At 36.5% G+C, this 72089-nt stretch overlaps 2 protein-coding genes and 1 long non-coding RNA gene across 4 annotated transcripts; 2 read left to right on the forward strand and 1 right to left on the reverse strand.

Annotated features, from left to right (window-relative positions):
* The first annotated feature begins 3356 nt into the window (after positions 1 to 3356).
* Positions 3357 to 7927, forward strand: LOC113318318. 2 transcript variants are annotated; one of them, XM_026566462.1, is made up of 3 exons: positions 3357 to 3518; positions 5145 to 5219; positions 6695 to 7927. In XM_026566462.1, exon 3 carries the CDS (start codon positions 6695 to 6697, stop codon positions 7493 to 7495), a length of 801 nt encoding a protein of 266 aa, XP_026422247.1. In that variant the 5' UTR covers positions 3357 to 3518; positions 5145 to 5219; the 3' UTR covers positions 7496 to 7927. The 2 variants fall into 2 exon arrangements, with proteins under 2 accessions (XP_026422247.1, XP_026422246.1); XM_026566461.1 differs by having other exon boundaries at positions 5145 to 5208.
* Positions 7928 to 38274: 30347 nt separating this feature from the next.
* Positions 38275 to 41956, forward strand: LOC113318378 (derlin-2.2). The gene is made up of 6 exons (XM_026566538.1): positions 38275 to 38579; positions 38970 to 39069; positions 40324 to 40538; positions 40649 to 40732; positions 41245 to 41298; positions 41533 to 41956. The coding sequence occupies exons 1-6, from the start codon at positions 38481 to 38483 to the stop codon at positions 41713 to 41715; spliced, it is 735 nt and encodes a 244-aa protein (XP_026422323.1). The 5' UTR covers positions 38275 to 38480; the 3' UTR covers positions 41716 to 41956.
* On the reverse strand, positions 41330 to 43389 carry LOC113318379. The gene is made up of 2 exons (XR_003344463.1): positions 43143 to 43389; positions 41330 to 41689 (listed from the first exon to the last, which is right to left on the reverse strand). It is a non-coding gene; the product is annotated as an uncharacterized LOC113318379 (long non-coding RNA).
* Between the last annotated feature and the right edge of the window lie 28700 nt (positions 43390 to 72089).

Consider the following 72089-nt stretch of genomic DNA (forward strand, 5'->3'; position numbering starts at 1 on the left):
TGATGTAATCATAAGGATGAGGATTAGAAGATAATCTAACATTTATAGTCTTAATCATTCTCATTGTGTTGAATTTGTGCTTATGAGATACAATCAGTCTGATTGTGAGCATGCCTTACTCCGTACGATTGTTCTTATAGATTCGAGAAAAATAAGAGTAATGGAATATCTTAACTTGAATACTCAAGAGTTATAGGATGTCTGATGAATTTAATGAACTGTAAGAGTCCATACATTGCCCATATTGTGAGTAAGTTAAGTATATATACTTGTAGTCCAGAACAAGATCATTGGGATGCGCTTAATAGAGTATTATGGTACCTAAAATACTCTATTAACTTTTGTTTTATTTATGAAAGGTATCTTGTTGTCCTTGAGGGACTTTGTGATGCAAACTGGATAGTTGACTCAGAGGAGTCTAAGTCTACCAGTGGATATGTTTTCACTCTAGCAAGAGGGTTTGTTTCTGGAAGTTTTTCAGACAAACATATATTGCTCAATTCATTATGGAATCTGAGAGTATTGCGTTAGATAAAGCACGAGAGAGGGCCGAGTGCCTAAGATGCTTTTTAGAAGACATTCCTCTCTGGCATAGGCATGTGCCAGCTATATCTATACATTGTGTTAGCCAAGCTATAATAGTTAAAGCTAAGTAATAACTAATCTCAATCGGCGTTATTTCCATTGATTGGCTAAAGTCCAGGGAGAATTTCGCGCAACCTTTGACGAAAGGTTTGTACAAAGAGATAGTCAAAAAGGCATCGAGGGGGTTGGGGCTTAAGCTCATATATTAAACTTACCATGAAGAATACTCAACCTTGCTGACTGGAGATCCCATGATCAAGGTTTCGAATGAGAAACTAATTTGTGGTGGGTAAAGGTAAACACTATCAGAGATTTTCATTCTCTGTCCCTTCCCTATGGTGTAGACGTGATAGTGTGACTGCATGTGGAGGATGACTTTTTAATAAGTCTTAATGAGTTCTATAGTTTCAATTTAAGATTGAAGTGGGGTGTAGCAGTAAACACTCTTGATGGAATTCACCTATCTGAATGGGGAAGTGGGTCGCTTCCTATGAGAATATGAGCTGATTCTCTAGAGCATTCTGAGAAACGGGATAAGTCCAGGGCCAAAACGGACACAACGGCACGAGCTTGGCAGCAACCTTGGAGATATCATGCGTGGTTATTATCGCGGATTACACCAAACGCTAGCAGTTCAAGACATCGCGTTCACTGTCTAGCAAGTAGTTCCGGTAATATCTCAATAAGCAAAGGTTCAAGACCTCATGGACACCTCTGCCTATAGTGGTATTTCCTGTTTTTCGTTTTTATCTATTTTTAATTCCTTTTGAGAAAATGAGTTTTATGTTGTTTTTATGGTCTTGGTATTACTAGTTCTTAGGACCTAAGGGTCACTAAGGGTTCACTAGTTCATGATTTTTCACTTTGGTGAAAGAAACCTTTAGTCTCACTTGTGAGAAACTAAAGATGAAAGCTCTCTAAACTATTATGATTTATGCAATCCATAGTATGACCCTGGGATCAACACACTACTGTGTGAAGGAGAGGACGTTGAAATGGCTAGTATGAATTCAACATGCACGATCTGTCTGTCTGTTCAGTCAGTTCGGGTCGGGTCGTGAGATTGGGTTGTTGATTTACCAAGATCTATCTGTGTTTTTCACGTTTTATTGAGTTTTCATTCATGTGGGGGATTGTTGGAAAAACGATTACTAAAAATACTTTCTAAAGATTTTAATTTAGTGTTTCTTTTGTGAATGAAAACTTATTAGTCCCACATAGTGGAGTTTCCACTCTTTAGTTGTTTTTAAGAGACTTTATAGATTTTTAGTCCCACATAGGGGAGGAGCTCTTCTTAACTTGAGTTTGTCAATTATATAAACAAATTCACTTCTTTTGTAAAAGCATGGAAAAAAAAGGGGTTGCTCTATATTCTAGAGGGACCCCTATATGGTAAAGGGGTTGCTCTATATTTTAGAGAGACCCCTAAGGGGATTCTTTATATTTTAGAGAGACCCCCAAGGGAAAATATTTTGTATTGCTTTCTTTAGCATTCACGATTTTCCTTAATGTTTTTTCGGAGTTGCCAAGCTCAAGTTGAGCATCTACTACATATGCTAGTAGTAGGTGTATTAGGGTGTTTTATCCTGGAGATATCCGTCCTGTGAGGGCTATAGCATCACTCTTGAGTGTAGCCGGGCGCTAATGTCTTGAGGACAGCGTGTTGAACACGCGACTCACTCTGTTTTCCAAAGTTTTGCCCTGTTGCTGTTGCGGAGATATGGTGAGCTTGTTCATTTCGTCAAAGCAATCACTTCCACTATAAAGGAGCTAAGTATCAATAACTTTTTGCTTATTTGATTTTTCTTTGTTTTTGATTATTGCACCCAACACATACAACCAGTGAGGCAAGGGATGATTATTACCGTTCGAGGTAATTCATATCGTCTGCCTCGGCTAGTGAGTTAGGAAATTCTTGTTATCGTGCGAGATAACTAATTATCTGAAAAGGGATGGTTGTTGTCGTTTTGAGGCAATTCATATCATCTAGCGAGGAGTGGTTGCTGCAAGGCAGTTCATACCATCTACTAGGCCATGATTGGCGCCCCCACTACATCTGTATGAACCGTCTGGGACGGTGAGATTGTCAGGCCTATTGGAGCACCCCACCTATGGGTGGCTACCCGGAAGATCGTTGCGGCAACGATGGCTGGTAACCAGAACTACCCTGACATTGGCACAAACCATTCTTCAGCCGTCTGATACGGTGTGCGTTGTCAGGCCCACTGGGGCACCCCACCACCTCGGTGGCTACCCGGAAGACTATTGGCACTGGCCGATGGTAGCTAGTATCCAGAACTACTCTGACAATTCTGACATTTACATGACCCTTAATCGAGGTTTCTGTTCAGCAGAATCTCAGTTTATGAACCTTGGTGTTCGCTTGGAGATGATTGTCACTTACGTAAGGTGATTCATATCATCTTCTTGGTAAAACTGAATTGGTCCGAAATTTCTTAAAAGTCTAGTTTATTTAATGACGTATCAGAGAGTCGGAGCTTGCCAAGCGGTCGTAACCCGACCCGTTGGAAGCGAAAATTCTCTGGTTTGTCACAGTTTGGTATCATGGTGTAACGACACGTATATTTTTCGTAGGGGGTTTGAGCCCTAGCCCAACCCGTATGAATTCTTGTTTAGCTAAGTAGTTATCCCTTAGTAATGTTAGGGAGCATGCTTAGTAGATACTTTGGAAAACTCTAAAGAAGTTTTTACCATGTGTGCCACGTAAAGGGCATGAGCTGCTAAGATTATCTTAGTTCGGTCATTTTAAAATCAGAGACAGTCTCTCCTTGTTAATTCCGACACTCTCATCTGCAAACACCACAATTGTTTCTCTCCTACCACCATGAACAAAAGGGGTTCTTAGTTTCGTATTCAACCGATCTTCACAGCCACGATTGAGATTTTGATTACAAATTTGTATCACCGTACAGGTAGGGGGTTTTTCTTTGCCTCAAAATTTCTTGTTTTAATTATACTAATCAAACTGATTTTGGTTGACCTCGTCATATCATGTTTTGCATGATTTATGAAATTTACTAAATGGGTATTTAATAATCTACCGAGGGAGTAGGATTGGGTATTTTCTAACAAAATTTTGCTCAATTTCAGGCTACAGATTTTGTAGTTTGTGAGTTCACTGCTCTCTTAAAATGACCGAACGTTATTGCTTTTAAATCCCACCCTTTTTTCCATGATAACCCTTGCTTACTGAACTGTGTACGGTTTGAATAGTTTAGATGAGGTTTTCTTTTGGGAAATAAGAAATGATTTGTAGCCATGCAAGTACTAGTTTTTCTTCATAAGTTGAGCCTTATACTGAATTTTTAGATTTGCCCTATTTCTGTTTGCTAAAATGATTCAATGGACTTCGCATTTAGACTCCACCGATAGACGAGAAATTGAAACTCATTTACTGGATTGTTTTGTATTCCCACCTTGAAACTTCAAGTTCTAAGCCATTGATTATTCCTGTATTACTAACTTGAGATTTTAAAATCCATGTTGTTCTTCAACTTGAAGGAAATGTACGGCCCTATAAAATAGACCCGTAGCTTTACCATTTAGTTCATGCTCCTTACTTAATTTTGGTTTCTTGCTTTAAACCTTGATTTGATTTTTGGTCAGTAGAAATGTTTTGAAATCAAAAAGCCACTTTCAGTTTTAGCCTCCTTTTTTGTTATTTATTTTGGACACTACTGACACTAAATCTCATTTTAAGATTTCGTTGTTCTAATATAAATGAACTTTAACTGGTTGGGTATTTGGTTTTAAAATTTGCTGATCAACAAGTTAGTTTCACATCTTTACGGAATTTCTCTTTAATTTACTTACACCCACTTGAGTATTTTTCCCATGCCATTTCACTGATAACTCTCCCTCTCTCGGCAATTAGGACTTGATCGGAAACTTAACAGATCTATTTTTTTACTCCAACCTAAAATATGTATGTTGTTATATTAATGAAGTTCCTTTTACTCCTTGCTTTGAGTACTGTGTGGCATTTTGGATTACCTACCATTTTTGCTAATTTATTTTCTTTCCAATGTACACGGATTATCGTACTCTCCGGTAAGTTAGTTTCGTTCTCGTGTTGAGTTTTTGTGATTCAGAAGAACTTGTTTACTAATTTCGTGAATACTGCCAATACTTGTATGTAAGTAAGTTTTTCAGTTTTGGATTAATGAGGTTCTTCAGAAACTTGGTTGTGATATTTCCTTTGTGGTAATTGGATTTGGAAACTAGAGAACTCTATTTTAGGAACGTCGGGCCTAAGTAGCACCCCACCACCTCGGTGGCAACCCGGAAGATCGTTACAGCAACGATGACTGGTAACCAGAACTACCCTGACGGTGGCACTGACCATGAAAATAGTATAGTAAATGTATTTGCGGCTCTGAATATTTTTATGAGTTATGTTTGCGAAAGACTTACATTTCTGCATTTTGAATTAGCTGTTTCTCTTGTCTATTTATTCATGTTTAGCACTGGCACTACGTTTTGTTGTTATACCCTCTACTGGGCATTCGCTCACCCTGTTTTGTTTTTTTCGCCCTCAGAGTACGAAGAGAAGTTGCAGCAGTAAGCCGGGCAGAGCTTACGGAAAGATGTTAGCGCTTGAAAGTTAGTATTTTGTAAGCTTATGATATCGTATATCACAGGGGTATCTGGGTAGTTAAGTATCGGTATTTAACTTATGCTTTACTTATTTTTGTTGTGTAAATACATCAGCTATGGTATGGTATGTAAGCTCTGGTTTTGGATGTTTTTATTAGACTGCATTTAGAACCTTTTTATCATCATATCTGGATACATGCAGTTCTTAATGTATATATATCTTTCTGCTGGGAATTTCTTGTTGTCTAACATAGCTGTCTAGTTTCTTTCACACGTTACTCTCTTTAGTTTTCTGCCTTGCGTTTACCAAATTTGCAACTCCCATGCGAATAACGTATTGATTTAATGCATTATACTCTCTTTTTATTTTTTCTTATGAACTGGGTACTTAAAATGTCCCATACAATGAACTCAAGATGTTTCCATGTGTATCAGACTTTGTTGGAACTTTTATGGGAGTACTGTATATACATATGTTTAAAACCATGTGGTTTAATTAATTTGGTTATGTTTGATTTTTGAAATAAAGAAGTGCACATTTTAGTCATGACATGAAATGAATGTTCCCTTATCATTTTTCTTACTTTCTTTTGAATGACCTTACCTACTCTTTTTTTGCATCAAGCCAAAACCTCTACTTCCTCAACTGTATGTGCTGATGATTTCTTGGAAGTATTCTAATTCATTTTCTCTAGTTGGTGAGAAAATTTGTAAATGTCGTCATGCACGCTCACTCTCGTATTTTAAGTATTGTGTTTCTAGACTTTGACTTTGTACTATTATTCAGTATTCAATATGACGGAATTTTTAGTTTGGTAACCTTAGTTGAACTTCTTTGTTCAGATTTGAAATTTGGAACTTAATTGAACTATATTTATCAAAAATCTAGAGTAAGTGTGAATTAGTTGTCTTCCTCATTTGCATTTTACTTATTTTTTTTATTTTTATTTTTCTGAGTGGCGTGACTGGGGTTTGGCCTTGCTGGACGGGTTGAAATCTAGCCCGTTAGAAGGAAAAATTCACCGGTCCGCTACAGTTGGTAATCAGAGTAAAGGTTCCGACTTACCGGGACTGTGTTTTGTTTTCATGTTTACTAAATAGTTGACTTTCCACAGATTTACCTACAGTGGCATGCTTTGATTTTGGTAAAAATCGTAGAAATATTCCGGTATGTCGCATTTCAGTCGGTATTCGGTGAAGGAGAACATTTATTTTTGTTTGTGCTACTGATTATTATTCTTAGTATTGTGTGAATTTGACTTTTCTTACTTGTGCTAGTGACTTGACTCCAAAGTGGTTGGAATGTAGTAATCTTGTTTAAACATGTCCCTGTTTTTCTAAGGCGTTTCACTGCACAAAATGTTTGAATGAGTCATTTGTTTTTGGGGTTGGAGAAAACTATCTAGATACCGTGATATACATATCATTTCCATGTGTTAGTAATGTACATTACTAACCAATTGTAGATCTGACGCTTAGTTTGTTTTTGAAGATGTCGAAGTGTGCAAAATCTGTAACCTCGAGCTCTGTACGCAAGAAAAATAATCTCAGCAAGAGGACAACACGTCTTGAGAATGGCTTTGAAAAATTGTTGGGTTCTGTCAACATTATTGCTGAAGCCGTTAAAGACCGTAAGCGGATGAGAACTACTATGGACCTGAAGGAATTTAAGAAAGTGGTAGGGAAAGATAGAAACTTTATTGGGACAGCAGAGTCTACCGAGGCGGAGAAGTGGTTGATGGGCATTGAGAAAGAGTTTGTGGCTTTGCAAATTCCGAAGGAGAAGAAGGTTAGACTTGCCACTTACCTGTTTGAGGGAGATGCCGAACATTGGTGGAGATCTGTCAAGCGCATGGAAGATGTGAGCAACATGTGCTGGAACAAGTTTGTGGAGCTATTTCTTAATAAGTACTTTCCACCGACAGTTAAGGCATTAAAGTGTGCTGAATTTGCTGCGTTGAGGCAAGGTAGTATGACGGTTATGCAGCTGGATCAGAAATTCAGTGAACTTGAACGTTACGGAACACATCTCGTCCCCAACGCGGAATTAAGGGCTCGCAAATTTGAAGACGCATTGAGGCCAAGTATTCGTAACCAAGTCGTTGGACACGTGCACATGAATTATAATGATGTCTTAAAGGCAGCACTGGCAATTGAGGCTAGCATGATTAAAGCACAAAATGAAAGGGAGGATAATGAGGTGAAGAAAAGGAACGGAAGCAACTCGTCATCTCACCATCAACGTGCTCGCTATGATTCAGACACCAACAAGGACAAAGTTAGTGGTTGCTAGCGATGCGGAGGAGATCACTTAGTGAGAGATTGTCCAACACCAGCACACCAAGGACCACAAGACGCAAATCAACCTCAACAGCCGAATGCGCGTAAACAGAATATTTATGCCAGACATCCTTATAACCCTCGCAACGACACATCACCCTTCCAGCCAAGGCAACAAAATGTTCAAGGAAAACTTAATCATGTCGCAGAGATCAAAGGGGAAGCTGAAAGTTCCGTAATCAAGGGTAATTTTGCTAAAATTTTGGTTTCACACTAAAGCTAGTTGAAGGTAATCTTCATAGCTCTTCGATTTAATTTGAATTGCGGGACGCAATTCTTTTTAGGGTGTGATGGTGTAACGACACGTATATTTTTCGTGGGGATTTGAGCCCTAGCCCAACTCATATGAATTCTTGTTTAGCTAAGTAGTGATGTGGTTTGTATATAGTGGTAAAAGTGGCTCGATTCTCATACTTGCGAAGGATAAAATATAGACTTAAATTTTAAAACTAAAATAGAAAACAAACTAAAAATTGTCACAAACTCAACCAAAGATGATATCAATATTAAAAGAACACTGAGGCTAAGATTCCACTATTTTCCAAGTTCAAAGTGATTTAATCCCAATAATTATATTTATGCAATTTTCCCGTTCAAGTTAATTCTAACTATTGCAACAAGTAGATTCTCAAAATAACAAGTGTAAATCCGAAGCATAGAACATCAAAAACCTAGGTCCAAGTATGCTCTATCAAAAGAAATAACAATTGCTTAACAAAAATCATTCAAACAATTTTCAACCAAGGCAAATAATCATAAAATAATTGCAAATAAATAAATAAAATAGGATATACCACTTCGTGTTGGAAAAATAGCTTCCTCTATCGCCTCAGCAATGGGGTTTAACTCCTCATATTAATCACTTGCTCAAAATATTGTTTATGGTTCAAAAGTTGATTAAAAGATGAAAATCTATAACACTGATTGTTTGCAACGATGTATTGGTGTTGCAAAACAAAGGACTGACTGTTACAAAGAAGTCATTGTAGCAGCGTTACGAATTTGAGACGTTGTTTATTTGCAACACTTGTTCTTCAGCAGTAGCAGCAGAAACATGGGTTTTCCTGCAACTTGATCTTCTCAGCTATGTAGTGTTACAAACTTCTCTGAGACTGCTCCAATGACTTCGTCACCTTCCCTGGAACTCGAACACACCTTTTATACTGCTCAGAAACCTAAAAATAGCGATTAATTCTCTCTTTTTCTTTTCGTGCAAGCCACGGCAATAATCTTCTCTGCCGATTTCCTTAAGCGTTTCTAAGACTTCCAAATCATCCGAAACTCTTCCTTAGATAGAATATCACCTTAGGAAACAATCTCACGCCTTTAGTCTCCCTGAAATTCCTAAAATAATTCCACAAAGTTTCCGTGTTCACTTCAACCTCTGTTTCCCTTTTTCGGATTATCCAGCCCAATTTGATCGATTCCAGCGCACATACCAAGCCTGTTATGCTCAATCACGTCCAGCCCAACAAATTTCAGCGATTGAATCTCTCTAAAACACCTTCGAAATCAATCCCCAACTCTGGTTCGTCTGCAACATTTTTTCCCGCCAATTTCTGAGTTTAAAAACGATGAAGATGACCTCCCCCTATCCTGTGCTGGTCTCCCTTTAGCAGCTGCCTGGAAATGGATGCCCCTTAGTAATTGGTTACCCCTTATCCATTTGAGGGGTCCGAATAGCAAGTGTCCTCCGGCGGGCCCGCGCAACTTTTCGAGCAGATTTTTCCAAAAATGTTTATTGGCCAAAAATACCTACACACACATAAAACACCATAATAAGTACAAAAATGAGCATTATCAATATATAGAATCGAGATAAATTAGACACAAAAATGTGTCTATCAAGTAGTTATCCCTTAGTAATGTTAGGGAGCATGCTTAGTAGATACTTTGGAGAACTCTAACTGATTAGTATAATTAAAACAAGAAATTTAAGGAAAAGAAAAAACCCCTACCTGTACGGTGATACAAATTTGTAATCAAAATCTCAATCGTGGGTGTGAAGATCGGTTGAGTACGAAACTAAGAAGCCCTTTTGTTCATGGTGGTAGGAGAGAAACAGTTGTGGTGTTTGGAGATGAGAGTGTCGGAATTGACAAGGAGAGATTGTCTCTGATTTTAAAATGATCGAACTAAGATAATCTTAGCAGCTCATGCCCTTTACGTGGCACAATGCTAAAAACTTCTCTAGAGTTCTCCAAAGTATCTACTAAGCATGCTCCCTAACATTACTAAGGGATAACTACTTAGCTAAACAAGAATTCATATGGGTTGGGCTAGGGCTCAAACCCCCTACGAAAAATATACGTGTCGTTACAAATTACCTCCCATGAGTATCTATAAAACCATCCTGCAAATCCATCAGGGCCTGGGGCACTCTCTGGATTCAATTCAAACACTGCAGTTTTGATTTCTTCATCAGAAGGAATGTTTTCAATCATGATGTTGTCTTCTCTTGAAATAACTTTGGGAATATTTGTAAATATGCTCTCTTTTATATTAACATCCTGATATTCAAACTTTTCTTCAAAATGATTAACTAATTCATTTGCTATGTCTTTTTGATATGTGATAATGACCCCTACAGAATCTTCCAGTTCAGTTATTAAATTTTGAGCTTGCCTTAATTTCATATTGATATGGAAGTATCTTGAATTTGATGCACCATCCTTTAACCACATCACTCTTGATTTCTGTTGTATAATCTCCCTTTGTTGTTGAAGAAGTACTTCTTGTTTACCTCTTGCAGTTACAAGATTATTCAATAATATATTGTCAGAAGGATTTTTATCTGAAGTAGATGTAGCTTCCATTACTTCCTCATCTACTAACTTCAGTTTCTTGTTAACATCTCCAAAGACTGACCAATTCCACTCTTTTAAATCTGTTTTTAGTATTTTCATTTTACTCATGTATACAAAGATAGGATTTCCTTCCATGGTTTGTTCCCAAGATTTTATAATAATAATTAAGAATTCAGGATGAGATTTCTAAACTTTTAGTGCTCTGAATGGAGTATTCTTTGGTTTTGGTACATCTGCATTCCCTCCATATAAAGTATTATGATATGAAATCCCTCTCACTCCAACTTTGTATCTCCAACTTGAGTATTTTTCTAACCATTTATCATTAAAAACAACTCTATCAAGGTTGCACACAATTCTCTTTTCTCCAGCTCTGTTGTTACTCCAAGAAAAATCTAAACCTGTTTTAGGTGCTTGAATCAACCCACAACTATGAAGGCAATTATTAAACTCCAACATGGATATCATCAAAGGTTTTAGTCCACCCTTCTTTTCATCTTCTCTCATTACTATATTGTAATCTCCCATGACCAACCATGGTTTATTCAGAGAACTAGTCCCAACCAAATCATTCCATAAACTTCTTTTATTTATTGTTAAAGATGCCGCATGAATTCCAGTTATTAGAGTAACTTCCACTGTTATTGATTGATCTGATGAAAAACTATATTTGGTTTTTGAATTGAAGAACTCCACATAATCCAAATATTACCTTTACTATCATCTCTTGAATTGTGTATAGCTTCATAATGCATTCCTGGTAGCTTCAACTTTTTGCAGAAATCTGAAGAATAATGTACTTTTGGTTCTGCAAGAATAACTAAAGAAGGATTAAAAGATTTAACTAAACTCCTAAGTTTGTCTTTGGCCCTCAATCTTCTCAGGCATCTGACATTCCAATAGACTACTTTCATTTAGAAGTTTGAGTTTGAGAAGAATTTCTTCTCAAATGTTCTCTTTTACCACCATTTATAACTAAATTTGCTGCTTGTTGCCTTGTTGTAACAATGCTACCCTGTTGTGTCTTCTGTTTAGCTTTTGGACCATTTTGAATAGAAACACTCTTACCAATTGGTGGAATAATTGTGCTAGTTTTATTGATAGAAGGAGCACCAGCAGATGCATTCAATAACTTTTCTACTGATAAAGTAGGGAATTCAATATTAGAGTTAAAAACTTCTTCATTCAGTTCCTGTAATACCTGAAATTTACCTGAACTACAAGATTTTCCCTGTGGAGTTTCCAAAACTTGTAAAGTTGGGGAACTTGGTTCAACTAAATTTTCCTGAATTACAATAGTACATATATCAAAACCAACATGAGGTCGTGGTTTCTTTTGAGTTACTCTTCTCCACACTTTTTTGGTCTCTTTAGGTACCTCAGCAGCATAATTTGATTCTTGCTCTCTTTTTTTGTTTCTGCATTCTGTTGTGTGATGACCTACAATCTTGCATTATAACATAATTTTGGCATATTAGGGATATTTATTGCCTGCTCAAACTTCCCATATTTAGATTCCACACAGATTTTGCTAGGAATTTCCTTAGCTAGGTCCATTTTCACCAGAATACTTGCATAAAAACCTGCTTCCTTCTTAAGTGTTGTTTCATCAAATTTTATTGGTCTACCCAATGTTTTTCCAATATTCAACAGAATCATCTCCTTCCAATATTCTATACTTAAACCAGGAAACTGTACCAAAACATAAGCCATAGATGTTTTTTGTGATTCTGGGTCGAAATTAGGTTCCCATTTTCTTAGCTTAAGTTGTTGTGATTCAACCTCCCAATCCCCATTCCAAATCAGATTGATATCAACTTCATTTTCCAATTTAATAATGAAATAACCTTTCCCAATAGGGATTAGTTGAAGTTTACCTGAAGTATTCCATTGTCTTCTTAAAGATGACTCTGCAACCCCAAATTTTAATTTTACCAGATCTAGTCTGCCAATCAAATGAATTTCCATTCCTCTGTACTTTCATCAATATCTTCATCAGGAATAAATAATATATCTTCATCAAGAATAAATGATACAAACTCAGAAGAAATATGATTTATTCATCAGGTTTTAAAACTTCATCTGGTTTTGAAGATCCAGAATACTCACCTGATTGATTTCCTGTTGTTCCCGACATATTTACTTGATTAAATGATAAGAAACATTTGATTTATTACCACCTATCATTGAAAGAAACATAAAAACACCTGAATTAATGATGGAATTCGTAAAAAAACGAAGTAGATCGAAAATTAAATGTTACCGAGTCAAACCGATTTTTTGTCTGAGTTAGAAAACCGATTCGCATAGCTTCTTTCCAACCTTCGAAACCAGTCACACTAACCTCGTATTGTTTTCCTTAATATTATGTCTAACTAGAGTATCATACACAGCTTCGCAGTTATGTTTTCAATATGCACGACTTGAAAGATACGTTAGGGAAAGAAACAGTTCAAGTGAAATATTACCAACCTCAAGAGGAAGGATGATGTTGTCTTTGTATCTCCATACTTCTTCACATTCTTCAAGTCTTCATGTAATACTTGTAAGTCTCATATCCTAACACTTTCAAGCTAACCTATATGAATTTGACTCTAGTATATAATCAAGTGACTCTTTAAATGAGTTTTGATTCACTAAAATATAACAACCAAACTTGACATACCAACGCTTGGTGGGTTCAACCGAGTTATGCTCTAACAATCTCCCCCTTTGTCAATTTTAGTGACAAAACTCTTACATCATATGGATAAACAAATTACAAAAATTCATTATACACATACGCTTGATTCCAAGTTCAACAACACAAAACCTGCATTAAATTCAATCCTTAAATGTCGCTGCTGACATTATAATAACAAAGACAATACTCCCCCTAAAGGTAAGATAGGTAGATTTTCAATCCTCATGTCTTTGTTATTTCCATGTAGTTCCTCATAACTACATATCATATGGTATGTGACTACTCCTTAGTCTATGATTTCACTCTTTTAGTTAGAATAAATGTTTTAGCACAAATGTCCTTTCCCTTAGTGATACCAACTCACAACAAGTCAATATCACTTGTTTACTCCATATATTTCTCCCCCTTTTTGTCACAAAATTACAAAGAAACGAAAAAATAAAGGACAAACTGAAAGGATCTTACAAATCTTACAAAGAGAATTTGCAAACCTATAAGAGTTGAGCACGAGGATTTTACACACCATTTTAGATAACCAATATCAAAAACCGAAACTACAAGTAATTTGGTTTTAACATGTTATCTAGGAAACAATTTCCCGAAGCAATTTTCCCTGTTAGTTTAGCACATCAAACCAACTAAGCACCTTAGTTCTTTTGCTAAACCGATTGTACAAATACAATCGCTTCTTCGATAAGACCAAAATAAATATCAGAATTAACTTTATTTTTCTCATCAAGCTCTAATTATTCTCAAAAATAACTTAGACCTTTCACTTTTAAACAAGACAAATACTAGGTTAGTTAACTAGTAATTCTTGTTAAGGCATTCGGTTAGACTTGAATAACCGAATTCACATTTGATAAGTCTAACTAAGATCCGAAAAACTTAGTTTCTCTTATCCGGAAATCACTTGGACTAAACAAATGATCCCGAAACACTTTTGTTAATCCATAAACAATCCATACAAACCAAATAAATCAACTTGAATAATCATTTATCTTAACCGGAAGCAATTGGAACAAACATATAAGTTATAGCACCGCAATTGCACCGAAAATTTTGTAAGCCTAAACAATTGATACCAAACAATAACGAAAGATAATAATAGTTTTTCTTAACCGGAAACAATTGAATCACAATAAAACATCCATACACAAATAACGGAATAAACATCAAATATACCGAAAATTTTGTTAAGCAAAAGCAATAAGGATATGAAATAGAATCATGCTTTTCTTAAACAGGAGAACAATTAACTAACAAGATTGTTACCTCAAATTCCGCATCCTCTTCTCCTTTTCTTCATATCTTTCCGGGGAGAATATCATCATGTTGTCATCCTCTCGCAAAACAAAAGAACAACAACAACCAACCTTTACCAGAGAAAGGTTGAAAACCGGTTTTAACTATGCGATGCAAAAGTTGAAACCTCGAAACCCACATGCTTTTATGCTAAACCAAAAGATTCAACATATTGTGACTTTTTCAACATATTCAACATATTGTTTCTACAGGAACCCCTCATGATCCTTTGATAAAGCCTACCAACATGGGATAGAACTTAATCCCGCTAAATCAAAAAGTCACCCAAACCATAAGGGTTCACACATTATGAGATCGAATATCAAGGTAATAAAACCGAAATCAAACATCCCGTAAACATACATAGCAATAAATTAAAGCATTCAAGCACATGCTATGTAATCAAAAACTATCACACGAAAAATTATAAAATAATAATTTTATTCATAAAAAGATAGTTTTTTTCATAATAGACTTTATAATTATTGAAAGAAATCAAAAACTGAAGTCTATTTTTCTTTGATTAAGTATTATAGCAAATAACTTAATCTCTAGTGGTGCTCTTGTTGTTCACTGAGGTTTCTTCATTGCTCAAACTTTTAAAGCATGTCTCAAGAGATTTGTTTGCAACCACTTTATGTTTTTCGAGACCTGTAATTTGAAGTTTCAAGTCTTCAAGTTCACTTTTCATCTCTTTTATTTTAACATTTAGTTCACCCAGATCTTGAACCAAAGCAAAGAGATTTCCTACGAGTTCTTCAAACTCATGCATAATTTCACGCATACCATCTGTGGGAAACCACTTGGAAAAATCTGAATCATTGAGAGCAAAAAGACATGACTCTTCTTGAGATTGATCAGAGTTAGGATCAGAACCGATTATTGAGAAAATCTTCCCGATTCTTAATTTTGAGACAAATCCTTGACAATTTCTAACCTTTCGAGCTTCCCTTTTATTTCTCCTTGTAATACTGCGAGTTATAGGAGACATATTTAACACAAAGCCTTACCAGGGAAGACAAAAGAAGATCTCTTCTTACATTAATAAGAATATATATTCGATTCAGAAAAATAGGGTTTCCGAAAATACCAAGTTATTTTTCTGAACTTCTCCTTTTTATTGAAAGGAAGATATTCTCTAAATATCTCTTAATACTGGAAATAGAAGCTACCATAAACTTGTGCCCTTGAATTTATGTGCTTTTCCCATCCAATAATTACGAGCACGGAAGAGGATGAGAATGCACAGTATGATACAACTAAGTTGTATCGGGGTAAGATTTTTAACTTACAGTGAGCATCATAAACATAGTTCATGTTTCTCCTTGGGAATTTCTGCCCAAAATATTGTCTCCCAGAATAATGATCTTTTCTAACTCTCGAGATATGATCATGTGGAGAAGATGCACTGATGTGAGAATTTTCAGGGATAGTTAAATCTCTCTTAATTCTACTAATGAGATTTTCATAAGATTTTCTCATTCTAAGGATTTCCTTATGATGCGCATCAGTAAGATTGTCTGAAACAATTATCGGAAATTCCTGATTGTTTTCTTTGGCAGAGATTCTCTCTTTCCCTTTCTTCTGGAGTCGTTCTTCATCAAAATAGGAATTTTTTCGATATGGGTGAGGAGGAACCTTTTTCCAGAAGCGATTATCAACTCTCTCCTCAGATTCTTTTGAGTTGATCTTAACGGGTAGTGGTATAATCTGTCTTTTTACTGAGGAATGGTCTTTCAGTTTTTTAAGACAAGAAACTTCTTTCAATATTTTTACCACCGCATTTTGAAGAAGTATAAGTTTCCTGTCAAGTGACTGAAAGTTGTATTCCTTAAGATCACTTACACGGATCAGTTCAAAGTTTCCTTTGGACAATATTTTGTTTGATCATCAGTAGATATAGAAGATGGTTTCTTATCCTCTTATGACTTGATGTAGTTAGGCAAACTACCATCATCTTGATCTGTTTCAGATGTGACCAAACCGGTTTTATCACAATCTGTAAAGTCGAGCAAGGACTTTTAGTTTCCTCAACATCAAAAGAAATCATAACAGCATCATTAGTCAGAGTTATAGGATGTGTCTTTTTATCTTGAGTAAGAGATTTACCAAGAGCTTCTAATTTGACAGAGAGATCCATATTCTCTTTGGCTAGAATATTCAGTTAAATGACTTTATCTCTGATCTCCTGTTTAAGAAGATTTGACTCTGTCTTTAATATTATCACTTTAGTAGATAGAGATTTTATAGGCTTTAGGAGTTTTACCAACTCTATATCAGTATTTTCTTTTTCATCAGAGGACGACACAGATGTTTTCGCAACTCCTGGATCATGAGTTAACGAAGTGATAACATCTTCAACTTTTGAGTATTCATACTCTTGCATAACGTTAACTGAATCAGACATAGATTCAATATCTTATAGGTTGGATCACATCAAACACAGATTGTTAGATATTTTCGTGTTTGCCTGCTCTAATACCAATTGAAAAGACGAGGGTACCCAAATATACCTCAATCTAAAACTTTTCCACTTATAAGTCCTTTCTCCGAAAGTGATTGTCTATAGACTGAGTCGAGACAATACAACTAATCGGTTCACACTTTGTGTGATCGTCTATGGATATGAGATCAAGACAATACGACAAAAAGATAACTTGTGTCATTGACTATGGATACAAGATCGAGACATTACAACAACGAAGTATGTTTACTTGATAATAGGTTCGGACTTAACCAAACTCTAGGGATTGTCTATCAAGTAAAATAGGAATTGACGTTTGTGTATTTTATTTCTAATTATAATAAAACAATTATAATTGCGTAAATAAAAAAGTAAAAGACACAACAAGATTTTGTTAATGAGGAAACCGAAAATGCAGAAAAACCCCAGGACCTAGTCCAGAATTGAATAGTCTCAGAATTAAGCCGTTATACAAAATCAAACCAACTTCGTATAGTTGAGACCAAGCAACTAAACCTATAGTTCACCTAGTTTTCTCAGTATCCCTGCGCCTTCAACTTGTAAATAAGTCACGCACTTGGAAAAATTCCTTTGGTTCGTATTCCAAACAGTAAAGGAACAACAAATCTGTTCGGTAACAACTCTTTTCAAACAACGTGATATGAGTTTTACAAAGGCTCTTCCGTTTAACCAATAAACTCTTTTTTCGGGTCCTTAGATCAATCTCTCAACAACTACCGAAGTAATTTTTAGACTATGCAATCAATACTATTAATCACAAAGAAGTGTATTGATGCCTGTCTACTCAACTAATCAAATTCAATCTATCACAAAGATAAACCGATTATAGTTGGATCCCTTTCCATCCGAAACAAGTATTGTGCACACCAAAGATTATGAACCCAAAAAGTCTTCTTGTCTTCGAATCTTCTTTAATCATCAATCAGCACCTGCACACAATCAACTTGAATCTCCTGTGATCAATCACTCAGAGAACGGAGTCTGTTAACGTTGGATTATCACAAGACGTCTTTAGATCTACAAACAGTCTAAAGGTCCCTGTCGAAACTTCGATCTAATTTGAGTGAATCTTATATCAGAAGAGAAGATTCTCAAGCATAAACAAACTAGGTGCAATCAAAGTTCAACAACCGTAAGTCAATCAAATCAATCGAAAACTAATAATAAACTGCAATTATCTAGTTTCCCACAAACGGTACTAATAGAGCTTCTCAATCCCAAAGAAGTCTTCAAACTGAGCGGTCGTAAGAGATTTCGCCTAATTAGGTTACTTTCCTCTCCGAATAGGCGGCTCCACCAGTAACAACACAACTAGGTAGTTTTGCTGGCTCTAAGGATTAGTTTGCTAGAAATGCAAACTTCAATATTTATAGACAAGGAAGTTTGGACACCAAGGAATTTCCAAAACCGAATATTCTCAAAGATCTGCAATAAACACAAAATCGATTTTCATAACTCTTGGAAATGCACTGTCCAAATATTGTCCGAAATCCCAATTGAAAAATCTATAATCAGTAAATGCACATTACTAATTATTATTTTCTAAAGGTATGCATTTAATTGCTGGAGATTAAATAGCATATAAAAACTAAGAAACCTTAATTAAAAGATTCTCAATTTATTTCGATCCTGGAATTCTCCTTTAGCTATTAAGGAATATCTTTGAACAATTAATGATAAGAGTTACTGCTCATGTTCAAAGTATGTCGATATCTTTACTTTGCAAGTCCTTTTTCATACTTACAATCTTGGAAACAATTTTCCATATTTCCAAACAAGTTTAGAATTGGTTCGTCTGAATTCCAAGAACTATGTGATTGATTATCCTATCAAATCACCAATTATGGGTTTCACGGTTCTACCAAAACAAGTTCGGTTCTACCTCCATGTGAGTACTATGCATAGTCACGCTAGTTACCAAAATTCGGTTGACTAGGTACTAGGATCGGTTCCCCACAACTTATGGTAACTACCTGTATTCAGTTGCACATGTTCGTAGGATCGGTTCCCCCAAAACTACAAACTCGTTGCACATTTTCATAGGATCGGTTCCCCCATCCACTAAAAACGTGTTGCACCTCTTACAAGGATTGATTCCCCTCTTGTAAATTTGTTGCACCTCTTACTAGGATTGGTTCCTCAATGACTAGATAAAAGTTGTTATTTACAAGGCATCGATCATACCATCTTGAGTGATTACTTAAGATCGGTTTCACTAATAAAAGTCATACCAATACATAAGTCAGGCCTTGTGAATAATTTTACCAAGATACATAAACAAGTTTATGAGCGGTTATACTAAACACACATATTGGTAATTAAAAATAGATTTGCAATGAATAACAATACCAATAAGCCTAGCGATTTCCCTTTTGATTCACAAAACAAGTTTATGAACTTACTTCCTTTAAAAGAATGTAAAACGTCATCTACGGAACCGCTCTATATTGCAAACCTTGCACGACTAAGGAACTTCTTCTCCTCGCCGATCACACCCAGAATGGAGACTGTCGCTGCTATCTGCCGCAACAACATCAATTCCCTGACAAATCCACTTCACAGTAAAGTCATATTGTTCAAGAGAATTTGGGTTGAACTCTCAGTACACTTTCATCCTAGGAATGCTCAACTCACTAATTAGTTCGTGAATTTAAAAGCTCGTCGGATGGAGGATCAAAGACTAGGATGAAATCTTCACTCATACCCATACATAATCACAATAGCATTCATATGATCAAGTCGATGTCTTATATACAAAGTTTAATGGTTAAGCAATAAACCTCGTATTTTATTCCTTAATATTATGTCTAACTAGAGTATCATACACAGCTTCGCAGTTATGTTTTCAATATGCACGACTTGAAAGATACATTAGGGAAAGAAACAGTTCAAGTCAAATATTACTAACCTCAAGAGGAAGGATGTTGTGGTCGTTGTAGCTCCATACTTCTTCACATTCTTCAAGTCTTCATGTAATACTTGTAAGTCTCATATCCTAATACTTTCAATCTAACCTATACGAATTTGACTCTAGTATATAATCAAGCGACTCTTTAAATGAGTTTTGACTCTAGTATACTTTCAAGCTAACCTATACAACCAAACTTGACATATTGGTGGGTTCAACCAAGCTACGCTCTAACAAAACCTTTTCCAACTCATTTCTTAACATGTCGTGAACCTTCAAGGCTTCAACAAGTTGAATCTTTTCTTCCTCAAATTGTTTTAGAAAATCATAAACAACATTAGAAGAAATCATTTATTATTGCTCTACATCTTGATGATCACTATCAAAGTAACAATTTACTTCAGGATGATCCTCAATAGTATTAGGATTTCCAACTTCATCTTCAACCAGAGTTCTTTCTTCTTTCCTATTGACCAATTATCACTGCAATCATTGTTGAGAGATCCTCCATGTTATTGAGAGACATATTTTATTAAAGGTGACTTTAACAATATGAGAAAGCTCAACTCATGTATATATGTGGTATATAAAGGTAAACTCGACAATGTATTTCCAAAGATATGACCCGTTTTATGACCTTGTTTTGGGAAGTTAAGTCAAAGTAGGAAACTGAAGAGTTACCCTTCGAATATAATAGTTCATGAGCTGTTTTCTTTGGAAGAGTTTTAGCGAAACATAAGCATATTATAATAATTTCATGGACACTTTTAAATTCTTCAATGAGTATTGTTACAAATAGAGCTCAATATTAATATGTGAAAGTCGTTTTTCTATAAAACAATGTTTATACCCCATAAATTTAGCTTAAGTTTACATATCAACTCAAATGATTAGATAAATATAAGAGCATAACTCACATATGAGCTTGTTATAAACAAATTTCCATGGATCATGTTCTCGTCTCTTACTTAGGAGTCAGATAGGCAGGGAGAATTTAATACAAAGAGCACAAGATTTGTTGATACCCACAACAAGTCATTTCATTTTGGACTTTATGGATGATATGGTTGCGCCAAGTCAATGAATTATGATAAAGGTGCACAGAAGACAATAATGATAAACAATTTTTTAATCATTGGGCCAAACCACCCAGTCAGTCACGTAACTGTTTGAGGATGGATACATCTCTTTGGAGCAGGGGCTCAACAGAGGGAGTTGTTAATTTATGTATTTCCTTAAAGATGATGTAACATACCATTTTGATATAGTACTGGAACACGGATCCCAAACAATAAAATTCAATAATTGAAAATGTAAGGAGATGCATAGCAGAACTATTTAAACCAAAATTTTTGTCTTACAAATTTTTTGAGATGATGGGGATCTAAATCTATATTGCTTGGACAATACAAGGGTGATCATATTCACACTCACCACGAGAAACAAGCCCACGTTAGATTTATGCGAAACTCTTCCTTTTGAGTTTCTACCTTTAGGTCTAGAGAATTGGTCATAAAAATCATTATCATCATGAAAAGAGATGACATTGGAACCTTTGTCGGAGTTCGTCTGCTTTTCCTTGAGATTGCAAGATAACTTTTCGATAAAATCATTATAACAAGCTATCATCAAGTTTTTGTTAACCAGTTGAGTTTCCCTAGTTGGTAGCTCATAGGATTCCTTTGAAATAGTATGACTACTTTTAGGAACCCAAATTCCCGAAGTTTTCTTTCAGTTCTTCCCGGAGTGATTTGTACCAACACTCTTACTTTCAACTCGTTTATTAGTGGAATAAACAAAAAGGATGATTTTGGGATATGTTTCCTTGAAACGAGGATTAACTCTTGTTATTCTTGAACCCAGAGTTTTAAAATTTCAAATATCAGTTACACCTTTTAAGATGATATCCAAGGTATCTTGTAGATTCTTGAATCGCATGTTCCCCAACCTGAGCTTACACTTCCTAAGATGTGTTTATGCTTTACAGAAGTAGTAAAACTTCTAAATTCTGATGGGATCAAAATGGTTATCTTTGCAAAAGAATTATCAGAAGATCCTTGCCCCTTTGAAGAGACAATATTTCTTGGTCAGAGAAATTCAATTGTTCCTCCCTCAAGGAAGTAAGGACATTTCGAGCATGATCTTATGAAGGAGATTTTGTTAAGTGAACCTGAGTATTATTGGCAATCACATCTTCTAACTCCTTAATCCTTTCAGAAGTTGTGGATAAGGCTAATTTTCCGTATTCACAAACATGGCTACAAGGAAAGGGAGGAGCATCTTGTAGACGTTTGAGTTCCAAGGTATTTTTCTCCAACCGTGACTCAAGAGAGACAATTTTCTTATCCACCAAGGCCTTTTCCTCGAGAAGAATTCTTATTCTTGAATCCTTTTTATTAACCTTACCAATGAGACTATTGACTTTGTTTTTTAGCATGTTGACCTCAGAAGCCTAAATTTTAAGGTGTTTAAGAACTTCAATATTTTATTTGGATGCTTCCTTTTCAACTTCTGAGTTAGACTCATGCGAGAGATATTAGGGATAACAATTGTTAATACTTTATTGATTATGAGAAACAATTATCTATACCTGACTGTTTTACGGGGAAAAAATGTTTGTCTATTTTTGAGAAGGAGGACGATTCAGTCTCTTTAATAAAATCCATAAAAACAATGCTTTCAATAAATGGTGATATGTTATCATAGATTGAACTCTTGTCCATAAATTCATATCACCATAAAAACAGACTTATTAGGTCTAACGGTGTTTTCCTACTCTGATGCCAATTGAAAAGGAGTGGGTACCAAGTACACCACCAACTTTTTTCATTCGGCAACATGTATGGACAAAACCTAATACAATTGTAAGTAGATATAAATTAAAGATCCTTGAACAATATGTATATAGAGTTTTTCTATTATCACTAAGAAGTTTGTGAACCTAATTGTGTATACGAGTTCTTGGACGATCTCAAAAATCAATACCCAAGATCAATCTAGTCGTATCCAAATCAAGAGGATCCGAATTCTTAAAAGTATGAAACTTCTGATCTATATTTCAAGATACGAATTCAACAAGAGTGAATCTTTTTTTTGTTCTCAATTAATAAGGACTCAACCTTATGGGTTAAATATGTACTACTTGTGTTATTCCTATTATAAAAATAAAATAATATAATTCGGAAAAGGAAAAACACAATACATCATAAGTTTTGTTACATAACAATTCTATTGGTTCCAGAACTCCACGGTTTCGATAATATTTCTTTTTCAACTCTCTCATTATTTTTGGAATTCTTCCAAAAATGAATTGCTTTCTAAGTGTTATATATTTGTGTTTTGCACAAGTTACATACTCAAAAATTTATCTTTCGAACTATGGAGTCTTCAATCAAGATCTCGTCTAGTAAGACCTGTGTACGATATTCATACAACTAAGGAAGCAAAGAATTCCTACCCTAAGGAAAAAGAGTCACACTTTAAGAGAAAAAGGAAGAACATGAAGAAAACTATAGCAAATTGCTCAAATCAACAAAGGTTTGCAAATATTTGAAAACTTGTAGAAGACCAAGATGGAAGTGCAGAGTCTCAAGGACATTCTGCATAAATCCCTCGAGATTCAAGAAGCACTTGTCAAACAACGGTCAAATATGTTTGAAGGAGTAAACACGCTCATTCATGAACCTTATATCTCGATGCCACTTGCTGAAAATGAGTTCGACAATGATGAAGAATTTTTCTAGGATATTTTTACTAGTTAACTCCTTGTAAGAATTTTATTCATATTTTTTAAGGAGGAATACTAGTTTTTGGAGTAGTCTTTATGTGTTATATTATATTCCAAATACTATCATCTTGCCCGTTTAAAGTTTATTTAATCAAATTTTATTTTGGAAGATGACTCGCAAGACCTAATCTTCATGGATTATATACATATGTATTACTTACTTTGTGATATTTGTTCTTTACTATCATATTCATATGATTAGAACATATCTCATATTTTCTCATAGGTTAAGCTCTTAACTCTTGAAAAATAGGATTGAACTATTTTGAGAATTGCAGTATTGATCTCTCTACGATTACACTTTGTGAGTACTGCTACAGGATTTCGTAAGATGTTCTCTAGGAATCTGTTTATCGCCTTGATTGCATAACTAACATGTTTTAAGTGGTGAACTTTAATCTCTATGTCCATACATGGCTAGGGAAGATTATAATTCTTATGTTGAGCCATATCGTGTTAATTGCTCTCTTTGTTCGTAACTGGCCTCGAGAAGAGTTTTTGACGGTGATTATTTTTCTCACGAAAATTTTATGTCTTAGCGTTTCAACATTAAAATCGTTATTTTTAACTTCTTGTTCGAAACTAGCGAGAAGAAAGAAAAATATTAGGATACAAATCTACTTTGTTCGTAACTGACGAGAAAATTTGTTAATATCCAAGAAAATCTTGCTCTTGTGATTAGAATAAATGTCGCTCATGTTGTTCTTTCAGGAATGACATCAAATGGGGGAGAGTTCTTTTGAACTGTGCTTAAACGTCATATCTTTGTAGAGAGAGAGGGTGTAGAACTGTAGGGATGCTTGTGCCTATATATGTCCTTGATAAAATCACCGAGTTTATTGGTGAAATCTTCTAAATTAATAGATGGTATGCGTTCTGTGGTCTTGATACTCTTATGTTTAATTCATTGTGAAGTTAACAGACTCCTTTCTGTGCGGGATCGATCATAAGTTAGAATCAAGTTTGTTTGTGCGGATACTTTGAACACATTGAAGATTTGAAGACAAGAAGATTTCTGATTAGTTTCATATTTTTGTGGTTTAATTTCGTGCACAACACTTGATTAGCTGGGATCCGATTAGATCTTGTTTATCTTTGATAGACAATTGATTGACTAATTATAGTAGATCGGCAATCTTTTATTTAGTGGTACTCTTCAGCATCTGAATATGATAGTTTGTGTACCTAGATCTGGTTATCTTGATAATCCAAATCTTGGTAGATCTTACATAACAAAGGAGTTTACTAGATTAAACGATAGATCCTTTGTTGAACTCAACATAAATCTCTGATTCACTTCTTGAGATTGAAAGAGTGGCTACCGAACAGATTAGTCCTTTAATGTTTCGAAAAACGATCCAAATGAAGTATTTGAAGTCTTCACAGATTTTGAAGTAACTTAAGATACTGGACTCTATCTTAGGATTCGCGTGCATTGCTAGATTGGTTGTAGGTGCAAGGATACTGAGGAAACTAGGTAACTAGGGGTAGTTTACTTGGTCTCAACTATACGAAGTTGGTAGTAGTCTTTGTATATAACGGCTTAATTCTGAGTGTATTCAAAACTGGACTAGAATGCGGGATTTTTCTGCATTTGCAGTTTTCTCGTTAACAAAATCTTGTTGTGTGCATTTACTATACTTTCCGCATTATATTTATCATTTTAGTTATAATTAAGTAATTGCACTTGTACGTTAATACAAAACAATTGGGTTGATCCATATAGTTTAAGGTTCGGTTTCGAATTTATACTATATACCAAGTGTATACCTTGTTGTCGCCATCTTCTTGACAGTCTCTGTCTATATTGCATCACACAAGGTATCATACTTATAGGTCGATATCGAAAATATTGTGGTGTACTTAGTATCCTCGTCATTTCACAACACATCTTCGAAAACAAGTTCATAAGTCTTCTATTTTATGTAATGTGTTTATGAAGGAAGAAACTGATAACCTATTGTACTATATTACTTAACCTAATAATATTAACCTTTCCATAAAAAAAAACACGTGTAAATTTTGTAGTACACACATTATTATGGGTATAGAATTTCGAAACGACTGGTCGCAGTCGTATGCGTACAAAAATAATTTCACTTTCTTACTTAACTAAAATAAATGATGTGATAAGAAAGAGTTCGTTTCCACAGAGAGGAAATTGTTGTTATGCAATTTTCAGTTTCTTAGTAACCAACGGGGGGATTTATGTTTTAGCGAAGCAATAAAAATAATTGAAAGCAAAGTAAATAATTGGAATAATCAATAGAAGAAGATATTGATCACGGGATAGTATCATTCACAAACATGTATTTTCATCAATGACTAGAATTGAAATTTTAATCTCTTATTTATTAAAAGTCCTAGGATATCTTGATCGCAAGAATATCCCGCTAATTCCCTGATTTCATCACAACCACATTAAAAGATGCATATGTGAATTCTTCCTAGAAAGCAAACTAAAGTGTAAAAGCACAATTAAGTTTAACTCCCTACAAGCATTATGTTTTATGGAATAAGACTAATCAAGGAAATCAAACGTGTAAAAACACTAATTCGATTTAACCAAGGTTATGATTCATTTGTGACTAGTAGGATATATCACTACAAGCACTACCCACAATTATGCTACTTAGAATCAGGGATAAACAACTTTTTAGTATTGAAAACCCTAATATAGCTTTAGAAATGAATGCAAATCGGATTGATTCCGGACTCAACCAACCAAACAATCAAATCATAAGACAATATAAACCATGAATCATAAACAATAAATTATTGAGAGAAAATTAATTCATTGAAGCAATATCATGTTGTGAAATCAACTTTATCCCATAACCAATAATAGTTGTTTAGCTACTCATAAATTTTGATTTCATCATAATCATAATCAAAAATGAAATGAAGAAGATGAAAAAAAAACGAAAGCAAACCCTAGTTGCCGCTCTCCAAAACTCCAAGTAGAAAATACGTTCCCCTAAGGAAGTAGAAGTCTTTCCCTTTTGTAGCTTTTTTCCAACTTCTAAAATTAAGTCCAATCTCTAAAGTCCAATAACAAGATATCCACCAAGCCCATATGTGTGAAAAACCCATGTAAAAATCTTACCAAAAATATGTCACTGGAAAACTGGTGTCACCGCCGGAAGTTGGCCGGCAATGTAGTCGGAACATAACTCTGGTGACCGGCAAAGTCCACCGGGTCACCGGTCAACGGGTCAGCTCAAGTAGTCAAGTGAGTCAACTCGGGTCAAGATGATCAGCCGAGTCAGGGTCACAGTTGCCAAGCCAAAGCCAGTTTGCACAGGACAGAGTTGTGTTGCACCATGATGGGGCTTCACTAGCTCAACATCCTACCCTGCACTGTTTCAGCTGCATTACTTCTTTGCTCCAGCTGCGATGCTGCAATGCCTGCACCACCAACTCAGATTAAACACCAATTCTTCAATTACCACCAATTCACATCTCAGGCTCTTCTCAGCACCATTCTGCATCACTCAGTTCATATTTCATTTTTCAATCGTGTTCTTCTCAGCTTCATCAACTCAGCACAACAACGCCTTCAGTACTCATCTCTCTTGTAACTACTTCATAGTAACGTCACATGTCCATTCAAAGCAACATCAACTGCTCTGATCTTCTTAAGCATCAATTCTCAACACCACTGACTCTCTTTCCTGCAATCTCAAACATTCGCAGCAAGCCATAGCTGGTACTCTGCATCACAAGATCCTCCACCAACTCAGCTCAAGATCACAAGCTCAAAAGCAGCTACTTTTGAACCTTATGCAACCAGCTGCGATTCACATACACGTATCCCTAACATACACCTACACCATTTCAGTTCAACCTGTAATGCACATTTAAGTTCATACTGCAACACAACCACCTTACCCATTCTTCCACCTGGGTCATTTCAGATCTATCTTCACTACCAGCTTGAACTGCAACCCCTTTGAACACAAACATCAGAACCCATTTCCTTAATTTCAATACCCCAACATCAGACTTGCAGCTCCACTTTAGTTCACCTGCAATCTCCAGTCAGCTGCAGTTGCACACTTCACAACTCCAATTTCCAGTAACCTGCAACTTCAAGAACCCATGCCAACCATTGCCATCACCTAATCCTGGCAACTAACAACAACAACTTTACATTCTCTCAAATTCACAAACAACTGCAACTGCAATGCCATTTCACAGCAAGACAACCATACACACAGGCTCCCTGTCACCAGTTCATCTGAGTCTTCATTTTAATCTCAAAGCAGCACACACCTCTCCGATCCATTGCCTTGCCTGCAATTCAGCTCAATCTTGCCTACAAGTTTCTTCCATCACCAACATCAACTCAAGCCAAAACCACAAGCTCGGAACCCATTAGCTTCACCTGAGTTCATCCATCCACAAGACTCATTCAATCTGCAGTTCTGTCACAGACATTTCCCTCCAGCTGCAAACAATCAAACCCATCTTGCTATCTCCTCATTTCAGTTCAACCATTAACCACAACAACAATACATTTCTTCTTTCTCAGAACCCTAACTCCAGTTTAGACACAACCAATTCCTCCCTGAGATCAAAATGAAACTCAGAATCCCCTTGTTGTCCAGACATTAACCAATTTCAGAGATATCAATTCTTCTCCTGTGTTGTTCTTGATTCAAAACCCATCTAAGACCAACACACAACATGATTCCCATCAGCTTCTCTGATTTCTGAGTATCTTACTTTCAGCAACAATTCTCCATAAACAGCACAGACTTAAATCCATGGCAAACCAACAAATCCAAGAACACCATGACCACAAGAAGCTCAACCCACTGAATCATACACCGTCTCTCTGAATTCTTTTTTCAACAGCTGAAGAACATCTTTAAATTCGAACCCATATTTAAGTTCTTTCAAAAATCAATCAGCAAAACCCTAACTTCAATTTCTGAAATCTCAAATCCTTCATTCCCTGCTCTTGGAAATAAAATTCATCAAAACCCCATATCCTTTACAAACCCTAAACTACCATTAATCTTCACCAATTCTTCCATTCGTCACCAACAATAGCAGATCCGATTTTTCACAACAGCAACAGAATCTCTCCTTGATTTCTTGTTCAAATCTCTTGTAACTGCCACCAGAACTACCATTTCATTCTTGAATTGATCCAGCAACTGAGAAGTTGCTCCTGTTTTCTCACCAAATTCGTCGAGCTCTCTCAATTTATCTCTGAGTAAATGGTGCAGCCTCTTCTTGTTTCAGGCAAGTAAGAGAAAGCAATGATGAGAGAAATTATTGCTCTCTGATTTTTAGGGTTGGTGTAGGAACCAAAACTGCTATCGGTACCCCACTTTAATGGTTAAGGGGTAACCAGCTCACACATGGCCTATCGGTTACAGAGAGCCGACAACCTAGTTCTCTGTTCGACTGTCAGTTATGGGAAACTGACAGTTCATTCTCCACCTCTTCCTTCCACAACCTAGCCAGCTCCAAGTATCACTTGTCCTTTTCACGCTCCAAATGAACGATTTTTCCTTCTTTTGCTCCAAAGGACTCCACAGTACCTAAACACTCAAAAGTGAACATAAGATACATATTTTACAAGAGAAATAGCAAAGAATAGATATAAAATTAGGTGTTTTACAACACCTATCAACGACGACTCAGAGAATCATCTCGCATTTTCGCCGATAATCAATCCAAGATTAAGTCGTCGAGACAAAGATTTAAGATTAAATATTTTGAGCTCGTTTAGGCCGGTTCCTTTTCACCATGCTTATTGCATAGTTTGCCACTTTTGTACCCAGTATGGGCATGGCAAAGCATAACTGGCTGAGTGGTATATTTACCACTTATCCATAAGAGATGTAGACTTTACCAAGCAATATAGACTGCACCACTCGATGGTCATCAAGCAATATAAAGACTATCACTCGATGTTGTGGTCATCGCTCAGTAGTTCATCATCCAACAGTCAGAAATCTACCCCTATAAATACTCAACTTCAAACTCAGTTTAACTTATACCATCTCAACTTCAAATTCATTTCAACATGGCTAACGCTCGCTTCACCGACATGGCAAGTGTTTGCTTCACTCGAGAAGAAGATGTTTCTCTTATCCGATCTTGGATATCAGTTGCAAGCCGAATATTTAAATTTAAACACTTTTAATTTATGGGACATTATGTTTCAAAGGTTTATGACATTAGCCTATAATGAAAATTCAAGAAGAAAAAAATAGCAGCCTTCAATTTTATTTTGTTTTATTTTTTATCACTAACAACATGAGAAAGTATGCGGAAATTTCGTGCAGGTTAAAGGGGGGTGAACCTGGATTGTCCACCGACGAACTAGTAAGTATGTTAATAACTTTTTTTTAACGACTCAAATTTATTTAAATAAAATAATATTAACTTATTATTTCTATGTTATTTTTCTTTCAGAAAACTAGAGCTCATTCCAAATTCGTTGAAGCTGAAATAAGTGAGTGTAAGCATGATGAATGCTATGAACTCTATAAGATTCATGAGCAAGGATTTGATTTTGATTAAATGTAACGTAACGTAATAATAATGCTATGTAATGCGATTATGTTTTATTAATTAAAACTTAATGAGACCAATTTGAATTTGAACATTAATTGTAAGGTAATTTTCATTAATAAAAACAAAATAATAATTAAAAATTAAAAATATTATTTTAAAGGCAATTTAAATAATAATAAAAGCAAAAGTATTAAAAATTTAAAATTAATGATTGAAATTAAATTATATTCATAGATTACCAATTTCCCTGATGACTGCTTTCGTTACCATTAAAGAGAGTTGTAGTGTTCAACGTTGAATGTATCTCACTAATTTAACTCTCTCTTGGAGGTTGAGTCTCATCAGAATCGTCAAAACCTTGGAAAGTAACCTGAGGGGGATTATTCATGCGGATGGAAACATGATAACAATCTTGAAATGGGTGACCTTGAAATGAGTGAAATACTGATGTCGTATAAAGAGTATATTTCCTAGCTGAATCAATGTTCAACCCAACACCATGAGTCATAGTGTTAGTTAAAAATTGGTTAAAAAAACCTCCATGTCAATGCTTCATCACCGGCTCGTACTTGAGTATCTACAATACCTTTGGAGTATAACTATCCATCACTACATTAGAGTAGAACGACTTCTCAAACTTCTTTGACTTCCACGACTTCTCAAACTTCGCTGACTTCCACCACCAAAACTTGAATCTCTTACACCACCGAGATTGAAAGTACACTACCATTAGAATATGTCGGATTAGTAATGTCAAACATCATGCTTTCCCTCATTCTTTCCATATCTTCCAAGTGGAATTTCTAAAATCCCTGTACTAGATGGTTAGGCCGGTTCCTATGGGGGTGGCTAACCCACCCATTCATGCCATCTAGCCTGGAAAACTGGCCGCGCTACTATGGTAGAAAAGATAAGCGGTCGAGTCTCCACCGAACTGTTGAAGCTAGACCGCTAGAGGTGTAGTATCAACCGTTCGGTTGATTTCAAACCTCCAACGATTCTTTCTCCACCGCTATAAAAATGGCAAAAAGTCACACAAAAATTACACCAAATTCTATCTTTCTATCTTATTATCTTTCAAAATAGCAAATTTTGAATCCCAACTTGACTTAGCTACCCAACTTGATTTTTCTGGAGTGGTGTTCGAATCCGCCCTTAATAAGATATGTGAAGGTTATAAAGAAAAATGTAAAAATCAAAGAAGTGTACAAGTTTTGGATATTAACCAAATCAAACCTCCAACTAAGAGAAGACCAAGAAAAGTTCAAGGGAAGGAAAATTTGAAGGTAAAAAAGAAGATAAACAAAGGAGACTCCGTTCATGAGCGCATTGATTGGAAGTTTGGTGAAATGAAGAAGATAAACAAGATGAAGAACATCGTCCCAAATTTTTACTTTTAGAGTCTTTATTGTAAGTTATGTCATTATCTAGATAAATGAAAGAGGCACTAATGTGAATCAAAATTCTAAACTTTTAATGAAACATGCACTAGTTTTATATTAATAATATCTTAAAATTAAAATTTGATACAAATGATAGATGCATCATATTTGGGGAGCTAATCTAAACTGGTCATATTCGGGCAACACCCTCAAGATAAGATAACAACCATCAAATTGAAAATATTTTCCCACTATGTTGCGTCATTCGAGCCGACACATTTGCTCCACATCAAATGCGTTTTGGCCATTTTGTCGGTTTAGATAGCCTTAAGTAAGTGCAGCAACAAACAACTTCAGCTCCCTGTTGATTACTCGGAAGCGTTGACAACATCCATTTGCATTTTGATTATTGAGGTTCATTGTATCTTCTTGAAATCTATGAAATATACGACTCCATACAATCTCTTGATGTTGATGTTGTCCAGCATTGGCCATATCTTGCATAACAAAAATATAATGCCTGCAAATGGATTCATCTTCAGCTGTGTTAAATTTGCGAGCTCGAACTTGAACTGACATGTTGGATTTGTTGAGTGAAAGAATGGAGATTGAAGAAATTGTGTGAGTTGAAATAAAATTTGATATCGTATTTATATGATGAAGAAATTATGATCGTTAGATGAGATGATACTACCGGTCGAGTATTGACCGCTGGCGGTGGAGACTCGACCGCTCGGTAGAAACTTGACCTGGCCTGGCTAAGTGACATATTTCCACTTAGCCAGGCCAGTTTGCCACTTAGCCAGCTCCATAGTGGGTGCATAAATGGCAAACTCTTTGGTTTGCCACACCCATAGGAAGGGGCCTTATAACTGTTCAACTACCTATGATATTTCTCATGTGTAGCTTTTATCCCCTAATATGGATAAGTCTGTTTGAGACCCTCATTACTAAATGGAACAGTAATTATATTTTTTTGTGAAAGATATAGTTTGTACTTCCCAATCAAATGGTGTCATAGTCGACGATGAACCCAATTGACGACCGGGATACGAAATATGTCGGTCGTCTGTGGTGAAGATTGGGAAGGAATATATTCATCATCAAGTGGCATCCTAACTAAAGTTGGGGAATCCACATGACACTAATTTTGCAGTTTCATATCGATATTTGGGTTGTATATCGTGTTAAACCAAGAAAGGCAATCAACGTCATCACGAGGCTCCTGGAACAAATCTTCATCTTGTTCCAAATATAGACCATTACTTTTCAAAACTAACCAATCATCGTAAGAAATCTCTCCACTTGGATAGGGGTTAATGGCTTTCACCTTTTGAAAAGACGAGGGTACCCAAATATACCTCAATCTAAAACTTTTCCACCTATAAGTCCTTTCTCCGAAAGTGATTGTCTATGGACTGAGTTGAGACAATACAACGAATCGTTTCACACTTCGTGTGATCGTCTATGGATACGAGATCGAGACAATACGACAACAAGATAACTTGCGTGATTGACTATGGATACAAGATCGAGACAATACTACAACGAAGTATGATTACTTAACAATATGTTCGGACTTCCAAACACTATAGGAGTGCTATCAAGTAATTAGGAATTAACGTTTGTGTATTTTACTTCTAATTATAATAAATCAATTATAATTGCGGAAATAGAAAAGTAAAAGACACAGCAAGATTTTGTTAACGAGAAAACCGAAAATGCAGAAAAACCCCGGAACCTAGTACAGAATTGAATACTCTCAGAATTAAGCCGTTATACAAAATCTAAACCAACTTCGTATAGTTGAGACCAAGCAACTAAACCTATAGTTCACCTAGTTCCCTCGGTATCTCTGCGCCTCCAACTTGCAATAAGTCACGTACTTGGAACAATTCCTTTGGTTCGTATTCCAAACAGTAAAGGAACAAAAAATCTGTTCGGTAACAACTCTTTTCAAACAACGTGATATGAGTTTGACAAAAGGCTCTTCCGTTTAACCAATAAACTCCTTTGTCGGGTTCTTAGATCAATCTATTTAACAACTATCAAAGTAATTGTTTAGACTATGCAATCAATACTATGAATCACAAAGAAATGTATTTATGCCGATCTACGCAACTAATCAATCCAATCTATCAAAAGATAAACCGATTATAGTTGGATCCCCAGCCGATCAAGTTTTGTGCACACCAAAGATTATGAACTCAAATAAGAAATCTTCTTTGTCTTCAAATCTTCTTAGATCTTCAATAAACACCTGCACATAAACAACTTGAATCTCTTGTGATCAATCACACACAGAACGGAGTCTGTTAACGACGGATTATCACAAGACGTCTTTAGATCTACAAACAGTCTAAAGATCCCCGTCGATACTTCGATATAGTTTGAGTGAATCTTATATCAGAAGAGAAGATTCTCAAGCATAAACAAACTAGGTGTAATCAAATTTCAATAACCGTTAGTCAATCAAATCAATCGAAAACTAATAATAAACTGCAATTATCTAGTTTCCCACCAACGGTACTCGTAGAGCTTCTCAATCTCAAAGAAGTCTTTAAAACGAACGGTCGTAAGAGATTTCGCCTAATTAAGGTACTTTCCTCTCTGAATAGACGGCTTCACCAGTAACAACACAATTATGTAGTTTTGCTGGCTCTTAGGATTAGTTTGATCGAAATGCAAATTTCGATATTTATAGACCAGGGAAGTTTGGACACCAAGGAATTTCTAAAACCGAATATTCTAAAAGATATGCAGTAAAGCCAAAATCAGTTTTCATAATTCCTAGAAATGCTTTGTCCAAAAATAACCGAAATCCTACTAGAAAATCTCCAATTAGTAAATGCACATTACCAATTTTTATTTTCCAGAGATATGCATTTTAATTGCTGGAAATTAAAAGCATATAAAATTAAAAACCTTAATTAAAATATTCTCAATTTATTTCGATTCGGGATTCCTTTAGTTATTAAGGAATATCTTTGAACAATAATAGATAAGAGTTACTGCATATGTTCAAAGTATGTCGACATCTTTACTTTGTAAATCCTTTTTCATATTTACAATCTTGGAACCGATTTGCCACACTTCCAAACGAGTTTAGAATTGGTTCATCTTATTTCCAAGAACTATGTGATTGATCAAAAACATTCAATCACCATTCATGGGTTTAACGGTTCTACAAAACACAAAGTTCGGTTCTACCTCCAAGTGGCTACTAGGATCGGTCACACTAGTTTCCATAAAATGGCCAACTAAGTACCAGGATTGGTCACCACTATTTACGGTACTTACTTGTGATCGGTTGCACAAGTTATAGGATCGGTTACACCAATTACTAAACCTTGTTAACCTACTACAAGGATCGATTACACATCTTGTGATTAGTCCCACCAAGTTCTAGGATCGGTTACCCAATGACTAGGAATGGTCACACCAATTACAAATATCGATCATACCATCTCATGTGGTTACTTAAGATTGGTTTACTAATAAAAGTCATACCGATACATAAGTCAGGCATTGTGAGTAGTTTTACCAAGATACATAAACAAGTTATGAGCGGTTATAATAAACACACATATTGGTTATCCAAAGATTTGCAATGAATAACAATACCAATAATCCTAGCGATTTCCCTTTCGATTCACAAAACAAGTTTATGAATTGTACTTTCGTTAAACGAATGTAAAACATTATTTCCTAGGACGAAATCTTCACCCATACCCATACATAATCACAATAGCATTCATACTATTATGTCGATGTCTGATATACGAAGTTCAAAAGATAGGCGTTATACTTGGTATTATAATTCCTTAATACTACGTCTAACTAGAGTATAATCATTCACAGCTTCGCAGTTATGTTTTCAATATAGCACGACTTGAAAGATACGTTAGGAATAAAACAGTTCAAGTCAAAATATTACTAACCTCAAGAGGAAGGATGATGTCGTCGATGTAGCTCTTTACTTCTTCACATTCTTCAAGTCTTCGAGTAATACTTGTACGTCTCATATCCTAATAACTTTCTAGCTAACCTATACGAACTTGACTTTAGTAAATTATCAAGCGAATCTTTAAATGAGTTTTGGTTCACTAAAATATGACAACCAAACTTGACATACCAACCCTTGGTAGGTTCAACTGATCAATGCTCTAACACCTTTCTTCCTTTCAAATAAAGAAGGTTAGGAATAATACCAAACATCCTTTCCAGAAATAGGATTGTATAACACAATCCACATCTTCGTACTCAGGAAATGATTGATACAGTGTAGCAACAATGTTGTGACTTGTTCTACACTACCGTTGAATTCTCTGAACATAGGCGACATGTTGAAATCTTCAATCTGACCCCCTCCAATCGTCATCATTGTACTTCCGTATCATTGGAAAAAAATTGGTGCTATTAAGAAGATAAGGTTCACAAACAAAGAAACAAATATACCACCAACACTGAAAATAATAACAATGTTGGGATAACATATTTACCATTTCAAAATTTGTAATGATAATATATAAACGACCGAAATATATATTTTGGTTTTTACCTCAAACACTTCCCAAAAACCATCCAAGCATTCTTTAGAACATGAGCATACACCGAAGATTATGTAAAGTTCTGATAAAATTGCAAACCCCCAGTCATATGTTAGTGCTCGCTCTAAATATTCTAACGATAGAGAAAACAAGTAATGTCCCTGAGGTAGCATTTAGAAGTAGACATCGGCTTATTATCCACGTAAAAGTATACGTTCGAGCTCCCCATAATGTTCAAGGAACAAATAGGGCGTGTTTGCTATCTGGTTTTCATTCGTTGTTCTTAGCATAACCCTGTAAAAAACTTTTCAACCCAAACAGCCTTAGTCCTTGGGCTTTTGGTTTTTAATAATCTGGATTTTTTTTTCTAGATCATTGAAAACCAAAGGTGCACTTTAAAATTGTCAAATGGAGATAAATTTTCCCGACATATAATTTCCGTCTACGTGTACAAATCTAACGGTGTAACTCCTATAAACAACATATTCATAAGTAAACTTAGAATGTAAATAAAACTAAAAAGTAAATCAAAAAATTAAATTACCAGAAGAAACAAACTTACCACTTTCGAAATCCCTGAAAAAGAACGTGTTTGTAATCTCACAGCATCGTTCTAATATAACTTAAACTATTTGATTTCTATGAGTTCTATGTTTTATAAAATATAAACGTCGCCAAGGATATCTTCGGACCCTTTCTCTAACAATAGGGGGAGGTACCCAAACACCATGTTGAACTCATACAGCCTACCTCTTAGAGCGACAGAATTAACTCGCAATGCACATGGAATATGCAATCACTAGCTGGTTGTCTAAAATTTTGAAACTCAAATTCTCTATTCTGCTCAGAGTCCAATCCACTCGCCGGGGGTATTGGTTGATCCTCTGACTCTTCTGTTTTCTTTTTCTTTTTTTCTTTTGCATTTTGAAGAAAAAATTAATACACCAACAATTTGGAAATAAATAACCAGGGATCAAAAACATTTTTGTTCTAAATTTTTTTGATAAAAATAAAGATAGAAGGTTCGAAGAGGAATGATATGAAGTGTGCTTATTTATAGGCGGGATAGATTCAAGCATTGACAGCGATATTAATACAGTAGAAACTCTATGAATTAATGTTCTCAGGACCATCAAAATTTATTAAATAAGGGAGATATTAATTAACAGATAAATTAATACTTATTAATTTATAGATAAATTTCATATCAAATAATTAATTTCTATATAAACAAAATACCATATCATATATTTTAAATTTCCTATAGATATACAATATCATACTACTAACAAATAAAAAATATTTTATATAAATAAAATCTAAAATCATACTACTAACACAGACAAATCATACACTCAAATATGACTTCTCATTTTAAAGGTGTCAAAAATCAACAATGGCCGATGAAATTCGTAGAGCATTATTCAAGCACAACAAGGATAATCCAACAACACCAAAAATTATAATAATAAGAAAAATTAGAAATGAAATTCAATTGATATTGATTTTAACAAAAAAACGGAAGACAATTAAATCATTTTTCAAAAAGTCTTTGTAAATCATTAACGTATCTAACATATATATAATGCATTATTAATTTATATTTCATATGTGGTCTACATAGGTAATCAAAAAAGTATTATCTTATAATTTTAGCGAATTATTAATTTGGCACGTTGTTTCCGACTTGGGACCGGCCAAAATATTATTTAAGAGAGTTTATTAAATAATCGAGTATTAATTAAAAAGGTTTGAACTATATGTCTTAACGATATAAAGTATAAACTACATCACCAGCAATGAAAACACTGTCACTGGTGATTTACATCAGATCGTTGGATAATAACTCTATTACTTAATTCATTTTTGGTAGTGGCGCACCTAATTTGTCATGCCACAGGACATAGTAAGTGGAAAAATTAGCCATTGTAGATAAAACCGGCCTTATAAATGAAACAACTTTTTTTGTTCCTTTCTGAAATTGAAGGCACACATGATACAACAATCGATGTCCCATTAGTTTCTTCTTAAACACAGAAATAGTAAGTGATCACGGTGGGTCCATCAGTGAACGGTAGCAGATTCAGGACTCGTGGCCCATATGATTAAAGAACAGACACACTGCAATGACGTGGTCGTCCTACGTGTAACTTTCTTTGTCTCTCTATTGGTCGAACGTCGTAGCACGGTTTATAACCCGTCGATCAAATTCTATCTGACAGTGAAACACAACTTAAATGACCTAAAACCCCCTTTCACTAATCATATATAAGATAAACATGAACAAGGATATCTTTGCCATAAAAGAAGATATGACAGTATACAGACAGAGCTAATTTTTCTCCTCAGATCTTTATTTTAGTATCGTCCTTCATTTCTCTGCAGCTAAAAAAAACCAGAGAGAGATTTCAGGGTTCGAGCTTTATCTGAAAACACAGGGGGAAAAGTAAATTAGGGTTAGGGTTATCGTGGTTGAATTGAAAATTTGAGAAATATGGCGCAAGCAGTTGAAGAATGGTACAAGCAGATGCCCATTATCACTAGATCGTATCTAACAGCAGCCATTATCACCACAATTGGATGTTCTCTCGAGGTTCGGTTTCTTCTTTTCTTATGAATAACAAGATTGTTTGTGTTTGATTCTCTTGTAAGCGCTCGAATCGGTGTTTCACGAATTCTAGGGTTTGGTTTTTTTCGGTTTTTCCATGAATCGTGTTTTTGTGTATATTATTTGGCTATCTTAATGAGTTTGTATCTGAAATTATTGTTGTTTTCAGCTGAATTGTTTGCTGTTGTAAATTTTGATTGGTTTTGTAAACTTATAGGTTTTCTAGCTGGTGAGCTAACCTCGTAGTTTTCAGATAGACATGGTGTGATTTGTTTTTCTTCGTTATTCTTTGGTGCAATTTATGTCTAGTCTGCGTATGAATACCTTTCGCATCAGTGTTGGTTAATAAATTTACCTTCAATCTTATACTTGCAGATAATATCTCCTTATCATTTGTATTTGAATCCAAGGCTAGTGGTTCGGCAGTATGAATTCTGGCGTCTCATCACTAACTTTTTGTACTTCCGAAAGATGGGTAAGTTTTGCACATATTCTGATTTGATGGATGAGATCATGTGGGTGATTTCAGGTTCTTTAGCTCACAGTTTTTTTACTGCCAGTTTGCTATAATAGATTTCTGAAAGTCCCGATGGGACTCCTACAAACATTACCATGAAAATCTCAAGCATTTGAATGAAATATTCTGTGTTAGGAGTTGGTGTTGCAATAGGGTTTTGGAGCAGTTATATTAGGAAGGAGGTCAGCAACCGATTTGCAGTAGCTGAATGTACCACTTTATTGAGTGTTCTGTCTTACTGTACATATGTTTGAGAGTCTAACTTTGTTAGTAACAACTTGCACCTATTGGAGAATTGGAGGAAAAACTCTGTTTAGGTCGCCCGGATAATGTACTACCAAAAGTTTTGAGGAATGTAGATCAGATGGCGATAAAAATTAGATGTTAATAGAATCTGAAGTCATTTCCCCTTTTTAGCTAGAAGATGTTAAAAATGCATGGATTTAGGCACTGGTTAGTTGGTTGACGCGGATCTTGACCGAACCACCTAAAACTGATACTGTTTTGTAGTCTTTTGACATCTAAATAATAAGTTAAGCATCAGGAAATTACACTTATGCAAGCAAATGTTTGTGGTTGTCTATTGAAAGATGTAATGCCAGTTTTACTGCACAACTCTATATATTGCAGACTTCCAGTAGCATATAAAAGCATGATGTCAATCGGTCATCTTCATTTCTAAACAGAAACGCATGGCAGTGTCCATCTTATCTCTATTTTCAGTGGAACAGCTCCGTGACTGCGTCCTCTTTTCCTTTAGGTTATGTTGCCTGGTTGTCTACATCTGAATATTTTGCTAGTGTTGCCATTAGACTTCGACTTTCTTTTGTATTCAACTTCCTGAGCCATGGGTACTTGACTTTAGGGAAAAACGATTATCACCAACTACAGTTTTTTGTTTTTTCATACCCTTGCAGCGGGGGGTTTATTGGCTCTCACTTACCTCTTCGCCCAGTCCCTTAACGATTCCTTACAAATAATGTTCTAATATCTGCTGTAATAGTTCTGGTGTGTACTCTTTTCCCTGTTTCATCAACATTGAAGTTTTTGGGGGTTTATCTTAAGCACTAAGAAGGTTTGTGTCTAATTTAAATATGTATTTATTCTCGGTGGTGCATTATATCTCTTCATGCATATTACTTTGTGTTTTGACATTCAAGAAAATCTTCCGTGAAATTTTTACCCAAATTTGTCATCTGCTGCTTTTTGCAGACTTGGACTTCTTATTTCACATGTTCTTCCTTGCACGTTACTGCAAGCTCCTTGAAGAGAATTCTTTCAGAGGAAGAACCGCTGACTTTTTCTACATGCTCTTATTTGGTGCTACTGTTTTAACCGGGATCGTACTTGTTGGAGGAATGATTCCTTATGTTTCAGAATCTTTTGCTAAAATATTCTTCCTTAGCAATTCGTTAACCTTTATGATGGTCAGTGTTCAATTTAATTTTCTGGACTATTTTTCATTTATGCGTGGACTGTTTTTCTGGACTGTTAACCTTTATAGATACCCTAATTTCTGCTGCATTATGTGTTACAGGTTTATGTGTGGAGCAAGCAGAACCCCTTTATCCATATGAGCTTCTTGGGTTTATTTACTTTCACTGCAGCTTATTTACCATGGGTGAGTAAGCTCTAAGGGAGCCATTTCTTATTGGGCATCTATTGATCCTTAACAATTTTCTTTCATGTTCTTATATCTTTGAAATCTCTTAGTAAACTTGATTATTACCCTAGAAGTGAGTTTCTGATATTCTATTATTCAGCACAATGTTAAGAGATCATATGCCTCACACAGAAAGAAACAGATGAAAATGTGGACTAAAAGTCACAGAGGAGTGCTTTCATTTTTTAATCCGAGGTGAAGGTTTGTTGTGCCTTCAAAGGCTCAACTCATGCGAGACTTGTCCTATAGTGAAACCAAAGATTTTAATTTAAGTACTTCACTTAAGTCGACCTACCACCTGCCATTTTGATGTAATAGACATATACACATTTAACACGAATGCACTGATTTGTGATAGCTCGGGAGCCTAGTTCATGTTCTCTTGTGTGGTTATACATTAATCAACTCAGGTATGCAGTGTGTGTCTCATTTGCTTAGCTCACATTTTGATTTTGTTTGGTTTACCTCAGGTTCTTCTTGGATTTTCTGTACTTGTTGGTACAAGTGCTTGGGTGGATCTGCTGGTATGTTTTCGCAGTTACAAAATGCATGCACTAAAAGATAAAATTGAATATGTATTGTGAATTTCAACTCTTATGTAAATATTTCTGATGAAAAAAACGATCGGATTGGAATATACATTATGTTCGACCGATGTCTACCGTGTTGTGGAATAGGCTGATGATAAAATAATCACTAGTACGATTAATATCGTTCTACGCTTGTTCTGTTGCATAACAAAGTTTATTGTATTTCAGGGAATGATAGCAGGTCATGCATACTACTTCCTGGAAGATGTGTATCCTCGGATGACTGGTCGTCGCCCTCTTAAGACTCCTTCATTTATCAAATCACTATTTGCAGATGAGAATGTCGTGGTTGCCAGGCCTGCAAATGTGAGATTTGCTCCCCCGCCTGTAGACGAAGTTCATCAAGATTAAGCCAAAACCAAGCAAAGTAGAATACTAAATTTTTTGTGAGTTCATTGTAATTTATATGGCAGTGACTAAATTCAACCCATGGTTGGACTAAGATACAACCCACAACTAAATACATAAATATTTGTTAACCAGTTTAGTGTGGGTTAGAAAAACCCAGTTCATCACCGTGTATATCTACTAGAAGATCATGTTTTCTTGACTGTAATGTTTTCTCCATTGTGTTTCTTGTTCATTTTTTTTTTCCGGAGATCCCAAAACAATTATGTATAGCGGTAAGATTAAATTTGTAAGACCTAAATAGTTAGGTTAGAAATTAGGGATACCAAGTAAACAATTAGTTTGATCAAGGGACGTTATGGATACCAAGTAAACAATTAGTTTGATCAAGGGACGTTATGGATTTTTTCTTTCAAAATTAGGGTTTGAGTTTATATTTGATTTTCCTTTTAAAATTATAATTTTTTTTATATATGAAGTTGATGAAAAAACTGCTATAGATTTTTTTTTTATTTTTTTTATAAACATTATCGTAATCGTACGATTTGATTAAAAAAAGATGAAACTAAACATCAAATTTTAGGTTGGCAAGATTATAGAAGCATACAGAGGAGGTTTAAATCCGAGCAGGTTGGCAAGATTTAAAAATCAGAGCAGAGAGAAGATGATATCGGGAGGTTTTGTTTACAGAAGTCATACGACATAGTCTCATAAAGATAGAATGGTAAGATAGTGAGTAAAATAGAGTGATTTCAGTCTTCACATACCTTGATGATGAAGTTCTCCAAATGTCTCCGTCGATCTTCAGTTTTCAAGGGTGATGTCTGATACTCAACTACCAAACTTAATTTCGTGGACTAAAAATTAAGATATGGTTTTGTTCAACTAAAATTGACAACAAGCTTAAGATAGCAAAGCTTTGTGGGTTCAACTAGGGATGCACATTGGGTCGGGTAGGTCGGGTTTGGACTCACCCGCCACCCTACCTGCTGATGGCGGGTATTTGAAGATATCACCCGTAGTCGACTCAACATTAAAACGGGTAGGTTTTCACCCGACCCACATTTCAGCGGGTTAGGTCAGGCGGGTGGCGGGTTTACCCGTCATCCAACATAATTAACAGATAAAGAACTGAGAAGTAAGTTACTCCATGTAAGTGACTATAATGATTCAATTACACACCCAAAGAGAAATCATGTAACCATCACACATAGAGACACATAGAGAGTAATTAGTGTTGTTGTTGACAGAACCAAGAACAGATTAAATCAAGTTAACCAACACCACCCTCACAAAGAAAGCAATACACAAAAGAAAAGCGAAAATATGTTCATACAAATTTACTGCATTTTACAAAAACAAGAAACAAAATAAGAAAAGATAAACAAAGAAGAAAGATAAAAGAGTAGTAAAAGTGGTATGTAAATTACTTTTTGTGCTTGATAGATTGCAACTTAGGATGCGTAGCTAGGGTTTTTGTTACAAATCCCCTTTCTTTTCTTTTTGTTGTGATTCATGTGAACAACAAGGAGATTATGAAGTCAAAAACGAAACCCTTGCATAATAAACAAAATCGTATTCATGGATTAATCTTGAGAAGAAAATAAACAAAAACAAAATCAAATTCATGGTATCAATTCCAGACCTAATTAAAATAATAAAAAAAATCGAATCCGACCTTACCTAATTAGCATGTTGTTGCTGGTGATGGTGGTGATTAGACGGTGATTTGAAGAGTGATGAAGACTGAATCTGATTTCTGAATGAAGAAGAGAAACTGCGCCTCTGAGAGCGAACAGAGAGGAGTGAGAATTGACAAAGGTTTAGCCGTCTAGGTATTTAGGTTAGATACTTTCTTCACATTTCTACGGGTGTGATTCAATCTAGGAAATAATCTAAGGGTCGCTAAATATTTATGCGGGTGAGCGGGTTAGTCAAGTTGGTTAATGCCAAAGTCATAGTCGACTCGCTCAAGGGCGGGTATTAGGAGCTGCAAGTCATAGTTGACCTGTGCCATCAGCGGGTAGGGTCGGGTGCGGGTGAAAACAGGCGGGTATGGGTCGGTTCGGCGGGTAGGGTCGGGTATGCGCTGCCCTAGGTTCAACCGAGCAGTGCTCTAACATGTTTAACTTTTGACCTATTTATGGATGCTAACTCAACTATATGAGTATTACTAGGGTTTAACCTGTGCCATAATGGCACGGGTGTTATATAAATCACGTATAATCATTTTAGATTATTTATTGAAAATAACTTCTAGTCATTATTCTGGAATTTAAACAGAAGCCCGGAGAACATGGGCTTTTGTATATGTAAGATCATTTTGTAAATATCATTCTATTGTCAAATTATTATGTGTAATTTGAATAATCTGATAAGTTTCTCTCTAAGTTTATCTATCAAGATGAGGTCAAAATTATATTTCCATTAAGTCTATACAAATAGAAACGAAAAATTGGTTCTTGAGAAAAACTCACATTTCTAGAATAAAAAGTTTTGAATAGATTGAAACCCCGACGACCTATGATAGCCAAATTTTCATAATCTGGATAATCACAAAATACACTAAATTTCAACCATCAGCTTATTGTAATCAATAAGGTTATCTTTGAAAATGTATACTTCAGCTAAATATACAACAAATCATTTTTAATAAACTGATAGAAACCCCAAAAATTCATACATGAAACAATGTAAAAAAGAAAGAAATTTCCTCCGAGTAGTTTAACTGGTCATAAATGTACGTTTTGGTGGACCAAGATCGGGAGAAAATTGAAAGAAGATCGAATGGAACTAAACTCTAGGATTTGAGTTTTTTCCTCTCCACAATCTATCTCCCTTCCCAACTTTATTTCTGATTTTCGTTTGCTCCGAAGTAAGGAATTAGAGTTTTCAAACCCACTCATCCTACCGAATGTGAGCAAGAGAATCAATTGTTCAGTTTTATGGGAAGGTAGGTTTGTTATTTTCAGTTGATCAAATTTTTCCATTTTGATTTAGACTTTTGAGATGAGAATAAGAGAATATGTAATGAATTTTTCTCAATTAAAGCGTGTAATCATGGGATCAACTGAAACCGTGAATTTACCAATTGGGAGGAAAAATCAACACTGGTATTTATCTTTGCTAACTTAGCAAAACTTCATTTTATAATACAGTACAAAGAAATATGCAAAAAAAAAGTATACATAGCTAGGGTACAATCCTTACGATAACGACACATCTCGATAATAATTAATATTTGTGTGTTGATTTTGACTTGTGCCCTTTTATTTGTAGTAATTATATAATGTGACATTTTGTGGTTTATTTTATTTTTTTTGATCTTTCATGTATTTTAACAGAGTTTATGTTACTAATAAGACCATCAACCACAACTTTTAATTTATAATGTTACCCATTTTGTATTGACACAAAATTAACATAGCCAATTGCTACTCAACAATCGTCACCACCACTACAAACCATCTAATACCATTTGTCTCTCCAACACAACCGCCGCCTACCTGCCATTCGCAGTTTGTCGTATTTATAATTTTGGATCACATATATCATGAGTACAGGTTTGGTTATACAAACTTAGGTCGTTATTAATTTATTCAATTATAATTTTTATTGTTATATACTTTGTTGTATTGCGATCAATTTTATTTGAACTGTTAGAACCATGATTTATACAACCGGATACTAAAGGTAGCAGGGGTACCGTTCAGGTGATTCAGCGGTTATGGTCATTTTTTCTAAATGGTATGGTCTCATCTTCAAAATATGATATCTTTTTTCTATCAATCGTGATGACCAACTACATCTTTCACGATATAACGTTTCATGTATTGATATAATTTTTATTAAATTGTTTATTAATGTGAAAAATACATATTTGTTAGATTAATTAAGATGACATTTAATGATGAAAATTAAATAAATTATTCATTATGAGATATTAATGAGACACTAATTAATAAAACACTCATGATTAATTTTAATTAGAGGAAACCACAACCCTGGATTTATCTGATTAATTAAAGAAATATTTATTATGAAATATCAATTGAATATTTATTTTAAAAGTTAATCAAACTAATCATTTTACAACCATAGATTTAGTTTTCCCAAGAATAAATCCAGAGCGTCCTTTGTTTTTTCCACCACCACCGCTTCTACCAGACAATACTTCTTCCACTACTAAACACTAATTTCTATTGATATAATTTTTATTAAAACTATTTATTATTGGAAAAATACATATTTATTAGATTAATTAAGAGGAAATTTAATGATGAAAATCTAATAAATTATTCATTATGAGAGATTAATGAGACACTAATTAATAAAACACTCTTAATGATTTATTTTAATTAGAGCAAATCATAACCATGGATTTAGCTTTCCCAAGAAGAACCCTGAGCGTCCTTTATCTAGGCTAAGTTGTCCATGCTTTGTTTTATATTCTTGATGGAAAGACAAGCGCCAAAAAAATGTGTAGTCTATTTAATAGACAAGTTTTAAGCATAATTCTGAAACTGCCGACCAAGAAAAAATAAAAAATAAAAATGTGCTTAAACGTGTAATTTAGTGTTTTTAAGGACTCTTCAAGAGACCTATAAAATTATTTCACCAATTTATCCGGATTTTGGTATATTGGAAAAACACATAAAAGATTGTTAAACATGATATAATCGATTTAGGTGACTGCCTAAATATAATTTGAATCCTCGATAGATTAAATATTCGAATATGTTCCCTGGACATATTTCTTGTATGGATGTAATATGAACCCTTCAGGGACTACATAGCCAAATGCATCATACATAGAGAACAAAATATTATAAATCAATTCTAGGTCTGAGCATAAAACCCTCAATTCGTATTTGAACGATCGTATTTCTCTAATTGGGCATTATGACTAAAACCAACGTGAAATTTTCTTGTTTAGCAATGTTAAGTTGTTAAGTTCTGGATCTGAAATTGCGTCAGTCGAGAAAATCATCCAATCTAATTTGGATTGTATGCCAACCAATCACGTATGTGAATATTTCTCTACAAAGGGGTTTAATCACCACCAACATTTATTACTTCAATAGCCATTGTAAATGATATTCGACGATCATTATCTTATTACAATCCCATACAATTGCCTAGTGTAAGCATATTTTGAAAAAATTCAATGAATTATTTGTACTAGTTTTAATCACCTCCACTTTAAATAAGGAGATAATAATTTAGAGAATGTGAATCGTGTTTTAATAAACTCTTCTAAAACACTACAAGCTTGCTAGATGTGACTGAATTTTCCTCTTCAAGAGGTAAAAGCTTATATAAAAGCAAAATAAAACATTTCATGCCAGTCATATAATGACAACCTTTATTAATTTGATCATGATGGGAGAAATTGATATAACTTTTAAGTTAACTTACACCAACTTCTAGTATTGTATAATCTCCCCTTGATCACGGCGGAAAATTATTCATCTCATATACAAGTACTTCAAGTTTCGTAAAATTATTATCCGATTAATTTGAGATTATTACTTATGGTAATTTATGGATTTTAACAACACCAGGTTACACTACAGATGCTGACGTCAAGAGCCATGCAAAAAATTATTTCGTTTAACATAAAAATTATTTTTAGTTTTCAAGACATACGTATTTACAATCAATCAGGATTATTTCTGCAAACAAAAATTTTATTGGTTACATCCAACAAAACTATAACAATCAAATCTCCAATGAAATGAAATTATGGACATTTTTTTGTCAAAATAAATTTAAGTCAAGATTAATTAATCAATTTACTTCAAGGACTAATGAATTAGGCCAACAAGACGGGATACACCCACCGACCTTTAGTATTCCTGGGATATTCCGACTACAAGCAGAATGAAACCAAATTTTGGAGATTATTACCATACTTATTTTTTTTAATCAAAATTGCTCAATATCCCTCAAGAATTCCTTGTTTCATTGGTAGTTGAAACTGTTAGAAAGTATTTCATCCTTTAAGATCATAAGAGAAAGCATTTCTTTTCAAGTGTATAAAGAAATCATTATCGCCATTTATTTATTTATTTTTGGAGGAAATCCACTTTGTTGTTGTTTGATAGATGGTTTCTTGTAAGGAATGAAAATTGATGGTTCATTATGAATGATTTCTTGTAAGAACTATGACCAACTATTATTGAAGAAAACCATATCTAATGGTAAAGGCTTTTTTTTTTAAAAAACGATCAGTGTGATTCTTTCAGATTCAGCTAAAGAATCACACTATATTAGAAGGAAAAAAAAAATACAAAATGCGCCAATCTAGTTTCTCTCAGTTGTACAATTTACTGAAATCTAATCGACCAAAAATAAGTCGTTTTAATCATCGCATACGGAAAATCCATTTTTTGGTTGACGGATGGTTTCTTGTAAATAAAAACCATATATACATAAATCACATGATATTCGTCAAATGGACAAAAATATCAAACTTAATTATGTGATTAGTTATCTAAAAGGTAATCAAGTCCGTGTTAACATCAAGTTTTAGTGATTATAGTTTATTTTAGTGATATGGAAACCATAAATCATCATCCTTCGACGATTTTTCTTCTTCTTTCTCTATAAAAGGAATAAGAAAAGGAAAGAGAATCAAAATTAGCATTAAATTTGATTGTGCACTGCATATAACATTAAATTAAAAAATGAGGATTTTGTTTTCTAGCCCAATTTACATTTTTCTTATATAAGAAACCCACGATTAAAGTTCTTAATACCACAACCTCATAATTATCTATAATATGACTTAGATTACAAAGTAACCTTTTACCCAATAAGGAAATTAATTCTGTTTAAAAAAAAAAATAACAAAAACGGTTGTCATAAATTATAATCCCTAAAAACTCTTTGACTTCCCTAAATTACTCATTTTACCTTATTTATTTCCATAAAATACTCTTTTCCATCAATTTTTTTTAATCTATTTACTTAATTTCTAAAATAAAAAACAGTTGTCATAAATTCAAATCCCTTAAATAACTCGTTTGATTTTCCTAAAATTACTTTTTTTTTATATTTTATTTATCTCCGCTAAAAAATATTAATATAATTAAGATTCATGCAAAAATTGCTTTTCAAAAATAATAATGCGAGACCGTGAAAATCCCAACTTTTTTTTTTTTTTGTGAAAATTGAAATTTTCAGGGTGACGTCATGGGTGAGAATTATTATTTTTTGGTGAAAAGTGGAATTCTTGGATGAAAATTTCAATTTTCACGGTGACGTCATGGGTGAAAAATTCAGTTTTGACATGTAATATCGGTGAAAATCACATTTTTCTTTGGTAAAACTGCAATTATCAGGTGCAAATATACCCGTGAAAACCTCAATTATCACTAGTTCATATTTACGTGAAATCCTAACAAACCCCAAAGTTAAAAGATAATGCGCAAGAAACCATAAGAATAAATGAGAAAAAAAAAAGCTCAAAGAAAACTTGTGAAAAAATCATTAAACAAACTCACCAAAAAGAACTAAATCAAATATTTATAAATAACTTTGAAGCTACTAAATATCGGAGAAAAGGTAAAAAATCAATATCTAATATTACAAACCACTTACCTTGTTAAAGAAAAATGATCACCGTTTGATTTCAACATCAACAAAACTAATAAGACTCTATGAAGAATTTAATTCTACCCTTAATAAGAAAGTAACTATGGTGGTGATTCCGAGATTCAAGAGGAAAATTGAAAGAGGAAAATAACCGGATGTGCTCAAATTTTGCAATTAACTGACCTAATAAGATTAATTGCCGGCCATAAATAAAAGCATCAACTAATTGACGTCAAAAACGTTTTTTTTCTTTCTATTAATTAGTTAGCAGGATAAATTAGTTAGTAGGATAAACGTTAGCAGTAACGTCCACCAATAATGCCAACAAATGCGCCCACAATCATTTGACTTAAATTAACAAAAAAAAGAAATGATTTTTTTTGTTAATGGATAAAGGGTAGTTTAGTCCTACAGAAAATTTGAAAATTTCAATTCATTCTTAAACTATTAATCTTAGCCGTTCATCTTACATTTTGGGCTAGACATATATACCATCTTATTTACGGGTTTGTGGAAAAGAGAGAGGGTTCAAATTTTGGTTCCTCAGAATTTCCACAGTAAAAAATCAATCATGTCGTATTAAATAAAAAACTATTAGAAATTTATTATATATTGAGTAAAACACATGATTGTACCTTCGTCGTACATCACAATAATGGTATCTTTTGCATGAAGTCTTATATAACACCAAAATAAAAGTTTAATATATGAATAAATAATAGATATTACATTATGTATTCAACAAAAAATTCTAATTATTTAGATGATTCTCAAACGAGTAACTATTCACATCTTATTATTAACCAATCAGATATAATTTTCACATGTGAAAAGTCTTGTAACAAGAGTCCACATATGTGCACCACCTTAAACCTAAGGCGCACATTCCTCCTTTCTTGATTGGCTATTCTTCTAACTCTAGTTAATTTATTTTATTTTTTACAATTTTAAACATCATAAGTAATTACTCTCATCGGAAATCGGATATACTGGGGAAAAACACTGAACAAAAACTCTGTTTTTTTCTCTTTCCTCTTTTTATAGTTTTCTTACTATTTCTCCTTCTTAGGGAAACTCGTATGGAAAAGAAAATCATCCACATCTTGGTGATGGTCCACATTTTATGGACCAAAAAATTCCACTATGGGTGAAATTATCATCCATATGTCTGTGAAGTCCACATGCTACTCCACGTATTTGAGGGGGTCCAAGTGGAGTACTTCATCCGGTCATTGACCTACCGGATATTTCATCCGGATGTTTAGTGTCCGGATTTTTTTTTTAATCTTTTTCTCTCATCCGATTACTTAATGACCGATTGTTATAGTTTTCTTTGTTTGATCCGGCCACTAGATGATCAGACAAGAGTTTTTTTGTTTTTTTTTGAATGATGTAACTATATACCATCCTAGGTTATTGCAACGGTTTTGTTTGAATTGGCAACAATTAAAAGTTTCCTATTTCCATTATTTGAAATTACACTGAAATTATGAATTTCTTGTGATTTTTTAATTTAAATACGGACTACAAGTAATCGGATGGATTAACTTTTGGTTTTTCCCCACAACGAGTTTTGACTCCACTGATTACTAATGGTCCATGATGAGTGCCAAATATTGTATATATTTATCCCTTTTTGTTGGCATTTAACTCATCTTTTATGCATTAATTCTACATTTTATCCCATATTCTGTATTTTCATTGTTTTCAAGAATAAATATTTTTCTTACTTAATTTTGCATTTTTAGGTAATAAATAAAGATTGGATGAGTTGCGGAGCAAAAAGAGCAGAAAAGTGGTGAAAAGCCGGGAGAAATTACGCAAGGAAGCCGCAAAGAATGGAGCGCACGTCCAAAAAGCTGGAAATGGGCTCAAGAAGAAGAAAGTTGCTCTTAAAGAAGAAGTGGGCTCAAGGTTTTCCAAGCCCAAACTCATTTCCCAAACCCATATTCTATACCCAAAAGCCTAAAACCCAAATCCATACCCGCTTGCGTCTTCAGCCGTCAGATCAGTTCTCAGAAGCATCCGACGGTCGCTCCCTTGCTGTGCATCGAAGTTTGATATCTCCGCCTTACACTACAGTACCTACCTCCATCAAGTACCGTTCGTTTCGTTGTATCTCTTCATCCGACGGTCGCTCATCGCCTGCCTCCGCATCGCCGTCAGATCCACCTACCATCTTCCCATCCATCGGTCCAGCTTCGCGAAACATCAAAATCCTCTACACCTGCTCAACACCCTAGTACCCGAACCCTACACCCATTAGCCAAACACACCCTTCTCCCAAATCCATCGAAACCATCTTTCCCCCCCCTCTCTGCAACAGTACCACCATGTCCGTCTCCATCACCACTACCTTCCCCCAAATCACTCCACTATCTTCTCCCCAAATCACTCTATCACCACCACACCTAAACCCATCATCACTATCACGTTTTACCTCTTTTTCATCAACTAATCTCCTCAATTTCTCATCTCTCATCACTGAAACCCTAGGTGAGAAATTGGGGATATAAGTTGATGTTAGAGCAGCAATTGGAGCAGGAGATGAACGAGAAGAAGTAATTGGAGAGTGGGTCGACGAGATGGAGCGAGTATCTCATCAACATTAGGTAAATCAATTTCACCTGATTTTCTGATTTTGGGGAAAATGGGCTGTGAACCCTAATTCTGATAGGGGGGGTATAAATTGGTGTTATGTGGAGTGTGTGAAAGATACTGTGTATCTCTCTGGACTAGCCAGTAGAGAATTAGAACAATTTTAATTTTGCAATTCCAATTTCTGATTTTTGCATAACTGTTGACAGTTGAAAGTTGCATATGTTTTTAGTTATCTCAAATGTTGCTAGTTGTATCTGAATTATCGCATATGATGAATGTTATTGCTTTATCCATGTTTAGCATGAGCTAAATAGCATCAGGCCAAGGCTCAGCTGAAGCCTTGTGCACTGTCAAGTGACTAGAAGCTAGGATAGTTACTTCCATGCTCTGTTTTGCTTGAGAAAATGGGAGATACCAATGCACATAGTGCCTGTGATTGGCTGTGCTGTCAAAAGACAGCCAATGCTAGGGGCAGACTATTGAGCAATTTAGTATTCTTCTATTTCTAGATGTATGCATAGGATCAAACTCAACCTAGAAACATGTCATTTGGTTAGGACACAAGGTGGATCCTAAGCCTTGGCTTACCCACCAATTCCTTCTCAGTCACTTACATTTTCAGTTCTGTGTGCTTTCAATTCAGTTTATTTTCTTGCCTTTTTTTCTTGCACTTTGAAGCCTTTTGTGCACTGAAGTCAGTGCACAATCCTCACCTTGCCCTTGGCTTCCAAGCCTTGGTTCTTTGCTGCTTTACCTTGCTGTTTTCTTAGCTGTTTCTTTGCTGCTTTACCTTGCACCCTTAGTTCATGCTATTTACCTTGCTTTGCTCACTGCCATAGTGCATTGTCACCATTGTTAGCTTAGGTTTCTCTTGTATGCTCCCACTCCCTGTGGACTGACCCCCTGCTTATCTTCTATATCATAACTTGGCCTTGTATACTTGCAAGCTTTTGTGTGTCTTTGCTTGTCACACCAAGTTTTTGGCGCCGCTGCCGGGGAGTGGTACTGCCATCTGCTGTTACCTGAGCTGCTGCTGCAAAGCCTGCTGCTGCTGTTGCCTTCTCTGCTGAGCTGCTGCTGCCTGCTGTTGCTGCTGCTGTTGGTGCTTCCTCTGCCAAGCTGCTGCTGCTGCTGTTGCTGCTGCCAAGCCTGCTGGGCTGCCAACTGAAGCTGTCAACTGGGCTTGTGCACCCTCTGCTGCTGGGCTCTGAACCAACTGAGCTGGGCTTGAACCAACTGAGCTGGGCTTAGTAACCTCAATCTCGCTGGGCTTGCAACTTCTGCTCCTGGGCTTCGCTGCAGATTCTGCTGGGCTCTGCTCCACCTGTTGCTGCTGGGCTTGGACGTGAGCTGCTTAGGACGATCATAAAGCCCAACTGGGCTGTGCAACTAAAAGGGGACTAAAAGCCTATTTTTGGGCTTCCCTCCAAAAAACAAGTAAGCCTAACCCATGAGTTAACCCACTTGGGCCTCATTTAAATTCAAATTCGGGCTTGTAATAATTAATTTAATTATTTATTTGGGATTGTAATTATTTTTATTTTCTTTTTCTTTTTTATTTGGGACTGTAATTATTTTTTTGTTTTCTTTTATTTTTCTTTTATTTTTCTTTTTTCTTTTATGGGTTTGTTTTAATTATTATTATTGTTTTTATTTTCTTTTATGAGTTGTGATAATTTATGCTAGGTTTAGTTCAAAATTTTTTTTCCAAAGCCCAAATTTTTTTAAACCAAAAACAAAACCCCTTCTTTAAACCAAAACCCATTCAAAACCAAATCTTCATAACCCTTGTGGGCCAAACTGTTTCCGATTGCTCTGTCTGACCAACATGTTAGTTAAGGTACCTACTAGGACATGATTGTGACCTACAGAGACCAGACAAACAGACTTGTTAGAATTAACCCAGACGAACCTATCGAAATTCTAAGTTCTGAGGGAGACAGTCCAGATCAACCAGAAACAATGGGAGAACCCCGTACCCTCAAGGATTATATGTACCCAACTAGAGCCAGTCAACCTTCTTGTATTTTGCTGCCCGAGGCTAATGGCCATTATGAGCTGAAATCAAGCACAATACAGATGCTTCCTATTTTTAGAGGTGTTGAGAATGAAAACCCGTACCACCACGTGAGAGAATTCGAGGAAATTTGTGGAACTCTGTGTTTCACTCAAATGACCGACGAAACCCTGAAGTTAAGGCTTTTTCCTTTCTCCCTGAAAGATAAGGCAAAGGCCTGGCTCTATGCTTTACAGCCTCAATCCATCATGACATGGGATGACCTCATAAAGGAGTTTTTCAAAAAGTTTTTCCCGAACCACAAGACTGCGACAATTCGTCAAAGTCTGAATAGCTTTGTGCAATTAGAAGGTGAGACCTTAGCTAGATACCTGGAGAGATTCAATGAATTATTGCTCCAATGTCCCCATCATGGTTTTGAAAAATGGAGACTTGTGCAAATTTTGTATGAAGGTCTAGATGTGTCCACCCGAACAACGGTTGAGTCGATGTGTAATGGTCTATTCGTAGATAAAACTGCTGACGCGTCTTGGGACTTCTTGATTGAAGTAGCTGAAAAGACGCAACAGTGGGAATCCATCCGTGAAACCAGAAAGACTATGTCCGAACCAAAGGCTTTTAGGATTGAAGCGGATTTTGAGGGAAGAGCAAACATGGCATCAATAGTTAGGAGATTAGAAGAGTTAGAACTACATAAAAATTCAAAACCTTCCACCACTACTCTCCGAGAACATGTCGCTTCGTCTGTTTGTGCTGCTTGTAACGACCCCAACCATCAATTCCAAAATTGTCCAGATTTGCTTGCAGTCCAGGAGTCTAGGCTTGAACAGGCACATGCCATGTTTCAAAAACCAGAGCATAACCCTTATTCACAGACCTACAATCCAGGATGGAGAAACCACCCTAACTTTTCATGGTCAAAAGGACCCACTCAAGGAGGACCATCTCAACCCAATCAGAGCTATCAAAACAATCAGGGATATCAGAACAATCAAGGTTATCAACACCCGAGAAACCCTCAACAACAATCAAACTCTCAACAACAATCATATCCTCAACACAATACCGACAAGAGATTATCCACCCTAGAGGAAATGTTCCAGAGTTTGATGCAAAGTCAGAAAAATCTAGATCAAAAGATGGATCAAATATGTGAGAGAGAAAATGGTAAACTTCCGAGCCAACCCCAACAAAATCCAAAGAGGATATTTCAAACAGGCACAACATCCTGCACTGAAACCTCACCCGATCAAATCCATGCCATTACCACCCTCCGAAGTGGTAAAGTCATCGAGAACAACGTGGGCGAACCTAATGAATCTGATACAAATTCCACGCTGTCTCCACAACCCCAGAAAACCAAAGAACCTGAGCAAGTTGGAAAGCCTGACAATTCTACTGTTGTGAATGTCCCTTTGCCAACTCATTCTCCTGTTGCCCCATTTCCTCAAAGATTGATCTATCAACAGAAAAGTACCCATTACAATGAGATGTTAGATCTGTTCAAGAGAGTCAACATCAACATTCCTTTTCTTGAAGCAATCAAGCAAATCCCTGCTTATGCCAAATTCCTCAAAGACTTGTGTACTCAAAAGCGCAAGCTCAATGTGCAAAAACGTGCTTTCTTAGCTGAGCAGGTGAGTTCCATCATTCTGAACAAAACTCCACCCAAGTTTAGGGATCCAGGATGTCCAACAATTTCTTGCACTATAGGAGAACACACGGTCAATAAAGCGTTATTAGACCTAGGTGCAAGTGTTAACCTACTGCCATATTCTGTTTATGAGCAGTTAGGTCTTGGGGAGTTGAAACCAACATCTATCACTCTACAACTGGTAGACCGATCTGTCAAGATTCCTCGTGGAGTGGTCGAAGATGTTTTGATCAAGGTTGACAAATTCTATTTTCCCGTAGACTTCATTGTCTTAGACACTCAACCTGTACAAAACCCAGACTGTCACATTCCTGTCATCTTAGGACGTCCTTTCTTGGCTACGTCCAACGCGATCATCAACTGTCGGAATGGAGTGTTAAAACTGTCTTTTGGTAACATGACGGTAGAATTGAATGTGTTCGATATTAGTCAACAACCTGTGAATCTTGATGATGATGATGTGCATGAAGTTAATATGATTGAAGGATTAATGCAAGATTCGTTGACTAACATTCTATCCGTCGACCCCTTTCAAGCATGTATGGAGAACTTTAACCCAGATTCCTATGATGATGCATACTGTAGTGACGTCCTATCTCTGCTCGAATCTGTACCTCAAATGGACATCACTGAAAGAAAATATGAAGTGGAACCACCCTTACTCTCTGATTCCAAGCTCATTCCATCCATTGTTGAGCCACCCAAGCTTGAATTGAAAACATTGCCTAGTACGTTGAAGTACGCATTCCTAGGTTCTTCTAATACTTTACCCGTCATTATTTCATCATGTTTAGACACGGAACAGGAAAGTAAGCTTTTAGAAGTACTCAAGGAACACAAAGAGGCCTTAGGATGGACCATCTCAGATCTCAAAGGAATTAGTCCCACCATTTGCATGCACCACATTAACCTTGAAGAGAATGCCAAACCATCGAGGGAAATGCAAAGGAGACTTAATCCTAACATGAGAGATGTAGTCAAAGGAGAGATCCTGAAACTACTTGATGCAGGTATCATATACCCAATTCCCGATAGCAAATGGGTTAGTCCCATTCAAGTTGTGCCTAAGAAGTCAGGCATTACTGTAGTTCAGAACGACAAGAATGAATTAGTCCCTACTCGTACAACCACAGGATGGCGAGTATGCATCGACTACAGGAAGTTGAACACAGTAACAAGGAAGGATCACTTCCCGCTCCCTTTCATTGACCAAATGCTAGAACGTGTGTCTGGACACAATCACTACTGTTTTCTAGATGGCTTTTCCGGTTATAACCAAATTCACATTGCTCCGGAAGATCAGGAAAAAACTACGTTCACGTGTCCATTTGGGACGTTTGCTTATAGACGTATGCCCTTCGGGTTGTGTAATGCACCTGCTACTTTTCAGCGTTGCATGATGAGCATTTTTTCTGACATGATAGATAGTTTTCTCGAGATCTTTATGGATGATTTCTCTGTTTTTGGTTCCTCGTTTGACGAATGTTTGAAGCATCTTGCCCTCGTGATATCCAGATGTAAAGAAAAGAACCTTGTTCTAAATTGGGAAAAATGCCATTTTATGGTGAATTCAGGAATAGTTCTAGGACACATCATCTCAGAGAAAGGAATTGAAGTGGATAAAGCTAAAGTTGACCTCATTCAACATCTACCACAACCTTGCTCTGTGAAGGAGATCAGATCATTTCTAGGTCATGCTGGTTTTTACCGGCGATTCATCAAAGATTTCAGCAAAATCTCCAGACCTCTGTGCAGTCTTATCTCCAAAGATGTTGCCTTCAATTTCGATGCTGCTTGTGTGAAGGCATGGGAGGAATTAAAAACCCTTCTCACCACCGCTCCTATAGTCCGACCACCCGATTGGAAGCTTCCGTTCGAACTTATGTGTGATGCCTCTGATTATGCTGTTGGTGCTGTTTTAGGACAGCGAGTTGATAGACTACCATATGTGATATACTATGCTAGCAAAACCCTTAATGATGCCCAACTCAATTATTCAACTACCGAGAAGGAATTGCTTGCCGTCGTTTTCGCATTAGACAAGTTTAGATCTTATCTGATAGGGTCTAAGATCATCATATACACAGACCATGCGGCTTTGAAGTATCTTCTTTCCAAGAAGGATGCTAAAGCTCGCCTTATTCGATGGATACTCTTATTACAGGAATTCGATCTCGAAATCCGTGATAAGAAAGGTTGTGAGAATGTGGTTGCTGATCATTTGTCTAGATTAACTTTAGAGTCTATTGATGAATCTGAGCTGATTAGAGAATCATTCCCAGATGAACAGCTGATGTCTATCTCAGACCTTCCTTGGTTTGCTGATATTGTTAACTACCTCACTACAGGTAGGATGCCCTCACGTTGGTCGAGACAAGACCGCTCTAAATTCCTGGCTGAAGTCAAACATTTCCTTTGGGATGACCCATATTTGTTCAAGTACTGTCCAGACCAAATCATTAGGAGATGTGTCCCCAACACTGAACAGAAAGATGTGATATCTTTCTGTCATGACCAAGCATGTGGAGGCCATTTCAGTGCCAAGAAAACTGTTGCAAAGATCTTGCAGTGTGGATTCTATTGGCCATCATTGTTCAAGGATTGCCATGATTATTGTGTTGCTTGTGAACGCTGTCAAAAGCTAGGAAGCATTTCGAGGAGAAACATGATGCCATTAAACCCCATTTTGATTGTGGAGATTTTTGATGTTTGGGGGATAGACTTCATGGGTCCATTTCCCATGTCTGACAGCAAGTTGTACATCCTAGTCGCAGTTGATTACGTTTCTAAGTGGGTAGAAGCCATAGCAACCAGAACAAATGACCACAAGGTGGTACTTTCATTTCTAAAGGAAAACATATTTGCACGTTTTGGTACCCCTAGAGCTATCATCAGTGACGGCGGTTCACATTTTCGTAACAAGTACTTTGAGTCTATAATACGCAAGTATGGCATAACTCACAAGGTTGCTACTCCGTACCACCCTCAGACTAGTGGACAAGTGGAAGTGTCTAATAGGGAAATTAAGCACATTCTGGAGAAGACGGTCAACCCGTCCAGGAAAGATTGGTCATTGAGATTGAATGATGCTTTGTGGGCCTATAGAACAGCTTATAAGACACCAATTGGCATGTCCCCCTATCGTCTAGTGTATGGAAAGCCGTGCCATCTACCTGTGGAATTAGAACATCGTGCCTACTGGGCAATCAAAGAGCTAAACTTTTCTCTGGACGAAGCTGGAATTCAAAGGAAACTTCAACTCAACGAGTTGGAAGAGTTGAGAAATGAGGCTTATGACAGTGCCAAGCTGTACAAGCAGAAGATGAAGATGTTTCATGACAAGCGTATTCTGCGCAAATCCTTCACTCCTGGTCAGAGAGTCTTGCTGTATGACTCCCGATTACATCTTTTTCCAGGAAAACTGCGTTCCAGATGGAAGGGTCCGTACCTAGTACGCACAGTTTTTCCTCATGGAGCTGTAGAGTTGGAGGATGTCTCCAACAAGAACGTTTTCAAAGTCAACGGGCAGAGATTAAAGCCATTCCTTGAGCCATTTCCACCCGACATTGAAACAACCGACCTGGAGGACCCAGTCTATGTGGACTAAACTGGTCCACTCTTTCCCTAAATAACCAAACAGTTTTCCAAATGTTTCCCTAAAAACCAAAATTTTTCGTTTTCCCATCAAAACCAAAATTTGTCTTTTTCCCAACAAAACCAAAATTTTCCAAAAAGTCCAATCCCATTAAAAACCAAATTTTCTTGTAGATAATGTGTTAGTTAAATTTCCTTTTGTACATATTTTGTGCTCATCCATTGTGACTGCTAATATGATGGATTTTTGCCTTGAAATAACGGAGTTTTAATCGAGTTGCCGCCGTACAATCGGGTATTCTCTCTCCTTTTACTCTACTCAGCATGTCCCTTTTCATATATTGTTTTATAATTCTTTCCATATTTTGAAACATTGAGGACAATGTTTAGTTTAGGTTTGGGGGTATAGAGTAGATGCCATGATAATTTGCTATAATTGAAAACAAAACTCCATCTTTTTGAAAAAAAAATTGAAAAATTCCAAAAAAAAAAAAAAAATTTAAAAAGTCAAAATTCAAAATTCAAAAAAATTAAAAAAATGAAAAAATCATAAAAAATGGAGCTCATTTACCTTGAAATGTTGACTCTTGTGCAAATATGTATTTTTATTAGGAGTCTTAGTCTAGATATTTAGGCACCCTGATTCTAGCACAATTCACATAGTGATAAGAAATTTGCACGCGCACGATCTACCAATACATGTATGGCCTCGATCTTCAAGGTGTTTGATAGGAAGTTACGATTGCCAATCACTTTAGAATACTGAACGAAACTTGACTAGCTTGTTCTTTGGTTGGTTGGGATAGAAGGTGGAGGTTACATTAAGAAAAACAACCATCGAATTTAACTGGGTGCATCAAAAAGGGCTACCTCTTGCAAAGTGTCATGTAATCTTTTGTTTCCTTTTGTATATGTATCAAAAGTGTTTCCTTATGCAAAAAAAAAAAAACAAAAAAAAAAAATATCAGAAAAATACAAAAAAAAAAAATCAAGTATTTATCAATTCCATCATCTCTTGTTCCAAAAATAAAAAGAGAATAGTCAATGTAAATAAGAGTCATGTAAAGAGTCATTTTGTTGTTTCATTGTAATAAGCAAGGAGGGTGTATGCCATTGATGTACAACGCGAGTAATTGTGAAATACCTCCAACTCATTCACAATTCTCGTAAAGTCCGGACAGCTAGCTAGATTTCGACCTTGGTTCTTAGCCTGAGAAACTATCTCTTTGTGATTAGTAGTCATAACTTCAGATCTTTCTTTACACATGTGTAGATACACTTTACACTCTTATCACATGTCTTTTTTTGTTATCAGTGCTAGGATTGTGCCTTTGATAGCTAGATTGACATCTCCATTTTGCTGTGAGCTTAAACTGTTTTGCACATGTCACATTTGATGGAATCTGAGCTTATATTTTGACCTAGAACTTTGTAGGTACGTTCTAAGCAAACCTTCACGAGACTTCAACTCGTCCACTAGGGACACTTAGTGGTTTAAAAGGCTTAGTGCATACGCTAAATGCATTCGAGAGACCAGCGACAGTGGTATAGTTAGGATTTCCTTAGTTTTGTTTTACTTGAGGACAAGTAAAATTCAGGTTTGGGGGTATTTGATGAGTGCCAAATAATGTATATATTTATCCCTTTTTGTTGGCATTTTAACTCATCTTTTGTGCATTAATTCTACATTTTATCCCACATTCTGTATTTTCATTGTTTTCAAGAATAAATATTTTTATTAATTAATTTTGCATTTTTAGGTAATAAATAAAGATTGGATGAGTTGCGGAGCAAAAAGAGCAGAAAAGTGGTGAAAAGCCGGGAGAAATTACGCAAGGAAGCCGCAAAGAATGGAGCGCACGTCCAAAAAGCTGGAAATGGGCTCAAGAAGAAGAAAGTTGTTCTTAAAGAAGAAGTGGGCTCAAGGTTTTCCAAGCCCAAACTCATTTCCCAAACCCATATTCTATACCCAAAAGCCTAAAACCCAAATCCATACCCGCTTGCGTCTTCAGCCGTCAGATCAGTTCTCAGAAGCATCCGACGGTCGCTCCCTTGCTGTGCATCGAAGTTTGATATCTCCGCCTTACACTACAGTACCTAACTCCATCAAGTACCGTTCGTTTCGTTGTATCTCTTCATCCGACGGTCGCTCATCGCCTGCCTCCGCATCGCCGTCAGATCCACCTACCATCTTCCCATCCATCGGTCCAGCTTCGCGAAACATCAAAATCCTCTACACCTGCTCAACACCCTAGTACCCGAACCCTACACCCATTAGCCAAACACACCCTTCTCCCAAATCCATCGAATCCATCTTCTTCCCCTCTCCTGCAACAGTGACCCTTCCCCCAAATCACTCCACCATCCTTTCCCCAAATCATTTAACCATCACCATAACCTCCACCATCACCCGACAGAACAAACCCCCAAACAATCCCCCTAAACCTAGCTGTTTTATCCTCTCTCACCAACTGTCCTAGGTGAGGTTGATAAAACATCTCGATTTAGGGAAATTAATGGTAGCAGAAGATTCAGGAGGGAGCATAAGGACGATTCAAAGCATGGGTGCTCGATTTCAAGGCTCAATTTTCAACAAATTAGGTAACCCTAATTTCTGATTTTTGGGAAAAGGGGGAATAACCCTAATTTTAATCTGTGGGTATAAATATGTACTGTTGGGTTGTGTTATAGACTATCTCTGGGCTAGCCAGTGAACAATTTATTGAATCAATTCTCAATTTCCCAATTTCTGTTTAGCAACAGTTGAATGTGTGTTTCTTGTATGTATGTTGCATTTGAATTTAGTCTGTTGGATGAATGTTTTGGTTATACTCATGTCTAGCATGAGCTAATTCACTGCAACTAGGGCTCTGATGAAGCCTAGTGCACTGTTGGATGATGCATGGTTAGGATAGTATTCTTATTGCCTGTTTGCTTGAGCAATGAGAAGTACTCAGTGCTCTGGCATGCCTGTGATTGATTGTGCTGTCAAAAGACAATCAATTCTAGGGGCATATCATTGAGCAAGCTGATTTTCATCTCATTCTAGATGTATGCATAGGAACTCCAACTAAACCTAGATTGCATTGCTTGATTAGGGCACAAGGTGGATTCAATTGCCTTAGTTACTTCACACAATTCTGCATTTTGCTCTTTGTCAGTCACTATTACTCAATACCCTTGCCTTAGGCTGCTGCCTTTGTTTCACTTCTACTCTAGAAACTTGTCACTGTCACTATAGTCACTGCCATTAGCTCACTGTGAACTTAGCTAGGAAGACTTCTTGTATGCTCCTCTCCCTGTGGACAAACCCCCACTCATCACTATATTATAAATCTTGACCTTGTATACTTGCAAGTGTTTTGTGTGCTCCCCATTTTCACACCAAGTTTTTGGCGCCGCTTCCGGGGAGCTGGCTGCCATATTTTTGAAGTTTTCATAGCTGTTGTGGCCTTGTTGTGCTTGCATAGTTGTGTGTGTTCATTGCTATCTTGTTCACTTGCTAACTGCTGCTGGAGCTGTGCATTATTTGTTGTTGCTGCCAAGCCTGCTGCAAAGTCTGCTGCAAAGCCTGCTGCTGTTGCTGCTGCTGTTGTTGTTGCTGCTGTTGCTGGTGGCTCTCTAAAAGAGTCACAAACTAATACCGCAAGTGCACGGCGTCGATGTAGCTAATGTGCAAGTGCGAGTCGATCCACAGGGACCAGGTGTGTGTGTTTGAAGCTTAAGGTTTCACTAAAACTGAGTTGTAACAAAGAGTCTTGGTTGTGTTAAAACACACTTGAGATGATGGCAGTGACTGAACTGAAAAACAGCAGAATGTAAAGCAAGTAAACAGGAACATACTAGGGCTTTTGAATCCACATCTTGATCCTAAACTAAGGCAGATCCTAATCAAATCATGTTCTTGTTTCATCTCAGGGAAGATTGTGGATGATTTACTTAACTAATCTTACTAACTTACCCCTAGCATCAACTGTCTTCTCACAGTACAGCTGATCACAGGCTTGTTTGCTCAACCAGTTATCTAGCAATCCGCATTAGTGGAAGGTTAATCCCCTAAGTTCTCTAGTTCACCCCTAGCATTGAGTGTCTTCTTACAGCACACTCAATCACAGGTGCATTTGATCACTAAGTTTACTAACTTCCCTACTTCAATTAAGCATAGCCCTTCAAATGGACTGAATCCTTAGCTACTCTCACTCTTACACCCCTAGAATCAGCTGTCTTCTTACAGGCTACAGCACAGCTGATCACAGGTGCATTCACTCAACTAGCCAATTATCAATCCTACTTAGTTTCAGCACTACAAGAACAGTGACAGGATTACTAACTATCTTAACATACAATCAAGAGTTTCATCTAAACCCTAGCACATGAAGTTAGAACATGATAAACATAATTAACATTTGAAATTGAAATTAACTGACTTCAAAACATGAACTGAAAACAACTTGGAAGCACTGGCTATTCCAGGCCCCTTGGGTGAAGCTCTGGCTAGCCCAGGCATGCCCTTAACACTAATCCTACACCCATATTTATACCCAATACCCAATTAGGGTTTACAATCAAAATCCCCAAATTTCTCCAATGACAGTACAATTAGGGTTTCCTGTTTTTTCTAATGTCATGGGTCTAATTGAGCCCATTCCCCTACTCTAATTCTCTCCTGGTACGGTTCCAACATGAATTAGGGTTTCTAGAAAAAACCCCCAAATTACAGAGAAATTAGGGCTTGAAATTAAACTCACCTAACATGTGATTTGACGAGTCTTCTTTCGACCCATTCTTCTCCTCAGTCTCCTGCTCCATTCCCATGCTTCAATTACGTCTTTCCAACTCGTCCTATTTTATTGATTTCTTCCCTAGGTTTTTAGAGAGAAATTAGGGGAGAAAACTATATAATAGGAGGCTAGAACAAAGGGGGTAATGATGGTGGAGGATAGGGGTGATGATGGTGGAGGTGTGGTGGTGTACATGGTGGTTGCAGAGCTCTCTGCACATGGTAAGGTGGAGAGGAAGAAGTCGATGGTTTGGGAGAAGGGGGTGTTTGGTTAGGTGGTAGGGTTCGGGTGCTAGGGTGTTAGGCGGCTTCATCAAATTGGATGAACAGCGAGGATGAGCCGTGGGATGTGAAGCTGGTAGGTAGATCGGACGGTGATGCGGAGGCAAGCGAGGAACGACCGTCGGATGAATGGATACAACGAAACGAACGGTACTTGATGGAGTTAGGTACTGTAGTGTAAGGCGGAGATATCAATCTTCGATGAACAGCAAGGGAGCAACCGTTGGATTCAACTACCATCTAATCTGAAGGCTTGGAATTTCAGCGCTGTGGTGCTTGGCAGAGACTTCAGATTTTGATGCTCTATGAAGGAGCGACCATCGGATGCTTCTGAGAACTGATCTGACGGCTGAGAACGGAGGCGTTTTTTGCGTGTAAAAAATGAGGTTGTGCGCACCATTCTTCGCGGCTTCCTTGCGTGATTTCTCCCGGCTTTTCACTACTTTTCTGCTCTTTTTGCTCCGCGACTCATCCGAACTTTATTTATTACCTAAAAATGCAAAATTAATTAATAAAAATATTTATTCTTGAAAACAATGAAAATACAGAATATGGGATAAAATGTATAATTAATGCACAAGAGATGAGTTAAATGCCAACAAAAAGGGATAAATATATACAATATTTGGCACTCATCAGTTGCCGCTGGTGCTGGTGCCTTCTCTGCCAAGCTGTGCTGTGCTGTTGCTGCCAAGCCAAAGTCTGCTGCTGCTGTTGCTGCTGCTGGTGAACCAAAGCAACTGCTGCTGCCAAGTGAAGCTGCTGGGCTGCCAACTGAAGTGAAGCTGCTGGGCTCTGCCCTCTTCTAGTGGGCTTGTACTTTTCTGAATTGGGCTTCACCAAGTGCTGCTGGGCTCTGCCTCCTTTTGTTGCTGGGCTCGTGGTCTTCTGTGAGCTGGGCTTCGTTGCTGCTGCTGCTGGGCTCTGCTCCACCTGTTGCTGCTGGGCTTGAACATGAGCTGCTTAGGACGATCGTAAAGCCCAACTGGGCTGTGCAACTAAAAGGGGACTAAAAGCCTATTTTTGGGCTTCCCTCCAAAAAACAAGTAAGCCTAACCCATGAGTTAACCCACTTGGGCCTCATTTAAATTCAAATTCGGGCTTGTAATAATTAATTTAATTATTTATTTGGGATTGTAATAATTTTTATTTTCTTTTTCTTTTGGGACTGTAATTATTTTTTTGTTTTCTTTTATTTTTCTTTTATTTTTCTTTTTTCTTTTATGGGTTTGTTTTAATTATTATTATTGTTTTTATTTTCTTTTATGAGTTGTGATAATTTATGCTAGGTTTAGTTCAAATTTTTTTTTCCAAAGCCCAAATTTTTTTAAACCAAAAACAAAACCCCTTCTTTAAACCAAAACTCATTCAAAACCAAATCTTCATAACCCTTGTGGGCCAAACTGTTTCCGATTGCTCTGTCTGACCAACATGTTAGTTAAGGTACCTACTAGGACATGATTGTGACCTACAGAGACCAGACAAACAGACTTGTTAGAATTAACCCAGACGAACCTATCGAAATTCTAAGTTCTGAGGGAGACAGTCCAGATCAACCAGAAACAATGGGAGAACCCCGTACCCTCAAGGATTATATGTACCCAACTAGAGCCAGTCAACCTTCTTGTATTTTGCTGCCCGAGGCTAATGGCCATTATGAGCTGAAATCAAGCACAATACAGATGCTTCCTATTTTTAGAGGTGTTGAGAATGAAAACCCGTACCACCACGTGAGAGAATTCGAGGAAATTTGTGGAACTCTGCGTTTCACTCAAATGACCGACGAAACCCTGAAGTTAAGGCTTTTTCCTTTCTCCCTGAAAGATAAGGCAAAGGCCTGGCTCTATGCTTTACAGCCTCAATCCATCATGACATGGGATGACCTCATAAAGGAGTTTTTCAAAAAGTTTTTCCCGAACCACAAGACTGCGACAATTCGTCAAAGTCTGAATAGCTTTGTGCAATTAGAAGGTGAGACCTTAGCCAGATACCTGGAGAGATTCAATGAATTATTGCTCCAATGTCCCCATCATGGTTTTGAAAAATGGAGACTTGTGCAAATTTTGTATGAAGGTCTAGATGTGTCCACCCGAACAACGGTTGAGTCGATGTGTAATGGTCTATTCGTAGATAAAACTGCTGACGCGTCTTGGGACTTCTTGATTGAAGTAGCTGAAAAGACGCAACAGTGGGAATCCATCCGTGAAACCAGAAAGACTACATCCGAAGCAAAGGCTTTTAGGATTGAAGCGGATTTTGAGGGTAGAGCAAACATGGCATCAATAGTTAGGAGATTAGAAGAGTTAGAACTACATAAAAATTCAAAACCTTCGACCACTACTCTCCGAGAACATGTCGCTTCGTCTGTTTGTGCTGCTTGTAACGACCCCAACCATCAATTCCAAAATTGTCCAGATTTGCTTGCAGTCCAAGAGTCTAGGCTTGAACAGGCACATGCCATGTTTCAAAAACCAGAACATAACCCTTATTCACAGACCTACAATCCAGGATGGAGAAACCACCCTAACTTTTCATGGTCAAAAGGACCCACTCAAGGAGGACCATCTCAACCCAATCAGAGCTATCAAAACAATCAGGGATATCAGAACAATCAAGGTTATCAACACCCGAGAAACCCTCAGCAACAATCAAACTCTCAACAACAATCATATCCTCAACAAAATACAGACAAGAGATTATCCACCTTAGAGGAAATGTTTCAGAGTTTGATGCAAAGTCAGAAAAATCTAGATCAAAAGATGGATCAAATGTGTGAGAGAGAAAAGGGTAAACTTCCGAGCCAACCCCAACAAAATCCAAAGAGGATATTTCAAACAGGCACAACATCCTGCACTGAAACCTCACCTGATCAAATCCATGCCATTACCACCCTCCGAAGTGGTAAAGTCATCGAGAACAACGTGGGCGAACCTAATGAGTCTGATACAAATTCCACACTGTCTCCACAACCCCAGAAAACCAAAGAATCTGAGCAAGTTGGAAAATCTGACAATTCTACTGTTGTGAATGTCCCTTTGCCAACTCATTCTCCTGTTGCCCCATTTCCTCAAAGATTGATCTATCAACAGAAAAGTACCCATTACAATGAGATGTTAGATCTGTTCAAGAGAGTCAACATCAACATTCCTTTTCTTGAAGCAATCAAGCAAATCCCTGCTTATGCCAAATTCCTCAAAGACTTGTGTACTCAAAAGCGCAAGCTCAATGTGCAAAAACGTGCTTTCTTAGCTGAGCAGGTGAGTTCCATCATTCTGAACAAAACTCCACCCAAGTTTAGGGATCCAGGATGTCCAACAATTTCTTGCACTATAGGAGAACACACGGTCAATAAAGCGTTATTAGACCTAGGTGCAAGTGTTAACCTACTGCCATATTCTGTTTATGAGCAGTTAGGTCTTGGGGAGTTGAAACCAACATCTATCACTCTACAACTGGTAGACCGATCTGTCAAGATTCCTCGTGGAGTGGTCGAAGATGTTTTGATCAAGGTTGACAAATTCTATTTTCCCGTAGACTTCATTGTCTTAGACACTCAACCTGTACAAAACCCAGACTGTCACATTCCTGTCATCTTAGGACGTCCTTTCTTGGCTACGTCCAACGCGATCATCAACTGTCGGAATGGAGTGTTAAAACTGTCTTTTGGTAACATGACGGTAGAATTGAATGTGTTCGATATTAGTCAACAACCTGTGAATCTTGATGATGATGATGTGCATGAAGTTAATATGATTGAAGGATTAATGCAAGATTCGTTGACTAACATTCTATCCGTCGACCCCTTTCAAGCATGTATGGAGAACTTTTACCCAGATTCCTATGATGATGCATACTGTAGTGACGTCCTATCTCTGCTCGAATCTGTACCTCAAATGGACATCACTGAAAGGAAATATGAAGTGGAACCACCCTTACTCTCTGATTCCAAGCTTATTCCATCCATTGTCGAGCCACCCAAGCTTGAATTGAAAACATTGCCTAGTACGTTGAAGTACACATTCCTAGGTTCTTCTGATACTTTACCCGTCATTATTTCATCATGTTTAGACACGGAACAGGAAAGTAAGCTTTTAGAAGTACTCAAGGAACACAAAGAGGCCTTAGGATGGACCATCTCAGATCTCAAAGGAATTAGTCCCACCATTTGCATGCACCACATTAACCTTGAAGAGAATGCCAAACCATCGAGGGAAATGCAAAGGAGACTTAATCCTAACATGAGAGATGTAGTCAAAGGAGAGATCCTGAAACTACTTGATGCGGGTATCATATACCCAATTCCCGATAGCAAATGGGTTAGTCCAATTCAAGTTGTGCCTAAGAAGTCAGGCATTACTGTAGTTCAGAACGACAAGAATGAATTAGTCCCTACTCGTACAACCACAGGATGGCGAGTATGCATCGACTACAGGAAGTTGAACACAGTAACAAGGAAGGATCACTTCCCGCTCCCTTTCATTGACCAAATGCTAGAACGTGTGTCTGGACACAGTCACTACTGTTTTCTAGATGGCTTTTCCGGTTATAACCAAATTCACATTGCTCCGGAAGATCAGGAAAAAACTACATTCACGTGTCCATTTGGGACGTTTGCTTATAGACGTATGCCCTTCGGGTTGTGTAATGCACCTGCTACTTTTCAGCGTTGCATGATGAGCATTTTTTCTGACATGTTAGATAGTTTTCTCGAGATCTTTATGGATGATTTCTCTGTTTTTGGTTCCTCGTTTGACGAATGTTTGAAGCATCTTGCCCTCGTGATATCCAGATGTAAAGAAAAGAACCTTGTTCTAAATTGGGAAAAATGCCATTTTATGGTGAATTCAGGAATAGTTCTAGGACACATCATCTCAGAAAAAGGAATTGAAGTGGATAAAGCTAAAGTTGACCTCATTCAACATCTACCACAACCTCGCTCTGTGAAGGAGATCAGATCATTTCTAGGTCATGCTGGTTTTTACCGGCGATTCATCAAAGATTTCAGCAAAATCTCCAGACCTCTGTGCAGTCTTCTCTCCAAAGATGTTGCCTTCAATTTCGATGCTGCTTGTGTGAAGGCATGGGAGGAATTAAAAACCCTTCTCACCACCGCTCCTATAGTCCGACCACCCGATTGGAAGATTCCGTTCGAACTGATGTGTGATGCCTCTGATTATGCTGTGGGTGCTGTTTTAGGACAGCGAGTTGATAGACTACCATATGTGATATACTATGCTAGCAAAACCCTTAATGATGCCCAACTCAATTATTCAACTACCGAGAAGGAATTGCTTGCCGTCGTTTTCGCATTAGACAAGTTTAGATCTTATCTGATAGGGTCTAAGATCATCATATACACAGACCATGCGGCTTTGAAGTATCTTCTTTCCAAGAAGGATGCTAAAGCTCGCCTTATTCGATGGATACTCTTATTACAGGAATTCGATCTCGAAATCTGTGATAAGAAAGGTTGTGAGAATGTGGTTGCTGATCATTTGTCTAGATTAACTTTAGAGTCTATTGATGATTGTGAGCTGATTAGAGAATCATTCCCAGATGAACAGCTGATGTCTATCTCAGACCTTCCTTGGTTTGCTGATATTGTTAACTACCTCGCTACAGGTAGGATGCCCTCACGTTGGTCGAGACAAGACCGCTCTAAATTCCTGGCTGAAGTCAAACATTTCCTCTGGGATGACCCATATTTGTTTAAGTACTGTCCAGACCAAATCATTAGGAGATGTGTCCCCAACACTGAACAAAAAGATGTGATATCTTTCTGTCATGACCAAGCATGTGGAGGCCATTTCAGTGCCAAGAAAACCGCTGCAAAGATCTTGCAGTGTGGATTCTATTGGCCATCATTGTTCAAGGATTGCCATGATTATTGTGTTGCTTGTGAACGCTGTCAAAAGCTAGGAAGCATTTCGAGGAGAAACATGATGCCATTGAACCCCATTTTGATTGTGGAGATTTTTGATGTTTGGGGGATAGACTTCATGGGTCCATTTCCCATGTCTGACAGCAAGTTGTACATCCTAGTCGCAGTTGATTACGTTTCTAAGTGGGTAGAAGCCATAGCAACCAGAACAAATGACCACAAGGTGGTACTTTCATTTCTAAAGGAAAACATATTTGCACGTTTTGGTACCACTAGAGCTATCATCAGTGACGGCGGTTCACATTTTCGTAACAAGTACTTTGAGTCTTTAGTACGCAAGTATGGCATAACTCACAAGGTTGCTACTCCGTACCACCCTCAGACTAGTGGACAAGTGGAAGTGTCTAATAGGGAAATTAAGCACATTCTGGAGAAGACGGTCAACCCGTCCAGGAAAGATTGGTCATTGAGATTGAATGATGCTTTGTGGGCCTATAGAACAGCTTATAAGACACCAATTGGCATGTCCCCCTATCGTCTAGTGTATGGAAAGCCGTGCCATCTACCTGTGGAATTAGAACATCGTGCCTACTGGGCAATCAAAGAGCTGAACTTCTCTCTGGACGAAGCTGGAATTCAAAGGAAACTTCAACTCAACGAGTTGGAAGAATTGAGAAATGAGGCTTATGACAGTGCCAAGCTGTACAAGCAGAAGATGAAGATGTTTCATGACAAGCGTATTCTGCGCAAATCCTTCACTCCTGGTCAAAAAGTCTTGCTGTATGACTCCCGATTACATCTTTTTCCAGGAAAACTGCGTTCCAGATGGAAGGGACCGTACCTAGTACGCACAGTTTTTCCTCATGGAGCTGTAGAGCTGGAGGATGTCTCCAACAAGAACGTTTTCAAAGTCAACGGGCAGAGATTAAAGCCATTCCTTGAGCCATTTCCACCCGACATTGAAACAACCAACCTGGAGGACCCAGTCTATGTGGACTAAACTGGTCCACTCTTTCCCTAAATAACCAAAAAAGTTTTCCAACTCTTTCCCTAAAAACCAAAATTTTTCGTTTTCCCATCAAAACCAAATGTTTCCCAACAAAACCAAATTTTTCCAAAAAGTCCAATCCCATTAAAAACCAAATGTTCTTGTAGATAATGTGTTAGTTAAATTTCCCTTTGTGTATATTTTGTGCTCATCCATTGTGACTGCTAATATGATGGATTTTTGGCTTGAAATAACGGAGTTTTAATTCTGCTTTCGCCGAAATCGGGTATTCTCTCTCCTTTTACTCTACTCAGCATGTCCCTTTCCATATGTTGCATTTTAATTCTTTCCATATTTTGAAACATTGAGGACAATATTTAGTTTAGGTTTGGGGGTATAGAGTAGACACCATGATAATTTGCCATAATTGAAAACGAACTCCTTCTTCTTTTTGAAAAAAATTGAAAAATTCCAAAAAAAAAATTGAAAAATCAAAATTGAAAAAAATTAAAAAAATGAAAAATCATAAAAAATGGAGCTCATTTACCTTGAAATGTTGACTCTTGTGCAAATATGTATTTTTATTAGGAGTCTTAGTCTAGATATTTAGGCACCCTGATTCTAGCACAATTCACATAGTGATAAGAAATTTGCACGCGCACGATCTACCAATACATGTATGGCCTCGATCTTCAAGGTGTTTGATAGGAAGTTACGATTGCCAATCACTTTAGAATACTGAACGAAACTTGACTAGCTTGTTCTTTGGTTGGTTGGGATAGAAGGTGGAGGTTACATTAAGAAAGACAACCATCGAATTTAACTGGGTGCATCAAAAAGGGCTACCTCTTGCAAAGTGTCATGTAATTTTTGTTTCCTTTTGTATATGTATCAAAAGTGTTTCCTTGTTCTAAAAAAAAAAAAAAATATATATATATCAGAAAAATACAAAAAAAAAAATAAAAAAAAATCAAGTATTTA

This window comes from Papaver somniferum, chromosome 10 (genome assembly GCF_003573695.1).
Source record: "Papaver somniferum cultivar HN1 chromosome 10, ASM357369v1, whole genome shotgun sequence".
NCBI classification, from domain to species: domain Eukaryota; kingdom Viridiplantae; phylum Streptophyta; class Magnoliopsida; order Ranunculales; family Papaveraceae; genus Papaver; species Papaver somniferum.

Coding starts and splice junctions, on each gene's coding strand:
- LOC113318318 (XM_026566462.1), top strand. CDS start 6,695: ATGTCGAAGTGTGCAAAATCTGTAACCTCGAGCTCTGTACGCAAGAAA.
- LOC113318378 (XM_026566538.1), top strand. CDS start 38,481: ATGGCGCAAGCAGTTGAAGAATGGTACAAGCAGATGCCCATTATCACT. Junction 38,580..38,969: donor CAATTGGATGTTCTCTCGAG/GTTCGGTTTCTT, acceptor TTATACTTGCAG/ATAATATCTCCTTATCATTT. Junction 40,733..41,244: donor CTGCAGCTTATTTACCATGG/GTGAGTAAGCTC, acceptor GGTTTACCTCAG/GTTCTTCTTGGATTTTCTGT.